This window comes from Lathyrus oleraceus, chromosome 4, assembly GCF_024323335.1.
Source record: "Lathyrus oleraceus cultivar Zhongwan6 chromosome 4, CAAS_Psat_ZW6_1.0, whole genome shotgun sequence".
Lineage (NCBI taxonomy): Eukaryota > Viridiplantae > Streptophyta > Magnoliopsida > Fabales > Fabaceae > Lathyrus > Lathyrus oleraceus.
In genome coordinates, this window is record NC_066582.1 from 105,458,893 (window position 1) to 105,530,981 (window position 72,089).

The window sequence follows — 72,089 nt, forward strand, 5'->3', positions numbered from 1 at the left end:
CTTGGCCTGTCTTGTTTGGGCTGGAAGTTTTGAGATGGTGGTGCTGCGATCGTAACTGCTCCGATGTCATGGTCACGGTTCTTCTTGTTACGACCCTTTTGACCGTACACAGCATTTGATTCATTCTTCCCCTGGTAGGACTTTTTGCTGCTTGTAGAGGTAGCTGCCTGTATCTTTCCACTTCGAAGGCCGCTCTCCACCCGTTCTCCTGTCAGTATAAGTTCAGTGAAACCTGATGAAGAACTCCCCAGTAGATGGCTGTAGAATGGGCCAGTCAGGGTACCCATGAACAGGTCTACTAATTCTCGGTCAGTCATAGGGGGTTTGACTCTGCCAGCCAAATCTCTCCATTTCTGAGCATACTCTTTGAAGCTTTCTTTAGATCCCATAGCCATGTTCTGCAACTGTAGCCGGGTAGGTGCTAATTCAGAGTTGTACTGGTACTGCTTATAGAAGGCTGTTGCTAAATCAGTCCAGGTGCGGATGTCAGAGCTTTCGAGCTGATAATACCATTCCAACTGAGTGCCAGACAGGCTCTCTTGGAAGAAATGGATCCATAGTTTCTTGTCAGTGGTATGCGGCTGAATCTTTCTCACATAAGCCCTTAGATGCATCTGAGGACAGGATGCACCATCGTACTTAGTGAAAGTGGGGATTTTGAATTTGCGGGGAATGGTCACATCGGAGACCAGACCTAAACTTTCGAAATCTAGACCAGGCGCCTTCTGACCCTCCATGGCTAGCATGCGTTCCTCCAGCAACTTGTACTTATCATCTCTCGGAGAGTACTGTTCATCTTCATAGTTCTCATCGTCATCCTCAGGGTTGGAGAAATCAGCATTCTCTTCCTCTGAGTCATTCTCCGTCCCCTCTTCTGGACCATTCGGGATCCCAAATTTGATTCCCGTAGCCTGTCCTTTGCGCCTTCTTCCCGGGTTAATGAAACTCACAGCTTTCTTGTCTTTCTTCTTTTCGACCAAAAGAGCCTTCAGTTCCTCCTGCCCCTTGGATAAGCTTAGCATCATCTCCTTGAATTGAGCATTCTGAGTCTGGAGATCTTTGACAGTTTGTTCGAGGTCCATTTTTCTGTTTAAGAGGCAGACCGTGAGAATATGGTCTTTTGGAATACCTGTTATGCGATGTTATGTTATGCAATGCAATGTATGAAATGTTTTCAAGGACTTTCGGAATTTAACTTTGCGTAAATCACCAATAAGAGAGAAATGTTTATCGCTAACTTTTTTTTGATCAATGTTCATTACAAAAGGAACAATAATAAAATACAATGAAAGCTCAAGTCTCCCAGGGGCGACTTCTTTTTGGGCGAAGATATGCATTGAGTCTTCGTTCTTCGTTAAGCTGACTGGTGAGCTCTAGTACTTTCTTCCTTTCTGCCTTGAACTGAGCTTCGAAAGTATCTCTCTCCTCTCTCAACTGGGTCCAGGATCCTTTCAGTTCCTCAACATCAGTAGGCATATCTGGATAAGGAATGATCTGGGAAGTACCTCCTTCGACCTCTGATTCAACAATCCATGGTCCGACTGCAAGATATGGCATGACAAGTTCACGAGCTCTGGCGCGTACCCATCTGAGATAAGGCTCCATAGGAATAGAATTTTTCTTTCCTAAATTACTTCTTTTCACCATGCCCCAAGCTCGTACAAACTTTTGACGGAGATTTTGAGGGTCATTGTCATAGTCGAACACTGTGCCTTGAACAATCATTTCATGTGGACCATCCCTTCGAGCATACCCAAACTGACGTAGGGCTAAGGCAGGATTATAAGTAATACCTCCTCTTATCCCCATGAGTGGTACATTAGGGAATTCTCCACAACGGTCGATGATGATAACATTTTCTCTGAGGTTAGAACACCACCGGATGTCTGAATGAGAGAGTGCCATCATCCTTTGAGACCATTTCAAATGTTGCTCGTTCTTCAAGACTGATTGAGGAAGGTGCGAAATAAACCACCTAGACAACAAAGGTATGCAGCACATGAGGGTCCCTTGCCTTTTCATAGTACGAGTGTGAAGGGAATGCAAGATGTCTCCAAGCAGGGTAGGCACAGGGTTATGAGTGAGGAATATCTTGATAGCATTCACGTCTATGAATTGGTCCGGATTGGAAAATAGCACCAAACCATAGATTAGCAATGCTAGAACGTCTTCGAAAGCACGGGCATTCATAACTTTTAAGAATTCTCGGGCCTTATTTGTCAGGAATTTGGCAAGTAAACCCTTAACTCCACTCCTTGTTACCCAATTAGCTTCAATGTCGGACTTCGTCATGTGTAAAGCTGCGGCAACTTCTTCAGACTTCGGAACCTTTTCTAAACCACTGAAAGGTGTTTGATCAGGGATAGGTATCCCAAGCAGTCTGGAGAATTCTTCCAGTGTAGGTACCAACTGATAATCTGGGAAAGTGAAGCAATGGTGTTTAGGATCGAAGAACTGGAATAGGACCCTCATCATATCTTCTTTGAAACCAATGGTAACCAAATTGAGGAGCTGACCATGTTTCTTGATGAACTGAGCATGATCGGGAAGTTCTGACACCAAATCCTTGAGTTGAGGAGAGATTGCTACAAGATTGATCCGGATAGTCTTCCTGGAAGTCATAACCTGTTCAACAGAGCAAAGCTAAATCCCTAAGTCCTTGAAATGGTTAGTACAATGATGTTATGATGTTATGATGCTATGATGTTATGATGTTATGATGTTATGCAAACACAAGCATGTCACACAACAATTATTCCTAGGTTTTAAGGCTTGCATGAGTTCCATAGGTGAATACCCTCCCCACTGAAGTTTGGTTGGTTCAACCTGTCCTAGAATAGTAACCGGGTTCTAGAAGTATCTCAAATCATCGACCTTCCTTTAAATCCACTTCAGTGCAACACCAAGTGGTTGACCGAAGCTTCCCTAAAGTCCAATCTCAAAGAGTGTAGTATCGAGTATCAACCAACCCCAGTCGGAACCGAAGTCAGTTATCTCACTACTTTCTAATGGCCAGGATGAGTCAATTAGGGTTCTAAAGGTCTGGTTAATGCTTTGGTGACACCACGCGGAAGCCAAATTTTTCCTCAAGTAACATGAGGAACATCAGGACAACCAAAGTGTCACATTAACCGTAGCCATCATTTTAACCATTCCAGTATACGCCGGATAGTCGCGATGATCTATTGCTACTTTCCTAAGGTACACTAGATCCGGGTGTAGGATCTTTCACTCAAGAATACCCAAGCAATCCCTTAAAAGTAAATCAGACAATTTTAAATAAGTGATCTTGTTTTTAAGGTAACCTCTCTTTCTAATGTTATCCCCAGCAGAGTCGCCAGTTCTGTCATACGGTGAACTGACTTGGGGTATTTTGCTTTTTATCGCAATGTCGCGGATAGCAAGAGTCGCCACCGACTTTTCTTTTATCCAATAAGGAAAGGTGGAAAAGAACAGGAAAGACCTCAATAGATTTTGGGTTCGGGAGGTACATTATACAAAGGGAAGGTATTAGCACCCTTTGTATCCATGGTTATCCATGGGCTCTTAATTGCTCGATCACTTATGTTTGTCTGGAAAAAGTGGTTGTGAATTGTTTAGAAAATGTTTTGAAAAGGGAAACTTAACTTTGTAATGATTCTTGTATGAATGTATACAAAGTGGTTATCTCATTTAGTTTTGGAAATAGTTTAGAAAAAAATAGTTTGGAAATGTGTGAGGTGTGAAAAGCATTTTAGGTTATGAATGAGCAATTAAGGGTTATACCTGCCCGAGGGCTTTCCGGGCATTTCCTTTCCTTATGAGGGTAAAACTGTCCTTACTATTGAGAAGTAAGTAATTTTACCCTTTGGATGTAAAAGGGTCATCGTAGGGTCATCGATAGGTCATTGAAGGCAACAGTTGTAAGGATACCTTAGCATTCGAAGGGACGATCATCATTTAACCGTAGGCTACACCGAAGGGTCATCGAGGGACAAAATCGTATTTTCGAAGGCAACATCCGAGGGACTATGATTTATTTTATGATGATTTAATCGAAGGGTCTTTGCTAAGAGTATCCCCACATTCGCGGGACATGACCGTAATACCATAATATAAGGCAAAAGAGAGGTCCAAGATCACATATTTAAAGGCCACATTTAAAGTTAATTAGGTGATTATGATGAATCTCCACATTAAAATCAATACATTACAAATAATACATTAAAATTAATATATTAAAATTAATTATTAAAATTAATTATTAAAATTAATTATTAAAATTAATCTTAAAATTAACACATTAAAATTAATTAAGCAACTTAGGGCAACTCTTCACAAGGGTACCCCACAAATAAAGTGGAAGGCCTAAACAGCACTCTTTTCCTGGGATATGTGAGCCTTTACAAAATTCAGCAAACGGGTTAGAATACCAATCAGGATGCAGTCAAGAGTTGCACCAAAGCAGTAATAGTATCAGGTAAACAGAGCATGGTTATGACAAAACAGGTCAGACGGGCAAAGATCAAAACAGAGCGAAAAAACAGCGGCATCCATTACAACAATTTAAGGTACCCAGGCATACTTAAGTCCACATGCAAAACCTCAAATATATTTATGCATTCAATCATGGTATCACATGTGAATTCGGAACATAAAGCGGCGATAGTAACGCAAACCTGTTTGCAATTGAATTGCAACCTTGAATTGGCCGATCGGATCGAATTGAGCGGTGCCGCCGGCTTTTCCTTCAGGGTTTCCTGTAGGGTTACTCGGAATAAGTTAGACAGTAGTCCTGAACACTCCGCCACAAGCCGGTAGGATTTGTCCTTGGATTCTTCAACGAAGGAAATAAACTATTGGTGCGAAAAGAATTAACTAAATGCTAAAAAGGAAATAGGAAATTGCAAGGGAAATAGTGTAGGACTCGTAGGAAAAACAATGCCTAAGCTGCTGGAAAAGAAAATATGCAAAAGTAAAAACGACAAAGGAAAAAATGTGGAGAAGCCCCCCTCCTTTAGGTTTTCTTGTGGCTATTTATATTGGTACCATTAAGTAACTACTCGCTGCCAAGAGGTCTTCAACGTGGCTAATTTCATGGCGTGGATATAGGGCCCAACGTCTCTTCAAGTCTCTGAGACGTTACGTGCGCCCAAAAAGTGGGGGGATGGTGTGACGTTCGTCACACCATGCGTGACGGTCGTCACAAAGCTGTTTTGCGTGACGCTCGTCACACCCTCTGTGACGTCCGTCACAGGCACAGCATTTGTGTCTTGCGCTTTGGGCTGGGCTTTGCTATTTGGTTCGTTTTCTCTCCTTTTTGCACCCCTTTTCCTCCATTTTTACTTGTGCTTATAAATAGGAAGAAAATACCGCGTAATATCTAACAACACAAAGCGAACTGAAATAAATAATGATGAAATTTAATCGAATTAAGTCCTAAAATATAATATAATTTCATGTTATCACTAGGCGAGCGTGTAGCGAACAGGCCAGTTTGGGCCATTTTCCGGATTGGGCCATTCGTGAGCTGGGCCTTCGTTCCTTTGAGATCAGTGTCATAAAAATGATTCGGACTGCCTTGAAAAATGTCTTGAAATATTAATGGGCAAATTTTGGGGTATGACAATATCAATGTGTGGCAGAGGGAAATCATCTTTCGGACTGACTTTATTCAAATCTCTATAATCGAAACACATGAGGACTTTTCCATCTTTCTTTGGCACAGGAACAATATTGGCCACCCATTACGGATATTCAGCAGTCACAAGGAAACCGACATCAATCTACTTCTGAACTTCCTCTTTAATCTTCACAGCCATATCAGGATGCGTTCTTCTCAACTTTTGCTTGACTGGCGGACATTCTGGCTTCAACGGCAATCTATGCTCCACAATCTCATAATCCAATCCAGGCATGTCTTGATAGGACCAAGCAAACACATCTGAATACTCTCGAAGAAGATCAATCAACCCCTTCTTAGCATCTGGACACAGTCGAGACCCAATTTTGACTTCCTTCACATCATCTTCGAAACCCAAGTTGACTAGCTCAATCTGTTCTTCAAACGGATGAATAATCTTTTCATCTTGCTCAAGAAGATGAGACAATTCATCACTTACTTCTACATCACCTTCCTCTTCAGTCTCAAACACAGGGAATTCAAAATTTGGAGAAGGAGAAGGATCATTGTATTCAATGGGGGTTAGGAACCAACCTGCATAATGATTTGATATTTTGGTTTTAGAGAAGTGAATTTGTGACCAAATATTATGCAAATGGACAATTATATTGTTTATTTATGTTTTTTGTGATTACCATTTTCAGAATAAAGCAAAAAGTAAAAACAAAACATCAAAGATGTGGATGAATAGAATTAATTTTATTGATGATCAATTTAAAATGCCTAACAATGTTCACTTCTCCCTTAGGCATAGGAGAAGGGTTTAAAATATAAAAAGCAATTACTTAGATCGATGCAAAATAACAGGAATATCAACAGCAATCCAATTGTTGCATGTCTGTCCATGTGTCACAAAGTTGGTGCAGTTTTCCTCTTTACTATCCTCTAGCACAACAACTAAGTGTTGTTCATTCCCATGAATGAACCCTCCGCTACGGAAACTGAGTTGCATCTCTTCAGATCTAACGATCGATGAACCCTTCTGGAACCCCAAACCAGTTCTTCCCTTGTCGTCGGAGACTTCTACCACACGCCCCCACTGATAACAGGACCTTCTTCAACAATTCTCTGCGCATCTTTCAGAGAGGACATAGGTGCCCCAACTCTCTTCTCAGCAGCAATAGATAAGGCTTGGAACGGAGTTCCAACCTCATCCTCAGCTTCTACATATGAGAAAGATGACAGATGGCTGACCAATAGTGCTTTCTCACCTCCCACAATTACCAACTTGCCATTCTTGACAAATTTGAGCTTCTAATGCAGAGTGGAAGTAACAGCCCCTGCCTCATGAATCCACGGCCTTCCCAAAAAACAACTGTAGGCCGGGTGAATATTCATTACTGGAAAGTAATCTGAAAATCACTCAGACCTATCTTGACTGGAAGGTCCACTTCTCCAATGACCGTCTTGCGCGAGCCATCAAAGGCTTTGACAATTACTCCACTATGCCTCATGGGAGCTCCTTGATAAGATAACTTAGACAATGTTGACTTCGGAAGCACATTGAGTGACGAACCGGTGTCAACTAGCACGTTTGACAAAGCATCTTCTTTGCAATTCATCGAAATATGCAAAGCTAGATTGTGATTTCTTCCCTCCTCGGGGAGTTCTTCATCGCAAAAGCTCAAATTATTGCATGAAGTGATGTTAGCTACAATATGATCAAATTGAGCCACAGTAACATCTTGCTCCATGTATGCCTGTTCAAGAACTCTCTGGAGTGCTTCTCCGTGCGCTTCAGAATTTAAGAGCAGAGACAACACAAAAATCTTTGAGGGAGTCTGGAGCAACTGCTCAACCACGTTAAATTCACTCCTCTTGATCAGTCGGAGTACCTCATCATCATCACTATTGGCTTTCAAATTACTTGATTTACCAGACTTATCCTTTGAACAACCTACAAGATCTACAATAGGCACCTCTGCCTTCTTACCAACAATTGTTTCTTCTCTATTCTCCGGGATCACCGGTCCAAAAACCCGACCACTGCGGGTCACCTTCGTAACATCTGCAATGCTCACTACTGAATTGGTCATAGGCACCGGGACCTCTTGACCTTTCTCTATCATCGTAGCATTTTATTGATACGGTACAGCCTTATCAGATGCATACGGGACTGGGCCCGCTAACTGTGTTACCAACGGCGAAACTGATCTATTACTGACGTTCTGGCTATTGCTGCTATCATACTGAATCACCAACCGCTCTGGTTGCTTGAAAACGGGCACAATGACATTAACATCGCCATCTACATGACGAGATTGAACAATCTGAATCATGCCTTCATCCATCAAACGTTGGATGTCCCTTTTCACAACAACACACACCCCTTGGGTTCACGCTACAAACATTACAACTATCATGATCATGTTCACAGTCACTCACCAAACAGATATCTTTATGCATTTGCGCCAAAGATCTTCAGATAAACCGGACATCAAAAACCTTGAATTCACTTGGACAGCCGTCCACCATGTTCACTGAAGAATTCCCATGAGCGGGCAAAGGATTAACTTTCACATTAGGCGCACGGTCTTCAAAAGACATCATGCCACTATTCATAAGCTTTTGCACCTCGTACTTCAGCGGATAACAGTTCTCAATATCGTGCCTAGGTGCACCCTGGTGAAAAGCACAACGAAGTTCGGGTTTATACCACCAAGGAAGTGGTTCTGGGATTTGCGGTGGATTCCTTGGTTGAATCAAATTCTTAAGGACTAAAGATGGATACAACTCTGCGTATGAAATAGGAATTGGGTCAAAAGAGACCTTCTTCCTCTCAAAGTTCTGTTGCTGGTGATGATTTTTGTTGGAATTGTTGTTGTTGTAGGTGTTCGTTCTTTGTTGTGGTTGTTGTTGTTGACGTTGATTTTGATACTGATGTTGTTGTTGTTGTTGAATTGGTATTGTTTGCTGATTTGTAAATACTGGAATGATGGAAGATACTTGGTGATGATGATGTTGACGGGGTGGTGGATTTCTTCTAATTTGAGGCCTCCTCTGCCTCCCACTTGAAATTGCATTGGTCTCATTATCCCTCCTCTTACTGAAACTACTCTCATACTTCTTGCTAGTTGACGCCTCCTCTTTCGACAACCATCCTTCACGGACCCCTTCTTCAAGTCCCATCCCCATATTTACCATTTCGATAAAATCACTGGGGGCACTGGCGATCATGCGTTCATAGTAAAATAAACTCAGGGTTTTCAGAAAGATTTTCGTCATCTCCTTCTCCTCCAAAGGAGGAGTGATCTGGGCAGCCAACTCCCTCCAACGCTGGGCATACTCCTTGAATGTCTCCTTATCTTTCTGAGACATGGACCTCAACTGGTCCCTATCCGGCGCCATATCCATGTTGTATTTGTACTGTTTCACAAAAGCCTCTCCTAGATCATTGAAAGTGTGGATGCTTGCACTATCTAGCCCCATATACCAACGGAGTGCGGCACCTGTCAGGCTATCCTAGAAATAGTGAATCAGCAGTTGATCATTATCTGTCTGGGTTGACATCTTTTGGGCATACATCACAAGATGACTGAGCGGACAAGAGTTCCCTTTGTACTTCTCAAAGTCAGGCACTTAATTTTACTGGGATTTTCACATTGGGAACTAAGCACAGTTCAACAACACTCTTCCCAAACAGATCTTTGCCTCTCAGCATTTTCAGTTCCTTGCGCAGCTCAAGGAATTGGTCTTTCATTTCATCCATCTTCTCATAGACGTCCGGGCCCTCAAATGGCTCGGAATAATAGATGGTGTCTTCTACACACGACAAAGTGTGCACAACGGGAGGTGACACATACATGACCGGGCTAGATGCCGGCATGGAAGCAAAAGTGGGAGTGAAACCTTCTGGCACAAAATTAGGTGGCATTCCTCAAGGGAATCCAACAGGCAGATTGGGAGCGAAGTGGGCGGTGGCAGTAGGCACATTAGAGGTAACCACTTCAGAGATGATAGTCCTCGCGGGAGGAGTTACAGGTGTCGGAGAAGCTTGGCTTTGGGCAGTAAGAACTGACTCCATCATGGCAGTCAGTTGGGAAATCTCCTCGTTCAGATCTCGATTCTCTTGCTCAAGGTGTTCCATAATCTTTAGATGATTAGCTCTGATGTTGTACCGGTGAGTCAGCTTGGCTAAAGCATAGAAGAACACCAATCAGACACCTGGAAAAAACCTGCTTATGCAAATGATGCATGAAATGCAATGCTTAATTATTTTTATTTCCAAGGAACTTACTATATCATTTGCAAATATATAAAATTTGAAATGACAATTGCAATAATTTTGATATGACCAAAAAATTTCTTTCTATTTATATAAATTGGAAGGATTACACTGAGTACAATTTCAGAAACCAAAATAAAAAGATACAAGAGAAAAGGAGATTAGTCATCCTAAGGATTCCTAACAACGATGTCAGAAGATCTGGCTGAAGGTGCGTACTTCCTTCGAATGCGATGAATCTCGGTCTCAAAAGAAGCCTTCATCTTAGTCTTCTCGAGGACAAGTTGGTCAACAATCTTCTTCCAAGCAACGAAAGGCTGAGGCATGCTAGAAGATGAAACCTCTGGCTCTCTCTGTCTCTTCGTCACTCGGTCTTCAAGTAGCTCAATCAATGCATCTTTGTCCTTAGACTCCAACAACAACTCCTCATGCTTCTTGCTCAAAGCATGGAAACGCTCTTCCCACATATCCTTCTCTTGCTTCATCTTGATGAGCGCGTCTTCCAACTCCTCTACATATTGGTTAGGGAGAGTTAGTGGCTCAACCACAACCATAGACATAGGTCTTTCATAAGGATAAGGCATCTTCAACTCCATAGCTCTCTTCTTCACCCAAAGAGTGTAAGCTTCCAAAGCTACACAATTGCGCGGACCTAGCTCGGATCTTCCTTTCCTATGCACATTATGCCAAGCATGCACAATCTTCTCCTTCAAATGTTTGGGATCTTTACCCTCTTGATAGAAAATACTTTCTAACAACATGTTATTAGGTTTGTCTCTCAAGGGGAACCCAAGTTGATGACGGGCCAAAGCAGGGTTGTAGCTAATTCCTCCTTGTGTACCAAGGAGAGGCACATTAGAGAGTTCACCACAACTATCAATAATCTCCAAACTGCTTAAGGACGGATCATACCAAACTATATCATCATTAGTGAGAGACATAAGTCTATGAGACCACCTTAGACATTGTTTGTTCTCCATAAAAGCAGGCGTCTGAGGCAAGTGCAAAATAAACCACTTGTACAGAAGAGGAATGCAACAGACAATAGTTCCACCACCCTTAGAGTTCCTTAGATGCAAAGAGAAATACATATCACCCAACAAAGTAGGCACATGATTCCCAATCAAGAAAAGTCTAATGGCGTTAACATCAACAAAACTGTCGATGTTAGGGAACAAAGCTAATCCATAGATGAGCAACACAAAGATAGATTCAAAAGCATCCACACTACCAGCTTGAGCAAAAGTGGTAGCTTCCTTGATGAGGAAAATAGATGGCAACCCAAATAATCCTCCTTTCTTCACCCAATGAGCCTCTATCTCAGACTTCTTCAAGTGAAGAGCTTCAGCGATAATACTATATCGGGGAATCTCCTCCAATCCACTAAAAGGCACTCTACTAGAAACAGGTATCCCCAAAAGATGAGAATACTCCTCCAAGGTAGGCACAAGCTGAAAATATGGGAAAGTGAAACAATGGTAGAGAGGATCATAGAACTGCACCAATACACTCAAGAGTCCTTCAACTACATCAACAGACAAAATAGACAGAAGCTTCCCATGATGTTGTTTGAAGTCCAAGGGATCTAATACAAAAGATGCTAGCTTCCTTAACTCTTTCAAGTCTGGACATCTGAAACTGTACTTCTTAGTGTTCCTTTGTCCATAATCCATGGTTTGAAAATATTTGTAAATGATACCTTAGTTCCTTGAAATTTTGTGTGATGAATGTTATGATGTGCATGAAATGCATGAATGCAACAATCACAAGTAAGGGATCACACACAAGACAAACAAAGGTCAAGGGATGAATCAAGTCATTGTCAAGATCAATCATCCATTTTGGTGGATTATGGTTTACACCTTATCAACACCCAAGTTCCATTGATATTGACAAGACTTGATTGGATCAACCAAGAATCAAGGGTTTGTTGCAAGTCACGAGCATGGAGTCTGGGTAAGAACCATCCCAAAGGAGTGAACTAAGGATAAAAACTCGTAGATCATGTTCTAAAAAGTTCCCAGAGTCTTAATTCCATCTATCGGATATTACAGGTTAAGATGACTGACTCATCGATCCATAATATTCTCAAGAGAAATTCGTCTGAATGTAGTATCGCATAACAACTGTTATCAAGTCTACACTTGAACAGTTTCCGCACTACGTCCTAAATAGGCCAAGATGGGTTAGGCGTTCTAAGGTCCTCAGCTTCTGAGACCCAATTATAAATAGTAATGCCTAACCACAAATACTTGTGTGACATTTCCAAATCCAAAGGAGTCTCCACTGAGCAGATGGGTCTCAAGCCAACTTGTTAAGGACTACTCCACGCAAGTCGAACATGACTATACCATCCTCCTATCTTAATTGCACTCAAGTTCGGGTTAGAACTTATCTCACCACTCAAAGATCACCAAGCACAACAAGCAGATTATATCACACATACATATATACAAACATCACATATATACAAATATATTGACACAAAAAGTAGGCTAAACCCACTGGAGACTACTCCCCAGCAGAGTTGCCACTTAATTTCTGTAGCGGGAAATTCGTGATCATCAAGCTATTGACAAGCTAGAGATCAATTAACAAGAGTCGCCACCGCGCTTTTATTGTTTCCAAGGGAAAATGGAAAAGTACAAACAAAACCCAAATAGTAAGAAGTTTTCAAATAAAAACTAATAAAAATAAGAGATCACAGGTAAGGGGGTTGGTTACATAGAGGGAAGGTGTTAGCACCCAAAGTGTCATAGGTACTCCTAGGGAGCCCTTTTTGTATGCATATGTACTTGGTATAAAATGATGTTTACAAACAAATAAAATGGAGGGTTGAGAAAAGAATGAGGGATCAAAACCTCGTAGTTCGTGCTATAAATTTCAAAATGAGTGTGTTGGTTTTTAACAAAATTTAAGTTTGAAAGGCACAAAGGCCTAAAATGATTTGAATGAGTTAGTTCTTTTTGTCTTTTTGAAAGTTTAAGTCAAGTATAGTTAAATTTATTTACAAGTTTGATTTAAGAAAATAAGTCTGAAAAGGCAATGGCATAAGGCCAAAGTTTCTATCTTTTTGCAAAAGTGGTCAAAGTTTAGAACAAAAGTAGTTCACGCAAAGAAGGTTTTGAAAATGGAGGGAGAGATTTTGAAATTAAAGAAATAGGGAGAAGATGAAAAGACTATCCTATGCACAAAATTAAAAGTTTAAAGTTGAAAAGATCTGACCAAATGGGAGCAATCCAATAGACAAGTATGTCAATAGAAACCCAGAATTCCCTTGGACTTTTTAGAATCAAGCAACATACGAATGCACAATTATATCAATCTTGAAGAGCAAAGGCATCAAATAAAGATGGCCTCATCCAAGCTTATCCACTTCAATGATCTTCTTCAAAATAGCCTATGTAGCAGATGAATTCCACAAGTCACAGGTTCAACATAACAGCTTAACAAATGATCAATGTTGCAGATGAAACTGGAGAGATCTTGAATGATGTATCAGATGAATTCAAATTGCAAGCACTTGGTTCTTCAACAAATTGGCATTGGCCAAGTCCATTAGCAAATGAATGTTGCCTAAATTCTAAATCCAATTGGGCAAGATCAAACCAATACTCCACTCAAAAGTTTTTTAGTGTTTTTGTTATTATTATGTGCATTAATGGTCAAAGACCACACAAACAAGCAAAGCAACAAAGTATATCACACAATATGGTCCAAGTGGACAAAGTGAAAATTACATTAACATAAACAATTAGAATGATATGTATAATGACAAATGATAATAAAGTTCTAAAAGTAAATTGCATTAAAAGTAAAATCTTGAAAGTAAAAGTTAATAGTTAGTAAGTTAGTAGTTAGTTTTGTTTTGCTTTTTTGATTTCAAGACATTCTTTGGAGAACACTCAATCCACTTGCCACAAGTATGGATCTTTGAACCAAAACATCTTCCAAAGGAAGGAAAGAAGACTAAGTTTCCACACAATACCATGGAAGAGGGGAGACTTACAATCTCACTAACTAGAATGCTTATGCCTTTTATGTCACAAATTTAGTGTTATGTTAAGCAATCGTAATTGAACTTATGTAGAAGTCACAACTATTTGAGGTCTGGCAATAGACTTTTGGTGTTAATGTATGTTGGAGACATAGTATTATGAACTATGCTCATTAAACATACCACACATAAAAAAATATGCAATGGTGTGGCCTAATCTCATCCATACTCATGTTAATCTTTCAATCAATTAGCATTAGGATTTTGAGATGTCATTGGCCAAAGGGAAATGAATGGATGAAAAAGGGGAATTAGATGAAGAGGGAAAGGGATGAATGAGATCACAAATTGGTCAAAGGAGGACTTTTACCAAATTACTATTATTCATTCATTTTGGGAGATGGAATGTACATTCCATCAATCCCCTAAATTCAATAATATTAACTTGACAAAGTCAAATCAACCTAGACCAAGGCCCAACAACAAATAAGAAACTCAATCAAGTCAATACAAATGGTCAACACAATTAAAATGACATTTATTCAATTAAAAATAGTAAAATAATGCATTAAATTTAAATATGTTTTGTCCAGATCCTAAAATCTCATCAAAACACCAAATAAATGGCCATGAGATTTATCATAGGTCAAACAAGGTCAAAGGACATTTGGAGAAAAAATTTCATAATTTCTGGACAATTAAAAACAAATAAAAAATCAATTAATTCTTGAAAGATATTAATAATGATCCAAAAAATATTTTTAATTCAGAATATGAAAGAGAAAAATATTTGAATTTTTTTGGTGAAAGTCCGATATTTTTTTGGATCAATATTAAATTTATTATGAATTATTGAAGAAAATGGAATTAAAATGAAATTCAGAAAATTCAAAAATACGTGGACCATCAGATCTCCCTCATTAATTGAGGTGGCAGATCTGATGATCCAAAAGCGCGTTCCATGTGTTCCCTAGTCAACAACAATGTAACATGAGTAATCACAAGGCACGACTAAGATTAAAACGTGGAACATGGAAAACACGGTTCAGACTCAAGACACATCATCACCGGAGTCAAAGCTCCGATTGTCTTCTCCGGTGAGCTTCACCGGACTGGTCAACATGAACCATCACCAAAATTCCAAACAGGGACATGATTTTAAAGAGAAAACATCACTGAGCACGAATATCACCTCCAATTCATCTAATTCCAACTATATTGAGAGATATTTGTGAAGGAGAATAGCGATCCAAAACGCATCGGAATATTAAATTTCCTCCTTTTGTGGTCCTTACGAATGGGCATGATCAGTGATAGAATCGTTACATCTTGTAACGATTGAAACCTTTGATGTAGATCTACGGAGCGATCACGAACGTTGAACGATGACAACGCCTCTACTCAGTCCACACGAACGGATTCCTTCAATCACAGTGCTAGCTGCTACGAATGAAGGCTTTGAGTGAGAGAGAGAGAGAGAGAGAGAGAGAGAGAAATGAAATTGCAACTGCACAAATGCTACTGCACAAGGGTTCTATTTATAGAACCACTTGTGTGGGCTGCAAGCTAAAAAGCCCACTTAAGTGTATGTGGCCCATATCTTATAATATGCCAAAATCACTTAAGCGCGTGGTACCTTACCATAGTTCGTATTCTACTTAAGTACACCATACCTTACGATGTTCTACAATTCACTTAAGTGCACCGTACCTTACGATGTTCCTTAGTTACTCTATCTCTCATCAATCCGTCCTTTTGTGTGTGACCCTGTAGGTTTTCGCGGCATTGGCAATTATATTAAATCACGCATTTAACATAATAAATAGTGAGCGGTATCTAGTAACACATCACTGCTACCCAAGACACGAAAATGTCATGTGATCTGACAAATCCTTCTGTGATAATACTTATGTGTATAATTATCCTTTTGTCCTTATGTCTATATTGAACACAAGGCATAGACTGTGTCATCCTTGTCCAGTTCAATATTGGGCCCATAGACATTTATCCTGTTACACAGGATGGGCAAATTCCATCTAGGTCACTCATGTCCCTTAGCATGCTCCGTGGAGTACCCATCAACTGTCTTTATGGTCATCCAGTTACGGACAATGTTTGATCAGCAACAAGGCACTCGACTCTACATCTAGGGTCCATAGTGGTTTCAGGTCGAAGGGTGGTATACACCATTATCACCATGAGAATAACTTATGACACTTTGCATAACATTCTATATAGTATTCTCATAGCGGGTCAATCCAGTATAAATATTACTCTTAATATTCATACCTATGTTTAAGACTTGATAACTCCTTATCCATGATCCATGAGATATGATCATCAGTCTATATACATAATATCTTTATGCTTTAATGTTATCCCACTTCATAATAAAGCTCAACTACGAATACTTTAAGAATAGTGTCCTTATGTTTAATGTGATCTCATGATTAAGTCACACTTGATACATTAAAGAGACTAGCTATTCTAGGGACTTTATTAAACAAACATAATAAAGAAAAAGCCTTTTATTATTAATAAATAATTCGATACAAGTACCAAAAGTATTGGCCTCTAGGGCTTACACTAACAATCTCCCACTAACACTAGAGCCAATCAAGCATACCCCTAATGCCCATAGATCGAGTATGGCCATCATGCTTCTGCTGCGCAAGAGGCTTTGTCAGTGGGTCAGCAATATTGTCAAGTGTAGGTACTCTGCATATTTTCACATCTCCTCTATCTATTATCTCTCGAATGAGGTGATAACGCCTAAGTATGTGTTTGGATCGTCGGTGTGATCTAGGCTCCTTAGCTTGTGCCGTAGCATCATTAATATCACAATAGAGACCAATGGGATCCACAATGCTAGGAACTATGCCAAATTCTCTAATGAATTTTTTGATCCAAACATCTTCCTTTGTTGCACTTGAGGCAACAATATACTCGGCCTCAGTTGTAGAATCAGCAACTGTATCTTGCTTTGAACTTTTCCAGCTCACAGCGCCACCGTTTAAGAAAAACACATAACCAGATTGCGATCTAAAGTCATCCTTATCTATCTGGAAGCTAGCATCGGTGTATCCAATTACAACCAGCTCTTCCTGACCTCCATATATCAAGAATGAGTCCTTAGTCCTTCTCAAATACTTAAGGATATTCTTGACAGCTACCCAATGAGCATCACCAGGATCAGATTGGTACCTACTCGTTGCACTTAAAGCATATGAGACATTTGGTCGAGTACATGACATGGCATACATGATGGATCCTATTGCAAATGCATATGGAATCTTATTCATGTGATCCCTTTCTTCCTTAGTTGAAAGGGATTGTGTTTTTGATAGACACGGACCATGTTGCATAGGTATGAATCCTTTCTTGGAATCATGCATATTAAAGCGTCTCAACACTTTATCTATGTATGTACTCTGACTTAGGCCAAGTAGTTTTTGTGATCTATCTCTATAGATTCTGATTCCTAATATATAGGCTGCTTCACCTAGGTCCTTCATAGAAAAGCATTTCCCCAACCAAGACTTTACTTGTTGTAGGGTAGGGACATCGTTTCCAATGAGTAATATGTCATCTACATATAATACCAGGAAAACGATCATGCTCCCACTAACCTTCTCGTAGACACAAGGCTCACCTTTGTTCTTGATGAATCCATATTGTTTTATTGTTTCATCAAAACGAAGATTCCAGCTTCTGGAAGCTTGCTTCAATCCATAGATTGATCTTTGTAACTTACATATCTTTTGGGCTTCTTCAGGTATGTCAAATCCTTCAGGTTGTGTCATGTAGACATCCTCAAGAAGATTCCCATTAAGGAAAGCAGTTTTGACATCCATCTGCCATATTTCATAATCATGATACGCAGCGATAACAAGTAAAATCCGAATAGATTTAAGCATTGCAACTGGTGAAAAGGTTTCATCATAGTCAACCCCATGAATTTGTTTATATCCTTTTGCAATCAGTCTTGCCTTATAGGTATGTACCTTACCATCCATGTCAGTCTTCTTTTTGAAGACCCACTTGTATCCTATAGGGTTAACTCCTACATGAGGCTCTACCAAGGTCCAAACTTGCTTTGTGTACATGGAATCCATTTCAGATTTCATGGCTTCTAGCCACTTCTTAGACTCGGGACCAGTTATGGCCTCTTGGTAGGTCACAGGCTCATCTTGATCCATGAGTAATACATCACCTTGATCAGTTATGAGATATCCAAATCTCTTAGGTAGGTGATGTATCCTGCTTGACCTACGTTGGTCTTGTTCTACTTGAGCAGGTTGCTCTTCAACTACTTGTGTTTCCTTCTCTAATTCCTCCATAGGTGTATCAATGCTTTGTGATTCTTGAATTTCTTCAAGCTCTACTTTCCTCCCACTGATTCCTTTGGAAATAAAATCCTTTTCTAGGAAAACTCCAGTTCGAGCGACAAACACTTTGCCCTCAAAAGGATTGTAGAAGTAATACCCTCTTGTTTCTTTAGGATACACCACAAATAAGCATTTGTCAGATTTGGGCTCAAGCTTAGTTTAAATTTGTCGTTTCACATAAACTTCGCAACCCCAAATCTTCATGTAAGACATATGTGGTTTCTTACCACTCCATATCTCATATGGTTCTTCTCAACCTTTTTGGACGGAACACGGTTAAGTGTGTAAGTTGCTGTCAATAGTGCATGTCCCCAAAAGGAGTTTGAAAGATCGGCGTGACTCATCATGGATCGGACCATGTCTAACAGGGTTCGATTTCTTCTCTCAGATACACCATTCCATTGGGGTGTTCCAGGAGGAGTAAGTCGGGATAGGATCCCACACTCTTTCAGATGGTCATCAAACTCAAGGCTTAAATAGTCACCACCTCGATCTAATCAAAGAGTTTTAATATTCTTACCTAGTTAGTTTTGTACTTCATTCTTGAATTCCTTGAACTTTTCAAAGGACTCTGATTCGTGTTTCATTAAATACACATAGCCATATCTACTAAAATCATCAGTAAATATGATGAAGTACTGAAAACCTCCTCTGGCTGGTATGTTCAGTGGTCTACATACATCAGTATGTATGAGGGCCAAAAGATCATTAGCTCTTTCACCTTTTCCTGTGAATGGAGAGTTTGTCATCTTTACAATTAAACAAGATCTGCATGTCTCATATGATTCATAATCAAAAGAGTCCAAGAGTCCATCTTTATGGAGTTTGGAAATGCGTTTCTCATTTATGTGGCCTAATCGACAATGCCAAAGGTAAGTTGGATTTAACTCATTAGGTTTCATTCTTTTAGTATTAATGTTATAAATAGGCATTTCAAGATCAAGGACATATAGTCCATCTTTCATTTGTGCAGTAGCATAGAATATATCATTCAAATAAATTGAGCAACAATTGTTCTTTATTATAAATGAAAAACCAAACTTGTCCAAACAAGAAACGAAAATAATATTCCTGCTAATTGCAGGCACATAATAACAGTTCTCTAACTGAATTATTAAACCACTAGGTAAAGTCAATACATAAGTTCCTACGGCTAAAGCAACAACCTTTACTCCATTGCCAACTCGTAGGTCAACTTCACCTTTTGCCAAATCTCTACTCCTTTTTAGCCCCTGCACATTTGTACAAATGTGAGAACCGCATCCAGTATCTAATACTCATGATGCAGAAGTAGATAAATTAATTTCAATAACAAAAATACCTGAAGTTGAAGTCTCTACTCCTTTCTTCTTATCTTCCAGGTACTTTGGGCAGTTTCTCTTCTAGTGTCCGGTCTTACCGCAATGGAAGCAGGTGCCTTCCTTTGCTATGCCTCCACTGGGCTTCAAAGCAGCAATAGTGGATCTGGGTTTGGCAACTTCCTTGCCTTTCCCTTTATCACCCTGCTTGGTGGGTCTTTTGTTCTGTCTCTTTCCATTTCCGATCATCAGAATGGACTTCCATTTTGACTTCAGATTTTGCTCAGCAGTTCTTAACATGGCTAGCAGTTCAGGAAGAGATTTGTCCATATCATTCATATTGAAATTTAGGACAAATTGACTGAATCTATCTGGCAACGATTACAAGATCAAATCAGTCGCAAGTTCCTTTCCGAGGGGAAAACCCAACCTGTCAAGGTTTTCCACATACCCAATCATCTTGAGCACATGGGGACCTACAGGGGCTCCCTCAGCTAACTTGCCTTGAAAAAGGACTTTTGAAACTTCAAACCTTTCATGCCTTGCTTGCTCTTGATAGAGCATCTTTAGGTGTTTGATCATATCGAGCGTTGCCATATTCTCATGTTGCTTTTGCAACTCTGAGTTCATGGTAGCTAACATGAGACAAGCAGTTTCATTGGCATCATCGACATGCTTCTTATAAGCATCTCTTTCTGCCTTAGGTGCAGAACTAGGAGGTTCCTCTTCAGGAACAGGTTTCTCCAAGACATACAGCTTTCTATCATGTTTGAGGACAATCCTCAGATTTCGGTGCCAATCCAGAAAATTTATCCCAAACAATTTTTCCTTGTCAAAGATTGATCTCAAAATGTTGTTAGAAGTGTTTGCTGTCATGGTAATCTACATGAAATTAATGAAAATATAAGTATCAATAACATATTTAATTAGGCATTTAATTAAATATGCTCCCACTATTTTACTCAAAACAAATGACCCTCACTATTTGATTCGGAAAATCCCGTTGGAAGATTTTCTAGTGGGTCGAGATCCACATTTCACTTTGTTTTAAGTCCGCGTAGGCGGATTACACAAAACTAGGTTATTTAGGTAGGAACTCCTTCCAATTGTATCTAATACAACTCTCGAATATTTTCGTTGGGTGAATAACTCCTTATTCCAATCCATCACATGAATCATTTCCAATTCTTGCTTCTAAACACATATAATCTTATTATAATTTGTTTAGTTAAGTTTGACTCATTGTTTTAGCAATTGGATATTACAATTATCCCATCGCACCTTACTAATATAGAACATGCACCTCGCGTAGGCGAAACCTACATTATCCGATACTAGTCTTGATGAGTGCTAAAACTTGGAAAGCATAAACTTAATATTTAATTAGAGGGAATTTGTAATTATTCTGATCTCACCGGCTTATTTATCATATAAATTGTCTCTCATATGCATCAACATTCATTCACATGCATCAACATATATAATGAAACAATTATGACCCTCTAGCGTAATTGTTCTCCCAGGCCAATGAGAGGACCTAAGCTAACCTAATAACGATCTAAGCTTCTCCAAGCAAGATCTTCAAGGTTGTCCTCATTTGATATTGAATTCTTTCTTTCTTCATAACATTACATTATATAAAAGAAACTAGTTTTACATACAAGGGAGTGAGATGAGAAAAGAAGTTACATTAAGAGATTAAAAGAGAGGCACGACACGCAGGTCGTATTTAAAAATCCCAAAACAAAATAAAGGAAAACTAAGGCCATAACTGATCACCACAAGACAATAATAATAAACACATTATTATTATTATTATTAATTTTAATTCTTTTAATTAATTAAAACTAAATTAAATTTCGGCGACCGATCATACTACGCAGAATTAGCCGGGGTCTGCTGTCCGGTCACAAAACAGAAAAACAGAGAATATAGACTTTGTGAATGTGACGACCGTCACGTCCAGCTTGTTACGACCGTCACATGCCCATGACGAACATCACGCGGCCAAAATCAGCGCTTTGAAACAGTCAACAGACGTGATCCAACAAACCCTCAATTCATAACTCTTTGACAACACAACCCTTGTGCCGTCACTAACCCTAATGCACCAATTTCAGACCATCAAACACACCTCGATTGTTGATTCAATATGATTGATCAACAGGTCATTGCTTCACCATACTAATGTCGGATCAAGAAGCAAACGACCATTGATCGCTCAAAGTAAAACAACCATTAAGTGTTTGAATGAACGAAACAGAAACAGTATATCATATATATCGTATTTTGCATTAGGATTACTTATATCATATATATAACTTGATCGATCTCAATTGCGTAACCTATGGACGATCGATGTATCGCTGCTTCACTATACTAATGTCGGATTCCGAAGCATAGTCAATATCAATCATCCAAATCGTACACGCATGATGCCAAATTTAATTACTCATTTATTCTTTGATTCATTCTGTCTTTCAATCATATTAATACAGAAAATAAACAGCTATCAGGTGCATGGTCTCGCAAGTGGCTCTGATACCACTGAAGGAGAATAGCGATCCAAAACACAGCGGAATTTAAAATTTCCTCCTTTAGTGGTCCTTACGAATGGGCATGATCAGTGATAGAATCGTTACCTCTTGTGACGATTGAAACCTTTGATGCAGATCTACGGAGCAATCACGAACGTTGAACGATGACAACGCCTCTACTCAGTCCACATGAACGGATTCCTTCAATCTCAATGCTAGCTGCTACAAATGAAGGCTTTGAGCGAGAGAGAGAGAAACGAAATTACAACTGCACAAATGCTTCTGCACAAGGGTTCTATTTATAGAATCACTTATGTGGGCTGCAAGCTAAAAAGCCCACTTAAGTGTATGTGGCCCATATCTTATAATATGCCAAAATCACTTAAGCGCGTGGTACCTTACCATATTTCGTATTCTACTTAAGTACACCATACCTTACGATGTTCTACAATTCACTTAACTGCACCGTACCTTACGATGTTCCTTAGTTACTCTATCTCTCATCAATTCGTCCTTTTGTGTGTGACCCTGTAGGTTTTCGCGGCATTGGCAATTATATTAAATCACGCATTTAATATAATAAATAGTGAGCGGTACCTAGCAACACATCACTGCTACCCAAGACACGAAAATGTCATGTGATCTGACAAATCCTTCTGTGATAATACTTATGTGTATAATTACCCTTTTGTCCTTATGTCTATATTGAACACAAGGCATAGACCGTGTCATCCTTGTCCAGTTCAATATTGGGCCCATAGACATTTATCCTGTTACGCAGGATGGGCAAATTCCATCTAGGTCACTCATGTCCCTTAACATGCTTCGTGGAGTATCCATCAACTGTCTTTATGGTCATCCAGTTACGGAGAATGTTTGATCAACAACAAGGCACTCGACTCTACATCTAGGGTCCATAGTGGTTTCAGGTCGAAGGGTGGTATACACCATTATCACCATGAGAATAACTTATGACACTTTGCATAACATTCTATATAGTATTCTCATAGCGGGTCAATCCAGTATAAATATTACTCTTAATATTCATACCTATGTTTAAGACTTGATAACCCCTTATCCATGATCCATGAGATATGATCATAAGTCTATATACATAATATCTTTATGCTTTAATGTTATCCCACTTCACAATAAAGCTCGACTACGGATACTTTAAGAATAGTGTCCTTATGTTTAATGTGATCTCATGATTAAGTCACACTTGATACATTAAAGAGACTAGCTATTCTAGGGACTTTATTAAACAAACATAATAAAGAAAAAGCCTTTTATTATTAATAAATAATTCGATACAAGTACCAAAAGTATTGGCCTCTAGGGCTTACACCAACAATCTCCCACTAGCACTAGAGCCAATCAAGCATACCCCTAATGCCCATAAATCTAGTATGGCCATCATGCTTCTGCTGCGCAAGAGGCTTTATCAGTGGGTCAGCAATATTGTCAAGTGTAGGTACTCTGCATATTTTCACATCTCCTCTATCTATTATCTCTCGAATGAGGTGATAACGCCTAAGTATGTGTTTGGATCGTCGGTGAGATCTAGGCTCATTAGCTTGTGCCATAGCACCATTGTTATCACAATAGAGACCAATAGGATCCACAATGCTAGGAACTATGCCAAATTCACTAATGAACTTTTTGATCCAAACAACTTCCTTTGCTGCACTTGAGGCAGCAATATACTCGGCCTCGGTTGTAGAATCAGCAACTGTATCTTGCTTTGAACTTTTCCAGCTCACAGCGCCACCGTTTAAGCAAAACACATAACCAGATTGCGATCTAAAGTCATCCTTATCTGTCTGGAACCTAGCATCGGTGTATCTAATTACAACCATCTCTTCCTGACCTCCATATATCAAGAATGAGTTCTTAGCCCTTCTTAAATACTTAAGGATATTCTTGACAGCTACCCAATGAGCATCACCAGGATCAGATTGGTACCTATTCGTTGCACTTAAAGCATATGAGACATCTTGTCGAGTACATAACATGGCATACATGATAGATCCTATTGCAGATGCATATGAAATCTTATTCATGTGATCCCTTTCTTCCTTAGTTGAAGGGGATTGTGTTTTTGATAGACACAGACCATGTTGCATATGTATGAATCCTTTCTTGGAATCATGCATATTAAAGCGTCTCAGCACTTTGTCTATGTATGTACTCTGACTTAGGCCAAGCAGTTTTTGTGATCTATCTCTATAGATTCGGATTCCTAATATATAGGCTGCTTCACCTAGGTCCTTCAAAGAAAAGCATTTCCCCAACCAAGACTTTACTTGTTGTAGGATTGGGACATCGTTTTCAATGAGGAATATGTCATCTACATATAATACCTGGAAAACGATCATGCTCCCACTAACCTTCTTGTAGACACAAGGCTCATCTTCGTTCTTGATGAATCCATATTGTTTTATTGTTTCATTAAAACGAAGATTCCAGCTTCTAGAAGCTTGCTTCATTCCATAGATTGATCTTTGTAACTTACATATCTTTTGGGCTTCTTCAGGTATGTCAAATCCTTTAGGTTGTGTCATGTACACATCCTCAAGAAGATTCCCATTAAGGAAAGCAGTTTTGACATCCATCTTCCATATTTTATAATCATGACACGCAGCGATAGCAAGTAAAATCCGAACAGATTTAAGCATTGCAACTGGTGAAAAGGTTTCATCATAGTCAACCCCACGAATTTGTTTATATCCGTTTGCAACCAGTCTTGCCTTATAGGTATGTACCTTACCATCCATGTCAGTCTTCTTTTTGAAGACCCACTTGCATCCTATAGGGTTAACTCCTACAGGAGGCTCTACCAAGGTCCAAACTTGGTTTGTGTACATGGAATCCATTTCAGATTTCATGGCTTCTAGCCACTTCTTAGACTCGGGACCGGTTATGGCCTCTTGATAGGTCACATGCTCATCTTGATCCATGAGTAATACATCACCTTGATCAGTTATGAGATATCCATATCTCTCAGGTAGGTGACGTATCCTGCTTGACCTACGTTGGTCTTGTTCTACTTGAGCAGGTTGCTCTTCAACTACTTGTGTTTCCTGCTCTAATTCCTCCATAGGTGTATCAATGCTTTGTGATTCTTGAATTTCTTCAAACTCTACTTTCCTCCCACTGATTCCTTTGGAAATAAAATCCTTTTCTAGGAAAACTCCAGTTCGAGCGACAAACACTTTTCCCTCAGAAGGATTGTAGAAGTAATACCCTCTTGTTTCTTTAGGATACCCCACAAATAAGCATTTATCAGATTTGGGCTCAAGCTTAGTTTAGATTTTTCATTTCACATAAACTTCGCAACCCCCAAATCTTCATGTAAGACATATGTGGTCTCTTACCACTCCATACCTCATATGGTATCTTCTCAACCTTTTCGGATGGAACACGGTTAAGTGTGTAAGTTGTTGTCAATAGTGCATGTCCCCAAAAGGAGTTTGGAAGATCGGCGTGACTCATCATGGATCAGACCATGTCTAACAAGGTTCGATTTCTTCTCTCAGATACACCATTCCATTGGGGTGTTCCAGGAGGAGTAAGTTCGGATAGGATCCCACACTTTTTCAGATGGTCATCAAACTCTAGGCTTAAATACTCACCACCTCGATCTGATCGAAGAGTTTTAATATTCTTACCTAGTTGGTTTTGTACTTCATTCTTGAATTCCTTGAACTTTTCAAAGGACTCTGATTTGTGTTTCATTAAATACACATAGCCATATCTACTAAAATCATCAGTAAATGTGATGAAGTACTGAAAACCTCCTATGGTTGGTATGTTCAATGGTCCACATACATCAGTGTGTATGAGGGCCAAAAGATCATTAGCTCTTTCACCTTTTCGGTGAATGGAGACTTTGTCATCTTTCCAATTAAACAAGATTTGCATGTCTCATATGATTCATAATCAAAAGAGTCCAAGAGTCCATCTTTATGGAGTTTGGAAATGCGTTTCTCATTTATGTGGCCTAATCGACAATGCCAAAGGTAAGTTGGATTTAACTCATTAGGTTTCATTCTTTTAGTATTAATGTTATAAATATGCATTTCAAGATCAAGGACATATAGTCCATTGTTCATTTGTGCAGTAGCATAGAATATATCATTCAAATAAATTGAGCAACAATTGTTCTTTATTATAAATGAAAAACCAAACTTGTCCAAACAAGAAACGGAAATAATATTCCTGCTAATTGCAGGCACATAAAAACAGTTCTCTAACTGAATTATTAAACCACTAGGTAAAGTTAATACATAAGTTCCTACGGCTAAAGTAGCAACTGTCATACGGTGAACTGACTTTAATGTGTTTTTAATCGCAATGTCGCGGATAGCAAGAGTCGCCACCGACTTTTCTTTTATCCAATAAGGAAAGGTGGAAAAGAACAGGAAAGACCTCAATAGATTTTGGGTTCGGGAGGTACATTATACAAAGGGAAGGTGTTAGCACCCTTTGTATCCATGGTTATCCATGGGCTCTTAATTGCTGGATCACTTATCTTTTTGTCTGAAAAGTGTTCGTGAATTGTTAAAAAAAATGTTTCGAAAAGAGAGTTTAACTTTGTAATGATTCTCGTATGAATGTATACAAAGTGGTTATCTCGTTTAGTTTTGAAAGTTGTTTGAAAAAAGTATAACTCGGTAATGATTCTAGTATGAATGTATACCAAGTGGTGATTTTCCAAAAGAGGTTTTGAAAGGTGTGAGGTGTTGAAAATATTTTAGGTTATGATCCAGTAATTGAGAGTTATACCTTCCTAAGGTCGTTATGAACGTTTCCTATCCTTATGAGGGTAAAACTGTCCTTACTATTGAGAAGTAAGTAATTTTACCCTTTGGATGTTCAAGGGTCATTGTAGGGTCATCGATAGGTCATTGAAGGCAACAGTTGTAAGGGTACCTTAGCATTCGAAGGGACGATCATCATTTAACCGTAGGCTACACCGAAGGGTCATCGAGGGACAAAATCATATATTCGAAGGCAACATCCGAGGGACTATGATTTATATTAAAGGGACATGATGATTTAATCGAGGGGTCTTTGCTAAGGGTATCCCCACATTCGCGGGACATGACCGTAATACCGTAATATCGTAAGGCAATAAAGAGAGGTCCAAGATCACATATTTAGAGGCCGTATTTTAAAGTCAATTAGGTGATTTAAGGTGAATCTCCACATTAAAATCAATACATTAAAAATAATACATTAAAATTAATACATTAAAATTAATTAAGCAATTTAGGGCAGCTCTTCACAAGGGTATCCCACAAATAAAGTGGAAGACCTAAACCACAATCTTTTCCTGGGGTGTGTGAACCTTTGCAACATTCAGCAAACGGGTTAGAATACCAAATCAGGGTGCAATCGAGGATTGCACCGCAAAAGAAATCACAACAGTAATATGATCAGATAAACAATGTCTGGCTATGATAAAACATGAATGAAAAATCAGAATAGAAAAGTCGGCTACTGTCAGGTTCGCGCCTGCCTCGCCTAGCGAAGGCTTAGCGAATACTCGCTTCATGCTCGCTTAGCGACGTGCTAGCGAGTGACTGCGGATTCTGGTTTTGATATCAGTACAATTTCAACCAATTTTATGCCTTATGGCTTTCATTACAGCAATTATATGGTTAATCATTTAAGGTATTCAAGTGCACACTACAATTCACATGACAAACTTAAGATATTTTCATAAATTTAATCATAATGCCATATGCAAATTAAGAACATAAGGTAGTAATAGCAATGCCAACCTGTTTGTAATCGAATTGTAACCTTAAATTGGCCGACCGGATCGAATTGAGCGGAAGTGACCTTGCTGCCGCCGGCTTTTCCTTCAGGGTTTCTCGGAATTCTTAGGGTTAGCCTCCAGGGTTTTCCGTCCGTGAGCGCGAGGGTTTGCTTGCTAGGGTTCTCCTTTCGTCCTTTTTTCGTTCTCCTTTTCATTACTGAAGTGCTGGTATTTATAATGCCTTTTTCATGACCTAATGGGCTCAGAATGAAGCCCGAAATTTTCTGTTGTCTGTCAGCTTTGCTAGGCGAGCTGGTAGCGAACGTGTAGCGAACGTTCGCTAGGAGAGCGTGTAGCGAACGTTCGCTAGGCGAGCGTGTAGCGAACGTTCGCTAGGCGAGCGTGTAGCGAACGCGTAGCGAACAGGCCAGTTTTGGGCCATTTTCTGGATTGGGCCATTCGTGAGCTGGGCCTTCGTTCCTTTGAGATCAGTGTCATAAAAATGAGTCGGAGTGCCCCTGAAAAATGTCTTGAAATATTAATGGGCAAATTTTGGGGTATGACAACAACCTTTGCTCCATTGCCAACTCGTAGGTCAACTTCACCTTTTGCCAAATCTCTACTCCTTTTTAGCCCCTGCACATTTGTACAAATGTGAGAACCGCATCCAGTATGTAATACCCATGATGCAGAAGTAGATAAATTAATTTCAATAACAAAAATACCTGAAGTTGAAGTCTCTACTCCATTCTTCTTATCTTCCAGGTACTTTGGGCAGTTTCTCTTCCAGTGTCCGGTCTTACCGCAATGGAAGCAGGTGCCTTCCTTGCTATGCGTTCACTAGGCTTCAAAGCAGCAATAGTGGGTATGGGTTTGGCAACTTCCTTACCTTTCCCTTTATCACCCTGCTTGGTGGGTCTTTTGTTCTGTCTCTTTCCATTTCCGATCATCAGAATGGACTTCCCTTTTGACTTCAGATTCTGCTCAGCAGTTCTTAACATGGCTAGCAGTTCAGGAAGAGATTTGTCCATATCATTCATATTGAAATTTAGGACAAATTGACTGAATCTATCTAGAAACGATTGCAAGATCAAATCTGTCGCAAGTTCCTTTCCGAGGGGAAAACCCAACCTCTCAAGGTTTTCCCCTTACCCAATCATCTTGAGCACATGGGGACCTACAGGGGCTCCCTCAGCTAACTTGCCTTGAAAAAGGGCTTTTGAAACTTCAAATCTTTCATGCCTTGCTTGCTCTTGATAGAGCATCTTCAGGTGTTCGATCATATCGAACGCTGCCATGTTCTGATGTTGGTTTTGCAACTCTGAGTTCATGGTAGCTAGCATGAGACAAGCAGTTTCATTGGCATCATCGACATGCTTCTTATAAGCATCTCTTTCTGCCTTAGGTGCAAAACTAGGAGGTTCCTCTTCAGGAACAGGTTTCTCCAAGACATACAACTTTCTATCATGTTTGAGGACAATCCTCAAATTTTGGTGTCAATCTAGAAAATTTGTCCCAAACAATTTTTCCTTGTCAAGGATTGATCCCAAAATGTTGTTAGAGGGGAGACTTACAATGTCACTAACTAGAATGCTTATGCCTTTTATGTCACAAATTTAGCGCTATGTTAAACAATCGTAATTGGACTTATGTAGAAGTCACAACTATTTGAGGTCGGGCAATAGACTTTTGGTGTTAATGCATGTTGGAAACATAGTATTATGAATTATGCTCATTAAACATACCACACACAAAAAATATGCAAAGGTGTGGCCTAATCTCATCCATACTCATGTTAATCTTTCAACCAACTAGCATTAGGATTTTGAGATGTCATTGGCCAAAGGGAAATGAATGGATGAAGAAGAGGAATTGGATGAAGAGGGAAACGGATGAATGAGATCACAAATTGGTCAAAGGAGAACTTTTACCAAATTAATATTATTCATTCATTTTGGGAGATGGAATGTACATTCCATCAATCCCCTAAATCCAATAATATTAACTTGAAAAAGTCAAATCAACTTTGACCAAGGCCCAACAACAAATAAGAAACTCAATCAAGTCAATACAAATGGTCAACACAATTAAAATGGCATTTATTCAATTAAAAATAGTAAAATAATGCATTAAATTAAAATATGTTTTGTCCAAAGCCTAAAATCTCATCAAAACACCAAATAAATGGCCATGAGATTAGGTCAAACAAGGTCAAAGGACCTTGGAGAAAAAATTTCATAATTTTTGGACACTTAAAAATATTTTTAAACAATTAAAAACAAATAAAAAATCAATTAATTCATGAAAAATAATAATAATGATCCAAAAAATAATTTTAATTCAGAATGTGAAAGAGAAAAATATTTGAAATTTTTTGGTGAAAGTCCCATATTTTTTGGATCAATATTAAATTTATTATGAATTATTGAAGAAAATAGAATTAAAATGAAATTCAAAAAATTCAAAAATATGTGGACCATCAGATCTCCCTCATTAATTGAGGTGGCAGATCTGATGATCCAAAACGCGTGTTCCATGTATTCCCTAGTCAACAGCGATGTAACATGAGTAATCACAAGGCACGGCTAAGATTAAAACGTGGAACATGGATCATACGGTTCAGACTCAAGACACATCATCACCGGAGCCAGAGCTCTGGTTGTCTTCTCCAGTGAGCTTCACCAGACTGATCAACATGAACCATCACCAAAAATCCAAACAGGGACATGATTTTAAAGAGAAAACATCACTGAGCACGAATATCACCTCTAGTTCATCCAATTCCAACTATATTGAGAGATATGTGGAATTGAAAAATGACGTTCATGATCTGAGTTGCTTCGATTTATCCTCAAAGCAACTCAATCTTCTTGCCTACATTGGTAGGACTTCAGACAACTCAAGAATCAATGGAATTGAGCAAGAATCAAGGAGAATCGAAGAGTTTAAAATTTATGCAAATTACCTTTAATGGAGGTCTGAGCTTGCTAGATCTTGATCTGAATCGTGCTTGGCTTCACTTCAATTGCTTGTAGAAGAGGAATGGAAAGGCTTAGAAGCAATGGATTCCTGGAGATTTAAATTCCAAAACAGTGGAGATCCAAGCTCAAATTCAAATGAATTTATCAGGGTTATCCTCTTAGTGTGAAGGGTTTTCAATGGAGATTCAAAGCTGGCGCAATGTGTGTGTGAATTCTGAGCATAAGAGTCTCAATTTATAGGGAAATCAAATGATATTTGCACACTCTTTCCACTTTCCAAATTTGGTAAAATGATGATGCCATGCTACATGGGCGCGCTTAGGCCCATGGAATGATGGTTTGAAAGTCCAAATGAATGATCAGATGCTTTGAAGATGGATTGGATTGCAAGGTACATGTGCATTGTCACTTGAAGATTCACCCATGCCAAATGATATCAGCGTGTTTAAGTCATGTGCATCCTATGCATTTCTCATCCAAAATGCATGAATTTTAGCTCTTTGGAAAGGTGAGATCAAGAGGAACAAGTTTGATGTTGAACACTTTTTCATTTGGAGCTTTGAACTTGGAGATATTTGAGGTGGAAGTTTGGAAAAATTTGACATATAAAAAAGTTTCTAAGTGTCAAGCCATATGTCTCAGTATTCCACCTTGCTTAACTTTTTATGGGAGCTTCAAATGAGAAAAGTGTCTTAATAAAAGTTGTATCTCTATCAAAGACCTTCAAAATGGTAACCAATTTCATGTCATTTGGATTTGAAATGATAGAGTTATGCATTTTTGAAGTTTGGAAAAATCACTTGATCAATAGTATAGGTCAAAAGTGACCTACAATGTAGCCTCATATCACATGCTCAAAAAAGTTGAATTATCTCCCACTCCGAACATAAAAGTTGAAGTAGACACATTGAATTTAATTTTGCAACTTGGAAATATTTCATCTCATAAAAATTGAGAAAGTTATGACCTTGGGAAGTTGACTTTAAAATTAGGGTTTAGACAAAATGATCTATAATGTTTCAACATAGAAAATGATTTTCCAAGAAAAACTAGCTCTAGGTCTCAACATGAAAGTTGTTTATAATGTCATTTAGAGTAAGTTTTCTCTGGGAATCATTTTCATATGGTAAAAATTGTAGGAGATAGGGTCTAGGGAGACCCAGTTTTGATCAGATGAATTCATCTGGCCAACCACCATCAACCAACTTGCTAATTTCCAATTCTCTTGACTTTCTTGGATCATTGTAGATCATATATGCATAAGATGATGAAATCTGAAGTGTCCCTTGATAAATTTGATCAATTGGTTCGATAGCTTGTTGGAGAAGTTACTCAAGATACCTAGTCAAACTAGGGTTTCCAAGGCAAATTACCCTCAAACTCTTGAAGCAAACTTGATCAATATAACATGTAGAGATCATTTGGACTCATATATGATGTTCTTAACCATTCTTGAATCAATTCTTGGTTGTGCTCTTTGTTCATGAGGGTCTCAAACCCTAGATATGATCAATGAATCAATGAGATCATGCCCTACCAACAAAAGAGTTAGATAGATACAAAGACATATTTTTGATATTTTGGTTAGTAAAATGATAATATACAAGTATGATATAATCACAAAGTGCTTGGTGATCTCTCCCAAAACAAACCCAATGAAAGAGGGGTAAGGAGGATGCCAAGATATGATCTCAACGCTAATGCTTATGATGGAATTGCATGAGGGATCTTAGGGTCAAAATTGGGGTCTTACAAGGAGCATAATTGATGTATTTGATAACCCTAGTTGCAAAGTTGATGTTTTACTCTTTTGTGATGCTTGTGTTTGTTGTTCTACATATTAGTAGCTAGGAATTAGCATGTGCTTCATCAAGAATTGAGTGGAAGCACTAATTGAATATGAACCCTATTAATATATTAATTTTCTAGTAAACTAAACAATGGAAAACATGATGTGAGGAAAACCCTATGGATTTATGTGCTTGCAAGTATAAAGTTGATATCCCGCAAAAGATCTATTTGAAGTTTTGATTACGACAATGATGATTGAAGTTAGTGGTAATAACTTTCAACTCTCTGATGATGGGGACCTAACTAGAGAAATATATCATACTTCATCAACAAAAATAGACCGAAAACGATTAGGACATCATCTTAATGACTTATAATGAGTCTATATTAATATTTCTATATTGGGCAAAATAATCGATTAAAAATGACTTATCCAATTGATTGGAGTATTATGCCAATTGATTAGCTCATCAATTATGCACATGGATCATTTCCTTTTATGATTTTTCCATCTCCTATATAAATGATACTTTCGTCCTTTTCATTTCATGCCATTTTCCAAAGCTTTACAATTTCTTTGGAATTTATCTTACTATTTTCTCTATTTCTCTCTCTAGAAATATTTCTTTGTCACTTAAGTTTCCTTAGTGATTTTGAGTGAAATTTTCGTTGTGAGGACGAGTTTGTAAGTGGTTGTGTTGGTTGTTTAATTCTTGAGAGAATAATACTCTTGAGAGATTGAGATTGATCTTGATCATCACTAGATTGAATATTGGCCATTAGCAACACATCGTCAAAGTCACTTCCTCCTGAGCAAACTAAACTTATTCCTTATCTTTTGTCCTCGACTCCTTGCTCAGATAACAATCTCTTGCATAATGGCCATGTTTGTGACAATTATAGCATTACACCTCATTCATGTCAATCTTCATCCTCGAATTCTTGTTGAACATGGCTTTCTTGATTGAATCATTGCGATTCTTTGAATTCTCAACAACAATAAGATTCTTTTTCTACTTATTTTTTCCCTTTCCAGCTTTCTGATAAGGGCAAAATTAGGTTGATTATTTGTATAATTTAGTGGAACTTATTAGATTAATTCATTTGATTTGTAAGTCAATCCCTCGACTTTTGTGTAAATATAGCGTTATAGTTTTACCATGTAAATTTTATGAAGTTTAATCATTTTTGCAATTCATTTTGTAGTTTTGTTGCATTTGAGGAGCTTTTGAAGTTAAAAGGCCAAAGAATGACTTCAACATACAATTTTGGATCAAAAACATGCCTGCATGTGGGGCTAAGCGCGATCATATCGCAACCCAATTTTTCTGGACAGGAGCTATCGCGCTAAGCGCCACTTAAGATGGTTTGATACTTTTGTCCTCTAGTCGCGCTAAGCGCGGTCTGATGGGGCTTAGTGTGGTCTGCATTTTTGTGTTTGTATAAAGTCCCTCCCACTTTATCTAAGCTAGTTTGATTATTGTTAAGTTGATGTTAGTTTCTTAATTGCATTGTTAATGGTTGGACTGTTTATCTAAGCTAGTTTGATTAGTGAGTATAAATTAGGAGCTTGTGTTGAATTGTTGTGTGGTTATGGATGAAATTGAGTTGGACAATTAATCGGTTAATGGTTTGAAAAATAGTTAGGGTAAGTAATAGTTAGTTTTTAGAAATTAGAATAATGTTAGCAATTAGTGAGGATTGTGATTGTGTTAGCAAACTTGGGTTAGTGAACTGTCAAATGAGAATTGTTAGTAAACATTAGTAAAATCGCTAGTTTGAATGGAACTGTTAATACTTGAACTATGATTTTGTTAATGGATTGTTAGGTGGGAATGCTAGTTAATTGGTTTGGATGTATCATGATTTAGTTGTGTATTGTGTGTACTGAATTTGGTTGGTATTGTTGTGGGGCTAGTGTTTATGCTTGTCATTAAGCATTATTCATGAAGATTTGGTCAAGGCATCATGGTTTGTCATGGCATGGATCAAGGTTCTTTAATGAAGAGATTTTGGGCTCAAGAATTGAAGATCTATGATGATGAAGGCAAAAGATTTTCATTAGGGTTTTAGCATCATATTGACTTTGGTCAACTACTTGAACAAAAAGTCAATAGTTAACCAATAGTCAATAGCCAAGTGTAACTTTTTGTGTGTAATTTTGTACTTTTGGCTTCCTTGTGTAATGTATTTGAAGATCTTGTAATGAAACATGATTCTTGAATGAAATGTGACTTGATTTCCAAGAAAAATGATTTTCCCTCCAAACTTGAATTTGAATATACTTGAAATCCTTAAATGAACTTGAATTGCAATATTTTGAACCAATATAACAACCAAATAACTAACCATGTGAGACCTCAAGAAGTAATGGTCAACCAAAAGTCGACCTTCCATGGTTAACTTTGTTGACCAAAGTAAAGCTTGAAAGAAAATGACTTCTAAATCCTTATGACCATGATGTAATCCATATAATCACCAAGTCTAAACCAAAATTAGGGTTTCCCCAAAAAAAACTCAATCCAAGAGCCAAGAACACCTCAAAGCCAAGTTTAGCATAGTGATTCTGTAAGCTTGATACACAAGTGCACCATAGAAAAACCCTAGCCCATGGAGCTTGATAGGTTACTTGTCACAATTCGAATCTTCATTCCATAAATAATAAAACCTTTGGATCAATGATGTTTATTTAAAAAATTTAATTGTAAATGCATGATCTAAATGAATAGGGCATGAATATGCAGATGAACCATGAACCATAATCCAGATGAAAAATGGAAAAAAATTAGGGTAAATTTTGGGGTATGACACAAGGTTCAAGCATGGTTTGAACTTGATTAATATTATTGAATAATGATTCAACATGGTACATAACAACACGTTGGTGGATGGTTAAATTGACACCACCATGGTTTCAAGTCAAGGTGGGTATTGATGAAGTATACCTTACAAAATTAATTGATGAAGATAAAGAAAACAAATTTCGAGATTTCCAAAACACAAAACTAGTCTGGAAGTTGACGAAGATGGCATAACCATGAGAGAGGTTGGCGAAGGAGCTGGCGTAGTGCGAGGTTAGCTCAATAGTTAGAGAGAAGACGTAGAGTGAGGTAAGTAATGGAGCCAGGGTAAAGTGAGGTTGTGGTGGAGATAATGGAGGTGACACAACAATGGGTTTGGGTCTGGTGGTCCAGTCAGGGCAGAGGAGCAAAGTCAAGTATGATGAGTTTGACAATCTTAATCTAAATATTGAAACTCTAAGTGCTTTGTGATAAATCTCCCAGTGACATTGTTATCGAAATAATTTTGAATTTTGAAATGAGTTCTAGTAAACCCATGCACGAGACATCGACTGAAGTTGACCCAAAATTTATATGTGAAAATGTTATTCAATATGCTAATAAGAATGTTTCTGATGTTGTCGGTGAAGATGGAGGTACCGATAATAGTGATTATGAAGCTAGTCAATGTAATGGTCTATATGTCATTGATAAAGTCAATGATAGTGAGGAAGAATATCAATATTTTTGGTAAAAGTGTATCTGAAGAAATGATTGAGGATGAGAGAACTGGAAACAACAAGGAAAATAATACGAAAGTTAGTAACAAGGCAAGTGAAGGTATTGGTGGTGATGTTAGTAAGGATGTCAATTAAATTGAAGGTGTCATTGAGAAATATGATCAGGATATTAGTAAGGATGTTCCAAATAATGTAAATGACAACGTAGAAGCCAGTGTCGAATTTAAAGAAGTTGCTATTAAAGATGGCCAAAATAATGTTATTAAAAATATCAATGACAATGATAATGTCATTGAGGAACCCGATGAAGTTAGTGAAGACATGAGTGAGGATGCTGCTAAAATTGTTGAATATGTTGTTGTGCAAAAATCTCAGAGAAAGCCTAAGAATGTTTCTGAAAAAGTTGTGTCTATTGTTATGTCTAGGAAGAAAGGTAAGAGATCTGATGTGAACAACGAAAAATTGTCTCAAAAAAGAAAAAGTGAAGCTCTAGGAAGAATAAATTATTGTGTTGATTAAGAAGAACAAAAAGACTAATGATAAAAAGAAGAAACTTATTGTGAAGAAGAAGCTAAGTGCTGAAAAGAAGAACATAGTAATAGAAAGGAATAAGGTTGTTGCTCGCACTGAGGAACATAATGTTGAAGATGATGTTAATGACTTTACGGAAAACATTATGGATGAGCCTACTGTAAAGAGAATTAAAAAGGTGGTTGGAAGTAAGAAATTGCCTTAAAATATACTTGATATCCCTTTAGAAAATGTCTTTTTTCACACTGAAAAGAGCGTGGCTAAATGGAAATTTGTTTTTCATAAAAGAATAGCTCCTGAAAGAGAAATTTCTGATGATACTAAGAAATGAAATGATGTCATGGAGCTTCTCAGTGATGCTCAAGTCTTAAAAACTGTGATGAATATTTGTCCTTTTTATTTGAAGTTGATGAAAGAGTTCATTGTTAACTTTCCTAAACACCTTGGAGTTTCCAAGAGCTTCTTTATCTTCAGCATTAGACCACCCAGCTTATGGCTTTAAGATTGATGTTCCATCTTGAGAGGTTGTCACAAGATGTTTTCAACCTTTTATTATAGCCTTCCATGTTTTGTTGTTCATGGACTTAAGAAAAGCAATCATTTTAGATTTACAATAATCATAGTTGGTACCATCCAAGACATGAAGTCTATTGACTGACCCCCATTCCTTAGTATTGTCCATTTGAACAGAAAATACTTTCCCTGGAGCTCACCCAAACAGAATAGGGTATTTGCTCAGATGCCAATTGAAATTTTGTTCTTCACATGACAGATGTTGGACACAATGTCTTAGATAATATGTACCACGGAAAACCGTTTATAACAAGCTAAGGAATTTAATGCATAAAACAATAAAGAACACGAGATAATTGTTAACCCAGTTAAGCGTAACATCGCTTACATCTGGGGGGCTTCCAATCCAAGAAATAAAATCCACTTTCCATAGTATTAGTACAATTAGTCTTAGATGAACAAAACTTGTTCAATGCCTACTTCCTAATACTACCCATGAATTTCTATTTAGGGCCCCTTAAATATCCTCTCACTTTTTATTAATGACTACCCTAGTGATCTATGCTTTCAAAAGATCATAGATGTTGAATTACAACTCAACTAGGAATCCACCTTTATGCCTTGAATATTTAGTTTATACTTCTTTAGAGGTTTACAATTAACAACAAGAATACAAAGACTTAAATAGCAAACCCTAGCATAATAGATCTTGAATACTTGCCTCTTCTTTTCTGTTGGAATGAGTTTTCTTATAAAGCAAACCATCTGATGGGTCTGCCAATGATTTAAATGTAATTATATTAGATTTGATGCAAAAATAGATGCAGATTTGATTTGCTTATTCATTAATGTCCACCAAGAGATTTGATCTCATTCAATTTGATTTATTCTTGGTCAATATTTTAGCCAATCTTCCTTAACAAAAAATTGCTAAAAGATATAAAAGATATAAAAGATAACTGACAAATCTTCTTGGAATAGATCAACAACGCATTCAGATTTACTCACAGAATATTTCTTCTAGGCCGAGGACATATGTTGAACACATGATGGGACATCTTTTACCACATGTTGCCTCTTCATAAATTCATCTTGTTTTTACCATGTTTTTTTATCTAAAGTAGCCAACCAAAGGAACACCATTATTTGAAGATTTTGTTCATCATCATGTGGTATGTTGCTTCTATATTCTTCATACTAAAGGGCATGACGTTGTATCGATGATTGCTCGCTCAGTCATGAAGGTTGTTTTTTCCATGTCTGCCTCTACATTGGTATCTAGTTATAGTCAAAATATGTATCCATAAACAAAATTAGTTTATAGTCAACTGAGTTATCCACTAGTTTGTCTATGTTCGACAATGGGTATGAATCTTTCGAGAATGCTCGGTTGAGGTCGGTGTGTTCAATGCATATTCTCCATTCCCCTTATGATTTCTTGACTAATACAAAATTGTATCGTCGTTAAGTGTATCTTACTTCAAAAATAAAGTTGGTGTCGAGTTGGCCCGAAAATATAATCATGGTTGCCTTGGGATTCTCACGAGATTGTTTCCTTCTATGTTGTGCCACGTAATAGATAGTGGGGTCAATGTTCAATTGGTTACAAACCATTCCAAGGTCTATGTGAGGCATCTCGTCAGGAGAAACTGCGAAAAGGGCGGGAATGGCTTTAAGGCATTCAACGAGCCCCTTATTTAACACAAACAAAAAACCTGCCCCTTTACGAACTAATCTAGTTCGATTATCATCAAGTTGCACAATTTTAAAGTCGCCATATGTAATTAACCTTCGATCTTTCGATTTGACACCCGATAATAAGTTGAGTTTGTCATTCTATAGGATTTCATCTTCTTGTACATCGAAGTCGATCGTGCTGACAAAGGCCCTTCAAGTCTTCTTCTTTTTCGTTTCAGAAGTGATGGTGGTCACTAGAGGATTATTTAGTATAGTTTCATGTATCATCCGAGCTTCGCGAAGACCATCCAAAATGACAACTGGTTTGCCAAAATTGTTGTGATATCGTAGAGACTATTGCATCTAGCATTGTGAGGAATGATCTCCATAAGATGCCATTATTGACGTTTTCGCAAGGGATTAACAAGAAACACATGTTCACGGTCCTTTTATTCTTCCCTTCTCAGGTAGAAACTGGAAATTCTACAGCTCCACAAGGATAAGTGATATAATCATTTAACATTATAAGATTCTTGCCTTCATATGGAATAAGATCTCGGTCCTGTAACCCTAACTTCATGAAGATGCCGATGTACATAATATTACAAGAGCTCCCATCATCAATAAGGATCATGTCATCAATAAATATCTCGTCTCCTATTTCTAACAAAGGCTTCTCTGATGCAGATTGAGGTGTTGATACTGGTGATAGGAAATCCACCTCAGGCTCATGCATCTTCCTTGGTCCAAATCTCGTGTCTTGGTGGTCCAAGAAGCATACCTTAGTGGCTAGGTCAAGTATTGAGGTTGAGCACAAAAGTCTTGCAGACTCAGCTTCTGAAAACTTATGGATTCAATCCCTTTTAACTGAACTAAAAGTTCCCTTCACTATTTTAGTGCTATTTTATGGCAATCTCAATACAATTCCACTGTCTCACAATCCAGTGCTGCATGCTAAGACCAAACACATGGAACTGGATATTCTCTTCCTAAGGGAAAATGTTCTCAACAAGACTCTAATTGTGCAACGTATTCCAACCTTTGACCAATATGAAAACTTGCTTACTAAACCTAGGGGTGTTCATGGGTGCGGGTCGACCCACGAACCCGCTGACCCAACCCAACCCATAAAGTACCCGAACCCATTCATTTACGGGTATACCCAACCCAACTCATAACAACCCGTGTAGTTTTAGTTGGGATATCGGGTTTAACTTTTGCAACCCGCAGACCCGTTGACCCAACCCATTGATTTGTCTTTAGTAATTTCTTATTTTATTTATTATTTAAAAAAATATATAATTAATATCTCCCTAATAACTATAATTTTTCTATAAAAAAATTATTCTCCATCAATAATACTTTAGACCAATGAGTTTACGTAATTTTAAGATTAAATATTCTTTCTTATTTTCTTTTGTATCATTTTCAACTTATGTATTTTATGGAAATAACGTGTCTCGTTGAATTTTATACTATTATAAAATGTTAGGTTGAGTTGATGAATTTTATTAAATATTATATAATATATTTCATTGAATTTGAGTGTTATAAATGAATATGATTCTATTGAGTTGTGTTACATTTTTTTAAAACCGACAAAAAGAATCATAAAAAATATATATTTTATTTGAAATACAACCCGCGAACTCAATCCAACCCAACCCATTAATAAACGGGTCGATTCGGATCGGTTTTGACAATGAAATTGCGAATTGGACGACGGACTCAACCCTTTGAATTTTGAACGGACTTGGTAACGGATTAGGACAAACCCGATCCAACCTAACTAAACGTCAATCTTCTCTCAAATTTCTACGACTCGTAGACAAATTATAGGTGCAAGACAGGTCTTTTCTTGCTCATAGATGACCCTAGTCTTGAGCTATTAGAGTAATTAAGCAATTAGAGTAAGTGAATATATGAACAATGCTCATTCCCATCATCACTAATTGTGTTGAGTTAACATAGTTAGGTTAGCTGTAAATACTCGGTCATAACTGAGATGTAACTAACTTTCCAATTACAATTTCATAATTCAGTTTTACATATCTCTATCTATCTATCTATGAAATTCACAAAAATCAAAAATCGATTTTCTCATGTAAGAGCATCATTGTTCCTTACATAAACTAGAAATGTGAATACAAATAATATTTTATTATTCCTTTTACCTGCGTCAAATTTACGTACTTTAAATTACAAAGTGTATTCTTTTTCTCCAAACACTAAACCTCCAATTAATTAAATTCATATCTTAAAATTTGTTTAAAATTAAAACCATAATCTGTGTAGTCTATTTCCACCACTAAAGTTCACTATGCAAATGTGCAATAGGGTATCAAGTTCCAAAAACCGTTAACGAACTACACAATTAATCGCTCAGCCCTAACAGATTCCATCATTTTCAGAAAGTATAAAATCTCGTTATAACTAATTGGGAGCTAAACTCAACTACTTTCCTCACTGCGCTCCAAATTCCACCCCCCTCTCTCTTCTCTCTCAATTTTCCAATTTCAGTACCTGCATTTCCGGTTTTTCTTCTTCTTTTTCTTTTTCATTCGTTTATTATAAACAACGTTGATACAGTCCATTATAAATTCTTGTTTGTAACCGTTTTATTCTTTCTTGTTATTACAGAGATGGACAAATTCTTCGCATATTTGGCATTTACAGTGGTTTTGACGATGTTTCCATTGAACGTTGCACCAAGTTCTTCAACTGCCAGCTCAATTGTAAATGGCACGGTGGTGGAATGTGTACCATACTCTGTAGATCACAACAAATTGCAAGAAGTTGATCCACCGGAGTCGTCTTCTTTAGAGAAGAATTTGATTTCAAGTTCATTACAGTCTCTTTCACAGCGTAGCTCAATTTCAAAGCCAGGTGACAATTTCACATCGCCATCTCCAATTCCGCAGCAGGATGACTTCGATAATTTCCTCTTTTTCTGGTTTTTTATAATATTATTACTTTTTTGAAGATTTGTAAAGGAATAGGGGAAAGAAACTTGGTCACTATTTCTCAATTCTCATTTTCTTTACATTTTCTTTAACTTTCTCAATTCTTATTCTGTATATTCTTTCTCTCTTCAGCGGTTCTATATCCATATCATGTAGAAATATACAAATTATTTCGTTGTTTTTCTTTAATGTTTCTCTCTCTTTTTTTTTTCTTTTTTCTTTTATTGACTTCGCTTTCCCTGCACTTTCTTTCAATTCTATATATATTATGACATAAATAAGTTAGATTCAGTGTCTTAACAATTTCACTAATTTATCAAAATCTAAAAGTAAAATGACGATGAGATTGAAGGTGATCTTTCAAATTAATTGGTCTTTGAGTTAGATCTCATATTTCTAAAATAAAAATAATAACCTAATTTCAAAGCATGTTTAAAAATCAAATATGACATAAGAGATAATAATAAGATATAAGAAAATATTACTATATGTGTGAAAAATAATAAATTATTCACGTATTCTTTCGGTCTTAAATAAAGTCATTTTACAAAATTAAAATCTTAAGATATAGGTCACTTTATCATTTCAATACAAAATTAATAACTTTTTTAAATATATATTAGGTTATTTTACTGATTCTCTTTTTAATTTTTTTTAATAATTAATAAAAATTAATATTGTAACGTCATTCACAATTTATCTTTCTCCTATAAAATAAATTTTCTGAATTTGTGTAAAATAATCCAAACATTTTATAATTTGTGATGGAGTAAGTATTGATAAAATATAATAGAAAAATGTGCTAACATAAAACATAAAATAAAGTGATAAATATGTGCCAGAGATAATGAGACACAATTATGCTTCTTGTTGAACTATTAGATTGAATTATTGTCAAGAAAGAAACATCCATTAGATGACTAGCATTGTGTTTTGTTTGATATCTTGCACAAACACCTACAGAGAAAATGATGTCAGATCTGCTTGCTGTGAGATAGAGCAGACTCTCAATCATGCTTCTATATAAACTTTGATCTACATCAACACCCTTTTCATCTTTGGTTACTTTCACATGAGTTGTAGTAGGTGTTCTCTTGTGACTTACATTTTCAAGCCCAATTTTCTTCACTATACTTTTAGCATACTTGCTTTGAGATACAAAAATGTTGTCTTCCATTTGTTTTACTTGAAGACCAAGAAAGTAAGTGAGCTCTCCTACTAGACTCGTTTTAAATTCAGATTTTATTTGTTGGACAAAATGCTCCACCATCTGATCTGACATCCCACCAAAGACTATATCATCAACATAAATGTATGCTATCATGAGCTTTCCTCCATCATTCTTCACAAAAAATGTTTTATTTATTTCATCTCTTTCGTAGCCATTATTGACCAGAAACTCAGTTAACCTTTCATACCAATCTCTCGGGGCTTGCTTTAAACCATAAAGAGTTTTCTTTAACTTGTACACATGATCTGGAAAACTAGGATCAACAAAACCCTTTGGTTTCTCAAAATAAACTTTCTCATCCAAGAAGACACTTTTAACATCTATTTGATACAATTTGAATTTTATCATGCAGAGAATTTCCAGTAACAATCTAATGGACTCAAGTCTAGCAATCGGAGCAAAAGTTTCATCAAAATCAACTCCTTATATTGAGTGTACCCTTGAGCAACTAACCTTGCCATGTTCCTTGTAACATTACCATGTTCGTTAGATTTGTTCTTGTAGATCCATTTGGTACTAATTACATTCACATCTCCAGGTCTTGAAATAAATTCCCATACATTATTTCTTTTGAATTGACACACTTTCTCTTGCATGGTATTTATCCAAAATTTATCAGTCAATGCTTCCTTGATATTCTTGGGCTCAATTTTGGAAATGAAACAAGAGTTCAGAAATCATATCTCTGAATTTGGTGATTACTCCATCATTTAGATTTCTTATGATATTTTCAATAGGACGATCCTTCTGAATTCTAATAGATGATCCCTTTTTGATACGAGTCTCTTCATAATTTGAGCTTTCAGACACGATGCCAGACCCCTTGAATGGGGCATTTGTTGGGACATGTGTCTGTTAAGGAGATGCATCATCATCTTCTTCATCATCTAGCTTATCTTAAGAGTATCATCAATGAAAACATTTATTGACTCCATCATTGTCTTAGTTCAATTTTTATATACCCTGAAAGCTCTATTATTGATGGAATATCCAAGGAAAGCTCACTCATCACTCTCGGGATCCATCTTCCTTTTTTGCTCACGACCTGTCAAGATGTAACACTTGCCAATAGACACATGAAAGTATTTGACAGTTGGTTTTCTCCCTTTCCACAGTTCATACTAAGTAGCTTTGGTTTTAAATCTAATTGTCACACGATTGTGAATGTGACAAGATGTGTTCAATGCTTCAACCGAGAAATAGTAAGGTAAGTTTTTGGCATGCAACATAACTCTATATGACTCTTGAAATGTCTTACTCTTCCTCTCAACCACTCAATTCTACTAAAGTATGATATGTGCATATAACTCATGACCAATCCCTTTAGAGGAACAAAACTCATAGAATTTTGAGTTTTCAAATTCTTTGCCATGGTCACTTCTTATCCTCTCTATCCCACTCCCTTTTTCTTTTTGGAGTTGTTGACATAGTTGTTTGAACACATCAAATGTGTCAGATTTTTCTTTGATAAACTTAACCCAAGTATGCCTAGAGAAATCCTACACACACACAGAGACATATCTTTTCTCATCCAAACTTTCAACTTTCATAGGCCCCATGAGGTCCATATGAAGTAACTCTAAAACTTTGGTGGTGGTAAAATATTGGAGCTTCTTGTGGGATATCTTGTTCTGCTTGCCTATTTGGCATTCACCATATATTTTACCTTCTTCAATCTTGATTTTTGGCAATCCCCATAATAGCATCTTCATATATGATTTTTTTCATACTCTTATGTTTGAGATGTCAAAGTTTCTTGTGCCACAACTTACTATCATCAACCTTGGATATCAAGCATGTTAATGGCTGACTTTTGTTTTGAGATATCCATAAGTAACAATTGTCTTTGAATCTGGATCCTTTCATTAACACCTCTATATCTCTGTTGGAAATAATGCATCCATACTTGTGGAAGCTCACATTCTTACCTTGATCACATAGTTGACTTATACTGATCAAGTTTGCAGTCAATACTTCTACCAGTAGAACATCATCAAGACAAGGGAAACATGGACTAGCTAGTTTGTTTATGCCCTTGATTCTTCCTCTAGCTTCATCATCAAAGGTGACATAACTGTTAGAGAAGGGCTTCAATTCTTCAAGATAACTCTCTTCACCAGTCATGTGACTTGAACATACACTATCAAAATACCAATCATTTCTTAAGGAAACTCTAAGAGATGTATAAGTAATAAGATAAGTAACACTTTCCTTTGGTTTCCACACTTTCGTTGATTGAGTTTTCCTCTCTTTCTTTCTTGTGGACCTTGGGTGACTATAAGACTGAGGATATTCATATAGTATATAACAAAAAGGTCTTATATGACCATATCTACCACATTTATGACACCTCCAAGATGATTTCTTGTTGCCTTTGTTGTGAGGGTACACATGATGTGCAGGATGCTAGGACATGTGGTCTTTCATTAGAAACTCGGTTTTATTTTCAAGACCAACAAACTTCTTAGTGGGAATTTTAAATTTTTTGTTCATGGAATTGTAGTAAAACCATATATCCTTCTTCTCCCGAATATCTAAGATCTCATCTAACATATCAGAACCATTGTTCAACATACGTATAAATTTTATCATATTGTCAAGTTTGGACTTTAACAATGGTACTTCCTCTTCCAGATCTGCAATGGTTGAGCCAAGCTTTTACTTTTCCATGAGTAGAGCACTTATGGTCTTATTTTGTTTCTCTTATCTCAAGTAATATTTCTTCCACTAAGAGACAAAATGTCTATATGTTTCAACTAGCTCTTCTGCTGAGATATCTTCATCACTAGGCTCCCTGTAAGAGTCATATTTTCCACTGAAAGCCATCACCTTATTAGCTATTTCTCCTTAACTTTCATCATTATAATCATACCAAGTTATTTATAATCCATTTTTTGGTTTATTTAGAAAAGTAGCACACTCATATTTAATATGACCAAATCCTTCACATTCATAACATTTTTTTCAAATAATGTTGTCAAGTCTAATACGGTGAGATCATTTGCTTCTTTGATGGCGGTCACTTTCGGCTGCCATTCCCTGTTAAGACATCTCAAGATCTTATTAGTAGCAACATCATTGGAAACCGGCCTACCTAATGAATGTAATCGATTGATGAGATGAGTAAATCTCTTTTGCATGTCAGCAATGGTTTCCCCTTGCTCCATGAAAAAAAGATCAAACTCTTGTGTTAGTGTGTTGATTCTTGCCAACTTAACATCGTTCGTCCCCTCATGGGCGATTTGTAGTGAATCTCACATGGCCTTAGCAGTAGGACAATGGGATACACGATAGTATTCATCTACACCTAATGAAGAGATTAGGATATTTTTGGCTTTCCAATTATAATTGTATTTTCTTTCATCATCATCAGTCCATTGTGCTTCGGGCTTTGGCACTAATTCATTATTCTCATTGGTCATGGTTATTTCAATTGGACCATTGAGAATAACGTTCAATATTTTTCTATCTATGGAATTTATGTGCACCCGCATACAGTCTTTCCAATAACTATAATTTTCACCATTGAAAACGGGAGCTCTATTATAAGCCCCTTTAGGTTCGTTAGCCATTTTCTATCAAAGTTATATTTTGAAGCACGGAGTGAACCGGTGCTCCTGATACCACTTGTTAGACTATGGCACGGATCTAGAAGGGGGGGTTGAATAGATCCCAATTAAAAATTGAGTCGGCGCTACCAATTAAAAATTGGTTTTGAAAATTTGTTTTAAGTGCGGAAGCGGCCGAGGAAAATATAGTCTAAAACGAACGGTTATTGGAAAACCGGATATGCGTCTAGCCTATGGATTAGTGATAATGTAGAATAAGAATCACTACACTAGTCACACTATCAATGATTTATTTCACTTGCTAGGATTCCTAGTTCCAATGATTCAAAGAGCAACCCAAACTAGATACACAACTAAGATAATTTTGGTTTAGGCAAATTTTCAAACACTTGGTGTGCTAAAACACTCCAAGTGATATTTATGTTGAGTAAGTGATTCCAATTAGTCTAGTACAATATCTTATTGTACTTGGGATTCAAAAACAGAGTTTTAACTTCTTACTCAATTAATATCAAGGTTTGATAAAAGTGCTTATAAAAAAATCACTTATTGTTAAGCCAGAACAAATATGCTGAAAAATAGAGAAGACAAAGATTTGATGAGGCAGTTCCCCCGTCGTCCTCGCTTCGGGGTACATCTGCCCTCAACTCTAAAACTAGAATTGAGATTGCTTTAATAGATATCACCTGTTGAGTATAACAATTTATACAAGGATTGACAAGCAAATATACAACAGAATTCTCAAGACGTTGAATGTTGCTTCCACTCCTTGTTCCTTGATTCAAGGTGAATCAAGTCCTTCGATTGTTGTTGATAGACATCCGATTCCAGCCCCTTTGTTGAATAACTCTCAGTTCTTCAATCCCTCGGCCCGGCTGATCTCAACTACAACAAATCGAACCCGAAATCTTCCCTTCAATATCACTGAATCCGCTACTAGATTGATGAAGACTTCCTCTTCTCAATCACCTTCGCTCAGCTAAAAATTGATGAAGAAATCGTCCAAAAACCCCCAAAATCAAACCAATCTTGGAGGACAAAACCCATAAGATTTTATTCAAGAAAAAACCTGTCGCAAGCTTCAACCCGAACCAGATTCCCCAATCTCGGCTTCAAACGTTATCACCTTTAACAAATCACAAAGCACTTTAAAAATGGTTGTGTGTAATTGATGTGTTGTGAGATGTTGAAGATGAAGATGAAGAATCTTGGACACCTATTTCACTTTTTCTTGTTCTTTGTACACTTGAATCAATATGTCAAAATGTTAGTTGATACAAGTAACTAAACTTCTATTTATAGTGACAAACCATTCAACCCACTTAACAACTTTTCAAACAAAGTGGGAATCACTTAAAAACTGTGTTTGCGCACGAACGGTCGACCATAGCAGGTCTATGCGTCGACGCATAGCCTGCAGTTTTGGACAGTCTGAAAATCACATTAGTATGCGTCGACCATAGGTCGGCGTGCGCTGACCCATGGTTCATGCGCCGACCCTGCGGTCGACTCAAGCATTTGTGCGCTGACCCGTGAGGAAATGCACTATGTTATGCGCCGACCCTGCGGTCGACTCAAACCCTGGAAATCTTCAAAAATTCAGGTTTTTGTGGTTTTCATGCATTTTGTCATGACCACATTTTATCCACATATGTTGTATGAAATATAACAGTTTAGATGAGCATAGAAAAGGATATGATAGGTGATATGTTGCATTTGTTTTGTAGAGGTGGAATCGACAATGCCGATTCATCCATGGTGGTAATTTGTCATCATCGAAACCTATGATCGTATGTTGTATGACAGTTTGCCCTTACATGCTCCCCCTTTTTGATGATGACAACCTGTGTGAAACCAAAGAAAAAAAACAACATGCAATATTTACACACACTCCCCCTTTCTTTTGTAATCTAAGGCTGGCTGCAAAACAAACTGTTAATTGTTGTGAATATCTTGGCTTGGCTTTGGTTTGGTACATGCTCTTCTCCCCCTTTGACAACATCAAAAAGAGAAAGAGAAATATTATTCAACATAACATGATATTCAATAGGAGATAACGAATCATATAACAATATCACACCAAATATTATTACTGAACAAATTGAAAATGAGATAACATTAAACTAGATTAACAAATAAGCATAACAGATAATAAGTTCAGTCAAACAACAAAAGTACAGATGCACATGCAGTTTTATGCCCTAATAGCCTCGTCCTCGACCGAAACAAGCATCCATTATTTGGTCACCAACACTACTTAGATACTTGAGACCCACATCGACGGACCGCTCATGTCGTTCAAATGTTTCGGTGAATGCTGCATACCGTTCATTCATGCTGGTAGAGAGGTTATCGAGCCTCTCATTTTGTGCTTGAAGCTGGCTGCTTATATGAGCATAGCGCTCATCCTGAGTTTGTATGAATGATTGTTGAGCCAGCTGCATATCTCGCATCATATCTAAAAGTTCAGAAGAGTTTTCTTGCTGCGGAGGAGACGGTGGAGATTCTTCGGCACCATATTGATACGGCTGATAGAATTGGCGTTGTGTTGACCAGCCCATATGTTGCCATTCCCCCCAGCCACCATGGTTGGGGGCATCTTCTTCAGTTGAATAGGTATTCTGAACCCAAGCGGTGTTTGTGTAGTCGTGTGTGTCTGCTTGTGGAGGACTATCATGCTGCTCAAATGCTTGTCCTGCTCCTTCTTCTTCGTTTTCCTCTTGGTCTTCTTCTTCACTTTCATCATATTCTTCAACATTCGTAGGAATATACCCCCTGCGAACAAATCTGTATGATTTCCGCTCATCAGACTAAAAGTATCCCATCATAGAGAGAGTTTTGGGGCTGAATTCTTTATCTGAGGAAATGGAGGTATAAGGAAAGGATGGATAATCAACGTCGGCTGCAGTAAGAACCTCTTGAATAAGAGATCCATAGGCAAGAGCAGTGCCTCGTCCGGAGTCTCGTAAACTGAACATCCTACTAGCAATGTAGTAGGGCCAGTTTATTTTGCACTGATTTTTCAGGATATATATGAGATGAACCTCAGCCTGTTCAACTCGGGAAAGGTCACCCTTCTTAGGTCGCAGGATGCGCGCCACAATCCACTGAAGAATGCGCTCACCTGTTTTCAGCTTACCGGCAATGACAGTTCGTGGGAACGCATCACTGTTCACAATGTGGTCTGGGTAGGGTCGTTTCAGCATAGCGTTCAAAGCGCTCTTAAACTCATATCCTTCTATTGTTTGAGAATCAGTTACCTCAGCAAGAGAATTTTCATCAGCAGCCAATGTTAGATCAAAATATTTATTCCAAACATCAGACTTAAATGATACCTTTCTTGTGCCGATCCTGGAGTGAAACTTTTGACCACGAAATTTGTCATGAAGGTAAGTGTAGAACACACAGACTAGGTCTTCGCTATATTTGGCATTGCATTCCAGGAATTTAACAATACCGTGATACTGTAGCAGAGACATGATGTCTACGAGATGCATGCGTTCTGCAGTGAGTTTGTAGAAGGCATGTTGCCTCACAACTCCTCTTTGACCAAAGTCTTTGTTGAAGGTGTCGACAAGAGCCGGTGGAACTAATGAGACAGCGGTAATGGGTAGGGAGGCAGAGGATGATCCCCTTGATCTCTTACCGGTAGGTTTGTGGGATGAGGAAGCCATTGGTAATGATTCTGAAGCTTTTTGTAAAGGTAGAGAGTGAAGCTTGGTGTAAGATTTTGAGAATGATTTGCAAGAAGGCAGTTTTCCCTTTTTATAGATGAGGATTTAGGGTTTTGGGAAGAGGAGAGGCCAAGAGACAATAGGCACTAGGTAGATGCAACTCACAATGTAGTGGGTTGAATGCACACTTAATGAGAATTTGAAATGTAAATGCATGGGAAGTTTGAACGTTTTCTGCAGAGAAAAACTGATTTTTCGCGCGATGCGTCGACCATACCTTCTGCATGCGTCGACGCATACTGTTTGAATTTTTTGAAAAAAGAAATTTTTTAAAGTGTGCGTCGACCATTGCCCTGTTATGGTCGACTCATACAGGCAAATTTTGCAGATTTTCACTGTTATGCACATATGCTCACATGTTTGATGCATAAATAGAAAGCCACACAACATTAAACATCCAAACAGATATGGTATACGAAACAAGTCATATATATACAATATTATCATGTAATACAACTATTTAGCCATGAAGGTTGAGAGAGAGAGAGAAGGGTAAAGGAACAATATCACCTCGATGCCGGAATAACTTGATGAACAATATACTTGTGCTTGCAACAACATTAACTTGTTAGAAGTACAAGATTATAGTTTTAAATGAAATAAGATAAAGCAAGCAATTTATGACGCCCGTTCCGAAATGTCGAGAATACCAAGTTCTCGACGAATATGAAAGAAAGGCTCAGTAGCTAGCGGCTTTGTGAAAATGTCCGCTAGTTGATTTTTAGTGTTAACATGTTCAAATACAACATCACCTTTCTCTACATGATCCCGAAGAAAGTGGTGTCGAATTTCGATATGTTTGGTGCGAGAATGGAACACAGGATTTTTGGTAAGATTAATGGCACTTGTATTGTCACAAAAAATGGGAATAAGTTCGAGTTTGAGATTAAAATCCAATAATTGTTGCTTAATCCATAGGATTTGAGCATAACAACTACAGGCGACAACGTATTCCGCTTCGGCGGTTGACAAAGCAACTGAAACTTGTTTCTTGCTATGCCAACTAACCAAGGAATTTGAGAATAAGTGACAAGTACCACTAGTGCTTTTCCTATCCGATTTGCAACCGGCAAAATCGGAATCGGAGAAACCTACCAATGAGCAATCATTACCTTTGGAATACCATAGTCCATACTTCGGAGTACCGGATAGGTATCGAAGTATTCGTTTGACAACTTTTAGATGGGATTCCTTGGGACATGATTGGTATCTTGCGCACATACACACGCTAAACATAATGTCGGGACGAGAAGCAGTAAGATAGAGATGTGATCCAATCATACCTCTATACCTTTTTACCTCTACGTCCTTACCATTTTCATCTTTATTCAAGTTTGTACATGTTGGCATGGGGGTGTCAATGGCCTTGGCTTTTGCCATGTCAAATCTCTTGATAAGGTCCAGACAATACTTTGTTTGAATCACGAATGTTCCTTCTTTGAGTTGTTTAATTTGCAAACCGAGAAAGTATGTGAGCTCCCCCATCATACTCATCTCGAATTCACCCTGCATAAGATCCTAAAACTCTCTCACGAGATTCATGTTAGTAGACCCAAATATAATATCGTCAACATAAATTTGTACTAATATCAAGTATTTTCCTTGACGTTTAATAAAGAAAGTTGTATCAACCTTTCCTCTTGAGTAACCTTGATCAAGTAAAAATTTACTTAGTCGCTCATACCAAGCTCTAGGAGCTTGTTTGAGACCATATAAAGCCCTTTTTAGTTTGTAAACATGATCGGGATACTCATGAGATTCAAAACCCGGAGGTTGTGCGACGTAGACCTCTTCATTTATGTAACCGTTAAGGAACGCACTCTTAACATCCATTTGGAATAGTTTAAAGTCTTTCGCACAAGCGAAGGCAAGGAGAAGGCGTATAGCCTCGAGTCGGGCAACAGGCGCATAAGTTTCCTCATAGTCGATGCCTTCCTCTTGGTTATACCCTTGCGCTACTAAACACGCCTTGTTATAGGTTATTACCCCGTTTTCGTCCAACTTGTTCCTAAACACCCATCGGGTGCCGATTACTCGATGACCTCACGGAGGAGGGACAAGGTCCCAAACCTCATTTCTAGTGAACTGATTTAGTTCCTCCTGCATTGACAAAAACCAGTGTTCATCGAGTAGGGCTTCTTTAGGGTTTTTAGGTTCCATTTGTGAAACGAAAGTGAAGTGATAACAGAAATTACTTAGCTTCGATCGAGTTGTAACACCCTTTGAGATATCTCCGAGAATGTTGTTAATTGGATGGTCTTTGGGAGACTTCCAAGCTTGAGGGAGATCATCGTTTGAAGGCCGATGAGCTACCTCGGTTTCCTCACGGTGTACATCTTTATCCTCCTCAACTTTGACTTTGTCGGGTTGATCAATCCCCGGCTCGCCACCCTTGAGTATGTCTTCCGTAGATGTACCTGCACCATGAACAACACTACCCTTTCCGACGTTTCTCGGATAGGATTCGTCAAAAGTGACATGTACAGACTCTTCCACAACAAGTAATCGTTTATTATATATTCTATATGCTTTACTCGATTGAGAGTATCCGAGGAATATACCTTCGTCGGCCTTGGAATCGAATTTGCCCAAGTTTTCCTTTCCATTATTTAATACAAAACATTTGCAACCGAAAACATGTAAGTGAGAAACATTTGGCTTTCGCCCTTTTAAAAGCTCATACGGTGTTTTATTTAGAATGGGGCGAATGAGCACCCTATTCAAAACATAGCACGCCGTACTAATGGCGTCGGCCCAAAAATATTTCGGTGAACCACTTTCGTTAATCATTGTTCTTCCCAATTCTTCCAAAATTCGATTTTTACGCTCCACAACCCCATTTTGTTGAGGAGTACGTGGAGCGGAGAAGTTATGATCGATACCATGGTTACCGCAATATTCTTCAAATAAATGGTTTTCGAACTCACCCCCATGGTCGCTTCTAATCGAAACAATGTTTGTATTTAATTTATTTTGGGAAAGCTTAGAAAATCTTTCAAAGGAGGCGAATGTATCGCTCTTGCTTACTAAAAAGATAGTCCAACAAAATCTAGAAAAATCGTCCACTATTACGAAACCGTAATAATTTCCTCCTAGACTTTTAATCCTAGACGGCCCAAATAAGTCCATATGAAGAAGTTCGAGAGGTCTTGTTGTTGAAACGATATTTTTGGATTTAAATGAGATCCTCGTTTGCTTCCCTTTTTGACAAGCATCACAAAGGTGATCCTTGGTGAACTTTATTTTGGGGAGACCTAAGACTAGATCTTTTGAGACTACTTTATTTAGTAAGTCAAAGTTAACATGTGCTAAACGCCTATGCCATAACCATGAATCTTCACTCATTGTTACAAGGCATTTTTCACTTGTTAACGATACTTCGTTCAAGTCTAACATATAGACATTATTCACTCGCGGGCCATTAAACATACTCTTCTTATCATCATTATGTACAATTTTGCAACAATCTTTTGAAAAAGATACATTGTATCCTTTGTCACATAATTGACTGATGCTAAGTAGATTGTGTTTAAGACCTTCGACAAGCAATAAATCAGAAATAGTAGTGGAAGAAGGGTTACCTACACTACCTTTACCTAGTATTGCTCCACGGTTGTTGTCACCATAGGTTACATATCCTTTCTTCTTAGCCACGAAGTCAATGAAGAGTGATATGTCTCCTGACATGTGCCTTGAGCATCCACTGTCAAGAACCCATCTTCTCTCGGTGGTCTCGAGGCATTGTACCTATGGAGATGCAATTAACACGAGAAGGTACCCAATGGCTTATTGGGTCCTGAATGGTTAGTAACGAGATGGTTGCATTTGGGCAGCCATTGATAAATGCCTTTAGGAACTAAGAATCTCCTAAACCTGCATTTAGCAATGGAGTGGCCCTTCTTGCAACAATAAAGACAAGAGAAATTAACATTTTGATTGCCTTTGCTATCTTCATCCTTTATAACATATTTATATTTTTGATATGGATTAACCATACTTTTTTGAAAGTTTGATTTATCGATTGCAAAGGTAATCTTGGGCTCAAGAGCCTTGTCAAGTTTGGTCTTTAGGTTTCTTACTTCACCTTGCCAAATATAACAAGTATCACACCCATAGTTAATTATCGTATTTTCTAAGGTCCTCACAACCTGCTTTTGTGCTTTCTACCATAGAAGCTTTGAGTGCCTCAAGTTTCCTTTCGGATTCTCGAATTTTTTGTTCCAAATGGGTAAAAATTTGGTTATTTGAGGCAAGCCTTTTAAAGGCCTCTTTACCTTCACAGTGTAAAGTATCAAATGCAGCTTGTAATTCATGATGAGGCATACTAGAGGATTTTTCATATTTAGCATGTCGTACCTGTTTCTTTTTGTTCTTTTGATGAGCAGAGAGGCATAGGTTTACAGCTTCATCTTCATCACTAGAACTTTCATCATCATCGGAGTCGCTATCGCTTTCCCAAGCTATGTATGCTCTCCTTGGCTTTGATGATTTCTTGTGTGATTTGGATGATTCCTTTTCCTTTGTCTTCTTGTTCATCGGACAGTCCGGTTTGTAATGACCGGGCTTCCCACAAGTGTAGCACGACCCTCTAGTCTTTTTACCTTTTGAGTCATCATTTTTAGAGTACCTCGATTGTTTCCGGAAGTTTACCAAGTTCTTCTCGGAATGTTGGATGTCGTTCTTTCTCACGTAACGATTGTAACGTTTAACGAACAACCCCATATCTTCGCTTTTGTCCTCTTCTTCTTCGTCGCTCAAGGAATAATCACTTTGCTCTTTTGCTTGAGACTTCGAGGAGGAAGTCTTAAGAGCTATAGATTTATTTTCACTCACCTTTGTTTTGTCCTTCTTTTCTTTCTTTTCGTGTTGTTTTAGGCTCAAGAGTACTTGTTCGTGCTCTTGTAGTTTGCCAAAAAATGTTGTCAAGTCTAATACGGTGAGATTATTTGCTTCTTTGATGGCGGTCACTTTCGGCTGCCATTCCCTGTTAAGACATCTGAAGATCTTATTAGTAGCAACATCATTGGAAACCGGCCTACCTAATGAATGTAATCGATTGATGAGATGAGTAAATCTCTTTTGCATGTCAGCAATGGTTTCCCCTTGCTCCATGAAAAAAAGATCAAACTCTTGTGTTAGTGTGTTGATTCTTGCCAACTTAACATCGTTCGTCCCCTCATGGGCGATTTGTAGTGAATCCCACATGGCCTTAGCAGTAGGACAATGGGATACACGGTAGTATTCATCTACACCTAATGAGGAGATTAGGATATTTTTGACTTTCCAATCATAATTGTATTTTCTTTCATCATCATCAATCCATTGTGCTTCGGGCTTTTGCACTAATTCATTATTCTCATTGGTCATGGTTATTTCAATTGGACCATTGAGAATAACGTTCCATATTTTTCTACCTATGGAATTTATGCGCACCCGCATACAGTCTTTCCAATAACTATAATTTTCACCATTGAAAACGGGAGCTCTATTATAAGCCCCTTTAGGTTCGTTAGCCATTTTCTATCAAAGTTATATTTTGAAGCACGGAGTGAACCGGTGCTCCTGATACCACTTGTTAGACTATGGCACGGATCTAGAAGGGGGGGTTGAATAGATCCCAATTAAAAATTGAGTCGGCGCTACCAAGTAAAAATTGGTTTTGAAAATTTGTTTTAAGTGCGGAAGCAGCCGAGGAAAATATAGTCTAAAACGAACGGTTATTGGAAAACCGGATATGCGTCTAGCCTATGGATTAGTGATAATGTAGAATAAGAATCACTACACTAGTCACACTATCAATGATTTATTTCACTTTCTAGGATTCCTAGTTCCAATGATTCAAAGAGCAACCCAAACTAGATACACAACTAAGATAATTTTGGTTTAGGCAAATTTTCAAACACTTGGTGTGCTAAAACACTCCAAGTGATATTTATGTTGAGTAAGTGATTCCAATTAGTCTAGTACAATATCTTATTGTACTTGGGATTCAAAAACAGAGTTTTAACTTCTTACTCAATTAATATCAAGGTTTGATAAAAAGGCTTATACAAAAATCACTTATTGTTAAGCCAGAACAAATATGCTGAAAAATAGAGAAGACAAAGATTTGATGAGGTAGTTCCCCCGCCGTCCTCGCTTCGGGGTACGTCTGCCTTCAATTCTAAAACTAAAATTGAGATTGCTTTAATAGATATCACCTGTTGAGTATAACCGTTTATACAAGGATTGACAAGCAAATATACAACAGAATTCTCAAGACGTTGAATGTTGCTTCCACTCCTTGTTCCTTGATTCAAGGTGAATCAAGTCCTTCGATTGTTGTTGATAGACCTCTGATTCCAGCCCCTTTGTTGAATAACTCTAAGTTCTTCAATCCCTCGGCCCGGCTGATCTCAACTACAACAAATCGAACCCGAAATCTTCCCTTCAATATCACTGAATCCGCTACTAGATTGATGAAGACTTCCTCTTCTCAATCACCTTCGCTCAGCTGAAAATTGATGAAGAAATCGTCCCAAAACCCCCAAAATCAAACCAATCTTGGAGGACAAAAACCTAAAGATTTTATTCAAGAAAAAACCTGTCGCAAGCTTCAACCCGAACCGGATTCCCCAATCTCGGCTTCGAATGTTATCACCTTTAACCAATCACAAAGCAATTCAAAAATGGTTGTGTGTAATTGATGTGTTGTGAAATGTTGAAGATGAAGATGAAGAATCTTGGACACCTATTTCACTTTTTCTTGTTCTTTGTACACTTGAATCAATATGTTAAAATGTTAGTTGATACAAGTAACTAAACTTCTATTTATAGTGACAAACCATTCAACCCACTTAACAGCTTTTCAAACAAAGTGGGAATCACTTAAAAACTGTGTTTGCGCATGAACGGTCGACCATAGCAGGTCTATGCGTCGACGCATAGCCTGCAGTTTTGGACAGTCTGAAAATCACATTAGTATGTGTTGACCATAGGTCGGCGTGCGCTGACCCGTGGTTCATGCGCCGACCCTGCGGTCGACTCAAGCATTTGTGCACTGATCCATGAGGAAATGCACTATGTTATGCGCCGACCCTGCGGTCGACTCAAACCCTGCAAATCTGCAAAAATTCAGATTTTTGTGGTTTTCATGCATTTTGTCATGACCACATTTTATCCACATATGTTGTATGAAATATAACAGTTTAGATGAGCATAGAAAAGGATATGATAGGCGATATGTTGCATTTGTTTTGTAGAGGTGGAATCGACAATGTCGATTCATCCATGGTGGTAATTTGTCATCATCGAAACCTATTGTCATACCCTAAATTTTACCCTGAGTTTTCACTTGTATCCTTATAGTAAAATTGATCCATTTTGTCACGCATTTCATAAGTTAAAAGCATTTATCAAAGTTTAGATGAAAAGTCATGAATTCTGGCATTTTATCTGGTCTTGATGACACTCATTCAGTCATCTGTTGATTAAGAAATAAAAAAAACTTGATTTCTCAAATCTCCATGCATCATTCATTATGTTGCATCTTGTTTCAGAGGTTCAGAAGATGATAATCAAGAGTGTTGTCATCGTCTGAATCTTTATAGGTTTTGTTTGTGTTTGAGAATCAGCAGTAAATGGTCCAAGAGCAATTCATTTGCATCTGGTTATCTGTTCACGATTATTCAGTCATGAATTCAATGCATTTAAAATTTGTTTGCATTTTATACTTGTCACAACATGCATTTTGTTTCACATAACACTTAAAATGTCGCTCGAATTAATTTTTTCGGATCTACAGACAGACCGGTCAAATCGTTTCTCAACTGTACGTCGAATTATCGAGCGAAAAATTTCAAAATTGAGCTTGCAGATGTCAGTTTTATTAATCTACGATTCACGTATTTTAATTTGGCATGCTCATTTTAATTTTTCGACCACTTTTTCAACCGCATTTCAATCAACTTGAGACTTTTAACTGATCGATTTTTATTTTAACAATTTGATCAAACTTTGTACGTTTCCAAGAAGTTTATTTCACACTGATAATTTTGGTGAATTCAGTTTATTTTTTTCGAGAATTTTTGCGCCCAACTTTCGTCCTTTTTTTTAATCAATTTTTTAACCAAAGCAATTAGTAGGTTAAGTTAGAATTTATTTAAGACTTGATTTATTTTCTGTTGACTTACTTATACTTATTTTAATTTCTAAAGTTTAACTTATTTAGAATTTAAAATCCAATACAAGAAGAAGTAAGAAATTGAAGAGAAAGACTCCTTCTTTCGGCGCCACATGGTGTTTTCTCTTTGGTAGTATAAAGTTTTTTCTTCATCAACAGCAAGAGAGAGAGGGGAGTTGACGTAAAGGGGGAGAAAACAATTTTAAAGGACAAACCATCATCATCTGCAAAAAGAAAGACACTTTCATTATTACTGAACCAAATCAATCTTCCCACCTCATTTTACTTCAACATATTAAAAAAATATATCACCTCTCATTTCTCAAGTGGACATGAAAATGCTCTCTCTCAGGATGCCCTTAAAAGAAAAGAGAGCATCACTTATCAAAGGATAAAAAACTTCAACCACAAATCTTCATCATTTATCCCCATCCCTCACTCATTGTCTTCGGTTCCCTTTTCTTTTTCACATAATCACACACGATACACGCCGGAAAACCACACACGTTTGTCACCTTCCTCTATATCAATTTGTCCCTCTCATTCAACCTCTTCTCCAACCCAGCATCGCTTCGCCTCAACCCCACCGTGAATATTCCGACCATGATACATAACACCACTCCTCAACCTCCATAACCATGTGAAGACACCTCCAACATCCATTTAAAACCAGTAACACCGACCATACTACACGCATCACGTCATCACCAAATAGTACATTCATCTCACCAGATTGCGCGACACTGCAGCCACCGTCGGTATCGTATGTTCTCAGTTTTCTCTTGTTTCACTTTTGATTAGTTATTTCGTGTTTAATCCATGATTCTGAGTGAAGCCATTGCAGGGAGAGATAAGAGCCTAATTTATTTATTTTTATGTTTGCTGCTAGTTATTTTGCATTCATTATGGACACGGATCTGCATCCGTTTTTTTTACTTGAAATCATGTATTTGTAACATGATCGAGACTTTGTTGATGTCGGTGTTCGTGTGCATTTTTTTAGATTTTCTATTATAGGTGTGTGGCATTTGTACGTTTCCACATATTCACGACTTACCATTAGAATATTTCTACATATTTGTTTTCCCAACTTCATGCATTCCGGTTGATGTTACATTGTGAATTATTACCATGGGTGCTTGCCTAAATGAGAAAGAGATAGAAACAGGGAGCTATTTAGAGTGAAAGAGAATGAGTGTTCTGAGCATTGACATGAGATTTGTTTGTTTTATTACTAACAGTGGTTTGGTTTTGTATGCGAGTGATTCAATTCACACAATGTCGAGTTGTATGGTCAATATGTTTGTGTTTGGTTTATGTTTATCTCGGTTATTTGAATAAGTCAGCAACATTTTCGAACATATACTATTATCGTTGATGCATTTAACAATATGTGAGTATTCATGTAATTGAGTTGCAAGGTTTATATGATATAATGAGTTTGGGATTTCAAGTCATTTAACTGTAGTTTATGTCTCTGACAGTTAATTATTTAGTTTGAATATCTAAAGTATGTCCATATAAATGCAGTAGATACATCTCACACATGCATTTGAGTTTTGAGTTTTGTGTGTGTAAAAAGAAATCAATGTACTGGTTTGTTTTTGGTAGAGTGTGATAATATTGGTATTGTGAATGTTAACGGTAATAATAGTGTACGGCGGCTTGGTGTATTGAATTATGCATGAATGGTGGTGTAGTTATTATACTGTGTAAAACATTTGTGTCTGTAGCAACTTTAATCCATTCCTTTAGTATTATTATTATTATTTTATTTTGTTTTTGGTTAGTTATGTGAACCTTAGTGTCATCCTTAATTGGCTTTTAACTTCTAATTTATTTTTTTATAGCTTATTAGATTTAGGAATGTCATAAAATAATATAAAAAACTTTTTATGAAGCAATTATTTGTAATAAAACAAGTTTGTTTTAAAACAAGGTTAAATCTTTAGAATTTTTAGAATTAGACGCGTTGATAATTTATTTTCAAATTTAATCAAACGTTTCTAAACTCTTTTCATAAATATTAGATTGGAATGAAAAAGAAGGTGATTGGGTGTAGACCTCTTTCCTTTTCGAATACTCGAATATTGCTGTAGAGCTCACTATTTGGGTATTCGTTTTTCATCTTAAACCACGATAACAAATTAAATCAAGATAGGTTCTCCTATTAAAGGAAAAAGACTGACTGGGTTTAGACCTTCCTCAGTCTCCGATTATTCGAACACTGCTGTAGAGCTCCCTGTTTGAATAATTGCCTAAATTCTAAAACACATTCAAAACAAATAAAATCTATCATTTCTAACCCCCGTCACATCCAAATTATTTTCATAAGTTAACTTATGACACTTGATCCAACGTCAAGTCGTCCCCCTGTTTTTAAAATCTTTTCAATAAAAATGGAAGAAACTGATTAAGTTTAGACATTGCTGTAGAGCTCTCTGTCTGACTAATCGTCTTCCGTTAATGAACTTTGGCCTAATTTGCCATACATTTTCATAATAAACTTTTGGATGAAAAGAGAGTGATTGGGCTTAGGCCTCTTCCTTTTCGAGCATCTGAGTACTGCAGTAGAGCTCCCTGCTTAGATGCTTGTCTCCGCTTAAAATCAACTCAAAACTCATCAAACTTGTTTTCCGCCCTTGTGCGACTCCGAGAAACATTTTCAGAAAAGAGTATGCGACATCTATTTTGATGCGAAACATACAAAGACTTCAGCCTCCAAGAGTGAGCAGCAAGTAAAGGTTTAATCACTCAAATATGATCCAGGCATCACTCTTTTTAAAAGCAATCCATCAGGTAGTTCTCTTTAGGTAGAACTAGGTATGCCTTGAGTTCTTCATAGCACCTGGAGATACGTAGGAGCAGGATTGAGAAATCTTGTCAGACACATTAATATTAGAAACCCTAAGTCTTTCCTTTCTTTCTTTCTCTTTTCTCGCTCGATAACTAGAAGTTCACAAATGATATCACGCTAACACTCTAACACGAAACTAACTAAATGGGTCACATCGAGTACGATGGATGTGAGGGGTGCTAATACCTTCCCCTTGCATAACCGACTCCCGAACCCGATTTGGTTGCGACGACCATTTCTTTTTGATTTTTGTGGGTTTTATCGATATTTCCCCTTTTTCCTCTTTGGGAATAAATAAAGTTCGGTGGCGACTCTGTTTTGTTTATATTTCGAGCGTTCCTTACGCTCGGGTATTTTTCGCGCCGCGACACCTATGATCGTATGTTGTATGACAGTTTGCCCTTACAGGGAAAAGGATTCATCATCTCAACTTGAAGAAACCTTGAATCAGTTTATAAAGACGACTCAATTCAATTTCGAGAAAAACAACAGGCATCAAGAAACCATGTGAAGTAACATGGAAACATCCTTCTAGAATTTAGAGATGCGATTTGGTCAAGTATCTATCTAATTAGCATTAAAACGGAGATCTAGTGGGTATTTCCATAAAAGTATGTTAGATAGTCCTAGAGATAAGGAAATTGAAAGAGAAATCAAATAGGAATGTGAGGTATTTGATGAAGGAGGAGTTGAAAAAGAGAAAGAAGAATAAAAATGCAAAGCACCTGATAAAGAGATAAAAGAAAAAATAGAAGCAATAGAGGTGAAAAAGATATGTGGGATAGGAGTAAGAATGCAATATGAAGATTGCATCATTTTAGAGGAAGCTTCAATTTCAATAATTCGTTTAGACGTAGATGTCCAACTACAAGATCTTCAACAAAAGAATAGTCCTTCACTTAGCAACAAGGCTGATAAAAAAGAAGAAATAGACGAAGTATTGGATGAGATTTATGCCTTGTTCGATATTATCAAACTGAAGAGAATATGTAAGAAAAACCTTTAATTCCTGAAAGTGATAGAATTCCTACCAAACAAAAGGAGGAAGAAGGATGATGTATTTTTCATGTCATATATGTCGCCCTAACACAAAAATTGAAAGGTCAAGCTTATGACCTTAAAGAAATGTTGGATGGGAGGCAACCTTTCTGTTATAACTAGTTTTTATGTTTTTTTGTAGAATTCACTTTATGTCAGTAGTGAAGGTCAATAAGAAGAATTAGCCACTCGATCATGCCTTCCAATCACAATCAATGTTTATCTTTGATGAACAAGTGTGTTTGTTGTTTCTTTCAAATTTACAAAATTTGCACTCATAACATTGAACAAATGAACCAAAAGTACCATATGAGGAAACTTGATCATCAGGAATGTGACTTATAAATTGAAGGCAAAGGATGAAAATGGAATCAAAGGACTTGTACTCAACCTTTAGATACATCAACTAGTAAGGTTTGAGCTAAAGAGATCCCATTATTTACTATTCCTTTTTTATTGAGAGTATCCATGCTTTATTGTTTTATCAGGTTTGAACTATTTCCGATTAAATTTGTCTAGTTTGATTGACACACACTGAGGCAGTTGTTTGCTTTTAACTTTGAGTCTTTTTAAACACACTATAGTAATAGGTACATCTAACCACTTTTATCTTAGCCTTTCTTTCAGTGACTTAGCCTTAATTCTTAGTCGTATGACTTGAAAAGTCTTATCTTTCCACCCTATCTTTCTAGTTGGGTAGAATTACAGTTCTTAATTGGTATAAACAAGATTAAGTTTGGGGTTGCTATTGGAAGTGAGCTAAGTTTTAAGTATGGGAAAAGGGAACTTCTTCAAAAAAAAGATTAAAAGATGCAAATTGCATAATAAGGACTACAATAGTAGTATCTCTACTACCATCAAGAAGGAACAAATGGGTATGATGATAGAAGGAGAACTAGACGCCTAACTCCAAAGGTTTAAACCTACTTTCCTAAAAATATCCTACCTGAACATAAGCCAAGATACAACCAAAAAAGCCCTCAAATTTGTGTGTTTTGATTTCTTTGACGAATGATATTAGAATATGATCAAACTTAGTATAAACTATTTTGCATGTTGATTGAGAGACTGCCTTATCCATTGAGTGAGTCAAGGTGAGATGAGAGACAGGTTGAGTACTTGTAAAAGTTTAAGGATGTTTTCTGAATTTTCCAGATGGAAGTTGGAAGCTAGAACGATGACCAGGTAAAGAAAAAGTTATATGGTGATGTTCAATTGTTATTTGGCAAATTGTTATTTGTTTAGAATTGAGAGTTCATGTAAGTTACTCGAGGACAATAAGCGATTCAAGTTTGGGGTTGTGATAACACTCTGTCATTGCATGTTTTCGGTCGAAGAAACGAATCAAAACAAGTTAAAGAGGAGCAAAAATGAAGAATAAAGGCCAAAGAAAGAGGAAAAATGACTAAGTGTGGAGAAATAGGGACTTAATGAAAATAAGGTGAAAAGGGAAGAAAAAACATGCAACTAGTGGAATAATCACACACAACATCATGCAACATTGAATGTGATGACCCTTTTTCTGGGTTTTTTTTAATGTGTTCTGATCTATTCTGAAGGCTTTAAAAGCGGAAAGTTGGTATTTTTAAGAGTTCTGAATTTCTACACGTGAAGGAATGGTTTACAATAGCATATGGCATATTTGGAGAGCATTTAAAGCCATTGGAGGTCAATTATTCAAGGGATTTCCTATGCAACCTTCTTATTTGATTTTGGTATTGTAATTTGCACTATGAGTAGCTAATTCTATTTAGGTTAAGTTGTGTTTGATGAACCTATTTTGATATTGTTGGGACATATGTTTGATTTGATATTGCATGAATAATTTGATCAATAATCCTATTCAATTGTACCTTATTCTTAATGCTTTTTATGTGAGATACTCTTTTAATCTAATTTTGGGAACATAAGGAATATTAACCATTAGTCTATATGTTGGACCGATGGTAGTTATTGTGCTTACGCTGGTGGACTAGGGATAGGAAACTCCGAGTAGTGGCTTATGAATTAACATTCTATTGCATTGCCTAATCTTGCTTACGCTGGTGGACTAGGGATAGAAAACTTCGAGTATATATTAGTGAGTTATACATCAAAGGATTAGGTATAGCGGTTTTGTTAATTTGTAGTAGAATTATAATGACAATATCATTCATGTAATACATCGAACATCAACAATAAAGAAATAGGGGATTTTATACACAACATGACCGATTTTGTATTATTTTTAGAACACTTTATTTTCTTTTCGCAATTAAAACTCGAAAACCCCTCCAATTTGATATTTTATACGCATTGCAGAATATTGTTTTGTAAAATAGCAGTCTCTGTAGATTCGTTCTTTTTTATTACCGCGACATTATCATTACACTTGCCGAGAAATCATTAATGCTCCAACATGTGAGCACACATTTATTAGTCAGTTATCCAGACCACACTAATACCTCACTACTCCCCATTTTCCCATAATTTGTCAAAGGTATAAAGACTTAGATCAGAGGCTATCAACCATAAATATAGATGAGTACCAACTAGAGAGAAGAACATAACAAATCCAGGAATATTTAGGAATTATTATAGATCCAACAACAAAACATACAATCATACTAAAACAAAAACATCTAGAAATATCACTTTTCAGGCTAGATCTTCATACCAACCCCCTAATTTAATGAAAGTAACGTAGTCTTCATCGCCATATGAGGCGGAATCATGTGCTTGAATAGGTCTCTTCTTCCAGCACTTCATCTTTATTTTACAGACTTCTTCCCAGTCACAGATGCTCCAACATATGATTTAACATGTGTCCCCACCTTGAATCCATTTTTCTCTAGATTAACCTTTATTGACTCTAGATCCTTAGTTTTCTTCCCTGATTTGTCTTAGAGTACATTTACCTTCTTAGCTATAGCTTTTCCAAATGATTAACTCATTTGAAAAAATAGAAAAAAGTGAGAGAAGGGAGAGTGAAAAATAATTGTTGCCATCCAATACTGGTGGTCTATTGACCGACCCTCCATATTTTAGTGTTATCCATTTGAACTGAAAATATCTTCCCTAAAGTTCACCAAAACAGAACAGGGTGTCTGCTCCGATGAAAATTGAAGTTATGTTCACAGGGGGAAAATGTTGGACCAGATGTCTAGCCAACATATTCAATAACTTACACCAGAATTAACAAACAATTGATAAACAAGATAATCAACACATAAAGAATTAAAATGACATAAAGAATTGTTAACCTAGTACGGTGAAACCACACCTAGGTCTGAAGGCACTCTACCCGATAAAGGAAATTCACTATCTTGAATTAGTACAATTAGTTACACCAGAATTAACAAACAATTGATAAACAAGATAATCAATACATAAAGAATTAAAATGACACAAAGAATTGTTAACCTAGTACGGTGAAACCACACCTAGGTCTGAAGGCACTCTACCCGATAAAGGAAATTCACTATCTTGAATTAGTACAATTAGTTTTATAGGAGCAACAACCCCATCTTGTTCATTGTCGCTTCTGAATGTTTATGTTCTTCACTAGGATGTTATGTGTATTGATATTGTCATGTGTATTGTCCTTGTTTCCATGTTCTTGTTTCCATGTTCATGTTTTATTCAAATTTTGTGAAAATGCTTTAGGTTTTGAGGTTGGATATGTTTATGTTTTATTCAGACATTATGACGCTTCTGAATATGTTTATGTTTTGGTGTTGCCACATTCATGTTTTATTCAGACATTGTCATATGCATATAATCATATTAGGATCTTGTGTCTGTAGCATTAGGTTGTCATTCACATTATTCTTTTGATATAAGTTTCAGATCGTAGTTGGATGAAAATAGATAGATTAGGTCTAGTGCATGAGAAAGGAATTCTTGAATTCCTTGAATTTTCCGAAAAAATGTTCCCGACAATAATGGTATCTTTTATTGTCCTTGTGTTGTTTACGGGAATATTAGAAAATGGTCAAACAAAGAAATATCATATCACCTATATTGTGATGGAATATGTCAAAGTTATACAACATGGATGTGGCATGGAGAAGTGGATAATAATCAAAATGCGACGTCACAAATGGATGAAGATGATGATATGGATGATCGAGTAAAAGATGTGATTTGTGATATTGGAGAATCATATTATATGAAAGCCCGTATTTATGATACTTTATGTGTCAAAAAAGATATGCCTTTTTATAAGGGATGCACCAATTTTATACGATTGTCTATGTTGTTAAAATTGTTTAATTTGAAGGAAAAAGGTGGGTGGTCTGATAAAAGTTTCACATATTTGCTTGATTTTTTAAAACAAATGCTACTAGAAGATAACAATTTGATGGATCGTTGTTATGAGGCCAAGAAGATACTGTGTCCAATGGGTTTTGAGTATGTCAAAATACATGCATGCCCCAATAATTTCATATTATACAGGAAAGAGTATGAAAATTTGGATCAATGTCCAGAACATGGTGAGTCACGCTACAAGTTGAAGAACAACAATGGTGATGATAATGACAATGTAAGTAAGAAGTGTCCTACTACTAAAGTGTTATGGTAATTTCCAATAATTCGAGGTTAAAGAGTATTTTCTTCTTATGCGAATGACACTAAGCATATTAGATGGCATGCAAATGAAAGAAAATGTGATGGGAACATTCACCATGTAGCTGATTCTTTGCAATGGAAGAAAATTGATTCATTGTTTCTAGATTTTGGCCTTGAGCCAAGAAACCTTAGGCTCCGGCTTGCCACAGATAGAATGAACCCCTTTGGTAATCTGAGCACTAACCATTTTTCGTGGCCTGTTCTTCTCATGATTTACAACCCATCTCCTTAGTTGTGCATGAAACGCAAGTATATGATATTAAATATGATGATTTCGGGACCAAGATAACATGGAAACGACATAGATGTTTATCTAAGTCCATTAATTGGGGATTTAAAACCTTTTTGGGATAAAGGTGTTGACGTTGATGATGCATATTCTGGTGAAAAGCTTAAGACGCATGCAATGTTATTTTGCACAATCAACGACTTTCTTGCATATGGTAATTTGGTTGGATATAGTGTCAAATGACATAAAGTGTGTCCTATATGTGAGTCTGATACATGTTTTTAACATCTTGAGTTTGAAAAAAAATAGTTTACCTTGGTCATCGGAAATTTCTAAAACCCAATCATCCTTATCGTAGATTGCATAAGGCTTTTAACAGAGAGCAGGAGTTTGAAAGCGCTCATAAACCTTTAATCGACGATGAAGTTTATCCACTACAAGAACACATTAATGTTATCTTTGAAAAGAATAAATATGGTCCCATTGAGAGAAATATTTGGAAAAAGAGATCAGTGTTCTTTGATCTTCCATATTGGTTTAGACTCGATGTAAGACATTGTCTTGATGTGATGCACTTGGAGAAAAATGTGTGTGATAGTTTGATAGGAACACTTTTAAACATTCCAGGCAAGACTAAAGATAATAAGAATTACCATTTATATGTGGTGGAGATGGGTATACGGAAACAGTTGGCTCCAGAAGATAGAGAAAAAAAATCTTATTTGCCTTCGGCATGTTGTAAGACCCCAATTTTGGCCCTAAGATCCCTCATGGCCCATAACATCTCATATCATGGCCTCAAGGATCATTGCATACCCTAGCTTCCCTCCTAGTGGGTGGGATACCTTGTGAGTGTGGTTCTTGATCACCAAGCATGTATTGCATTTGTATATCATTGCTTTTCATATGTTTACTAACCAAAAGTACAAAAATATTGTCATCTAACCTTGTTGCTTGCAGATGAAGCCAACTAGGTCAAGCCAATTAAAATCAGCCATTGAGCTAGATGGTGACCATTCTTGAAGAATTTGGACACCATGATCATTCATAAAGAGTTCATATAACTTGTGATATCATTTGGAATCTAGATCTCATGTGAAAGAGGCTTGGAATTCATCAGAACATGGCCCAGTCAACCAAAAGTCAACAAAAGTCAACTGTGGTCAACTGTGCATTTAATCAGGGATTGGAGGGTGTGAGATGGTTAGAAAGACCTCATTCATGTCCATACAAGTCTCATTTGACATTTCAAAGATCAAGGATTGAAGGATTTGAAGTCAGACAAAAAGTTTCCAAAAATGGAAATGACCTGTAATGCTCACCTGCCCAAAATGGAAAGTTTTTCTCCCAAATATTACGTGTCCAAGAAAGCTTCAAAAGAAATTTTGTCCAACATGAAAGTTGAAGATCTTGTTCTCACCATTCCAAAAAGTCCAAGAACACTCAATTCCCATGTGTGGTCGACAAGATATGGTCAGATCATTTTCAGAAAATGCCCGAATTCAAAGTGGCATAACTTGCATATGGAATGTCCAAATTGGATGGTTCTTCTTTGAGCAAATCACATTTTATATGTACTTTCATGATCCATCACCACATTTTTCCAAAAACCTTCACATAAAAAGGTCGTTTTTCAAGTGTACTAATTAAAAATGCAGGGGCAAAATGGTCCAAAACTCAAAGTACAAAGAATTTTGGCATGGGACCAATTCCAATAGCTTCTAAATGAAAATTATGACTTGTTCAAAGTGATAAATCACTGTTACATTGCTTCTAATCATCCAAGGGCAAAAAGGCCAAATTGCTTAAATATGCATATTTTGCTAATTATCAAATTTGACTAATTATGATTAAGAGTGGATTAGGCAATGGTATATAAGCCTAATTATAACAGAAACTCACATCAATAATCATTTTTTCAGATTCATCCAAAAAACTCTCAAATTCTCTCACTTTTTCTCCAATTTCCACATACACTTTTTCATCAATTCTTCAATAATTCACTATTGTTTCTGCGAATCCTTGGTTGAATCTTCATTTGCAGGTGATATTAGAGTTCTGTTTGTAGCAAATTGAAGCAAAAACCGTCCAAAACTCCAGCTGCTACAAGCTTGCTCTCACATGGCAGTTACGATTTTCCACTGATTCGTGCATCGTTGAGCTGCGAAATCATCATCATTCATCTTCATAATCATCAATCACGATCTGTTTTCAAGAATCAAGGCCAATAACGCAAAGATTTCACACTGCCACTCCAAGAAGGTGAAATTTCGAACTCGTTAATTCACGCAATTGTTATATGCATCTTGTAGTGCGTTGAATGTAGAACATTTTGCCATTTGAACCGCGTAATTTCATCGAGTATTCATGGAGATATTTGGATTTAAAGATTGTGCATCAAAGCAATTCTTGAATAGATCTTTTTATATGTTAATCTTTAGCCAAAACCATTGCCATAATCGTAATCTACACTGAGAGACGGAGAGATCCATATATCATTTGCGTGTTTTGGTGAAGATTCGCTCGTGACCGAAGCTGGTATTGATGAAGATGATGAACACGGTCGAATTTCATTTTCCAGAAAATTTTCCTTACTGCTGTAACTGGCTTCGCATGATAATCACGTTCCCATGCGTTTTTGGCAAGACTGGTAGTTATTTACGGAACTGCCATTGCTGAATAATTATTCCATTAATTCACTAAAAATAAATATTTCAATAATTCACAAAACTTAAAAAATTCACATAAAATCCAATATTAATCCAAATTAGGTGGGACTTTTTTTGATAGATTCCAAATTTAATCTACTTTTTTTTAGGCATAGTAGTATAAGTTGTGCCTGGTAGAATTTTAGAATGGCTTATTGATGTTTGACATGTCTGACATAATTGCATGTTTTACCATTTTAATCACCAAATATTCATGCTAGCTCCAAATTAATTGAAATTTCATATGATGATTCTTGACACATTCCTGGAATTTTTGGTGTATCATTTGTGATTTTTTGACCTCTGGTTTGTTAGATGTGATTTATTTAATTTGAGTGTGACAAAATGTGTCACACTATGCTATGCTGAGTTTATGAATTATTTTTCCATGCTTCCTCTAGGCCAATGGCCCTGATTTTTTGCATGAGATACATTGTATGTGTTAAATTTCAACATGAATTTTTGTGGATTTAATTGATCCATTTTCTAATTGATTTGGATTTTTGATTACTGTTCAGCATTTTTGGGTTGTCTCTTGTGTAACAAACTTCACATGTGTCATTAAATGCCCATCCCTTATCCTATAAACATGAAAATTGGTGGAGTATTTCCTAACATGTATAGCTTTAATTTGGCTATGGTCCCACTCATTTCTAATTTGATATCACTGTTTTACCATTGATTGAAGTTGACACTTGGTTTGTGACCTAGTTTAGGTTGATTTTTGCATGCTTTAACATGTTGATTTAATTGACATAGCTCCACTAGTCCAAATGGCATGAAAATTGATATGTAGCTCATTGAACATGTTCTGTTTAGGATATAATTTTTGTGGAATTTACTGTGCTGTTTTGATATTTTTTTGGATGTAATCATTCTGGTTGTTCATATGTGATTCAACTTTGATCACTTTGCCTTAATTTGTGCATAAAATGAAATTAGTGCATAGTTTGGATATGAGACCAATTGGGATCTCTTCTTATTGGAATTATCTTGACTTTGATCACGTTTTACTTGCTGTTTTAATTTTTTTTCCCTCTTTTGGACCCTAGGCTTGTCCTAGTGGTCTTGTTACTTATGTTTGAGCTTGACTTTGACTTTTCAGGTTAAAAAGCTAATGCCTTAAGGAGGTTGACTCATATTTGAGTTGTTTCATATGAACTAACTTGTGCTTGTGTTGTAGGGTGCTTGGTTCTCTTGGACTTGGTGCTATGCACATGATTGTACATTGTTGATTGATCATTATGTTGTTGTTTTGTTTATGCTGGGATGCTGATTATATTTGATTGATTTCAGGTACCCTTTAGTCGCTCAGTTCTCTTAAGAACTTGCTTTGCTTTGCTTAAATAGCAATTTGCATTGAGGTATAGCACCTTCTTCTTCATGTAGTCTGGAAGACCTGGCTTGTTATTTAGCCAGGCAACTGTCTGAAGTCCTCCTTAAGAGGCGATGTTTGTGATTGTTTATGTTTGTCCCAAGCAGGAAAAGTCCTCATTTGAGGCAATTGGTGGATATAAGAGATATGTAGCCTATCTCCCACTATTCTGTGAGTCTTCTCCTTGCTCCCATTACATGGTTGTAGCATTGAGATCCAAACCCAAGATCTATCGAGTCTAATATGTGGAGAGAGTTCCATCTTTCTGAACTCCCACACCTTCTGATATTCAATACTCTCCCCGACCAGGGATAAGAGTGATGAGGCCCACCCCTCATATCCTTTCATCTGCTTCACCTTAGCCCCTCAATGGCAAGGTTAAGAGCAACTTTAACCCTATTCCAGTTGGCTTTAATGCCTCACCCTTTTGTTTGAGCCTAATTGAATGGTTATAGTGTGTGCTACTTGAATTTATGTGATTGATTACTTGATTCATTTATACATGACTCCTTGATTTGCCATTGTGCATTTACTATCATTGATTTGCCATTGTGCATTTATCATCTTTGTTTTCCATTAGTGCATGATCATTTCATTTGTCCTTGTGACATTGATGCTTTCCCATTGAGGACAATTGTAAGTCCATGTAGATTGGCTTTTGTTCCCATGATATGGAAGAGATAGAGTGTAAGACCTCATTGGTCACTCATATCTTCTTTGCTCTTT